This window comes from Thermobia domestica, chromosome 2 (assembly GCF_964235325.1).
Source record: "Thermobia domestica chromosome 2, izTheDome1.hap1.1, whole genome shotgun sequence".
Lineage (NCBI taxonomy): Eukaryota > Metazoa > Arthropoda > Insecta > Zygentoma > Lepismatidae > Thermobia > Thermobia domestica.
The window spans coordinates 326,438,089-326,510,177 of NC_137455.1; the positions used below are offsets into that span (position 1 = coordinate 326,438,089).

General features: G+C 33.5%; 1 protein-coding gene across 1 annotated transcript; it reads right to left on the reverse strand.

The window, feature by feature from the left end:
* Nucleotides 1-8,301: 8,301 nt before the first annotated feature.
* Nucleotides 8,302-55,094, reverse strand: LOC145679511 (aminopeptidase N-like). Its single transcript, XM_081750090.1, has 8 exons — nt 54,917-55,094; nt 27,795-28,218; nt 23,304-23,459; nt 19,377-19,682; nt 17,307-17,493; nt 12,950-13,106; nt 9,979-10,238; nt 8,302-8,526 (listed from the first exon to the last, which is right to left on the reverse strand). The coding sequence occupies exons 1-8, from the start codon at nt 55,092-55,094 to the stop codon at nt 8,302-8,304; spliced, it is 1,893 nt and encodes a 630-aa protein (XP_081606216.1).
* Between the last annotated feature and the right edge of the window lie 16,995 nt (nt 55,095-72,089).

Here is a 72,089-nt window from a genome sequence, read left to right on the forward strand (position 1 = left end):
TGGAAAGAATTAAAATTTGTCAACTCTTAATAACACAAATGTAATGCTTATATTTGAAGTTATATATGATGCTAAAATTCAATATATATATTTATATTACATATTATTCAGCTTATTATTTATTGTAAAATTGGAGACCAATATATATATATATATATATATATATATATATATATATATATATATATATATATATATATATATATATATGTATGTATGTATGTATGTATGTATAGAGCAGATTTTGTATAATTTAGATATGTAGTTTGGTTATGTATTTATAATTTATGAATGTATATTGTTGTCATACAGTAGATTATTATTACTTTACGTAGTTATTTGGGAATTTTCTTTAGTTCTATTCTGTTTAAGTTTTGCATTTAATTTTATTTAATTTTCTTTGGTTTTCTTATTTGGGGTTAGTTTATAGTAGTATACAGTAATTAACAATTATTCGACAACACTATAACATCATAATAGCATTTAGCTATACAGGTTGTTATACATTAGTGACATTGGACTTAAGAAACTAGATTAGTATTATAAAAGATATTGCATTTTTTTAAATGGACGAAGGGATGTGTGTAATGGTTAGAGATCTAAATCTCTATTCCGTAATTTAAAAAAAAAAGGTCTCTCGAGATTCCGGATATTTGGTTTAGTTTCCTACCCTGTAGTGCTTTCAGCTACTGTCGAGAGGAAGCTTAGTATCGTTCTCCGTATGCTTGGTTGTCAGCGCCAACGGTGATTTTTGGAACTACTCGTTCTACGTTTGAATAGCTCCGGGTTGGGCTAAATATAATAGTTCGGAATTGGGAAGGTGGGAAGGTTACATTTGGCAACTATGATCATGTGCATATCTTATGTTTATTTCTTGTCAAAGATGCATGATGATTTTTTCTGAAACATATCACACCTTTCTCTAATATATGTGGTTGTAATTATGCACCTTTCTTCCATAGTAAAACTTTTGTCAGTGGCAACGTAAAACCTTCTGTTTCTCGCAAACATTAAATTGTGGGATACGCCCCTTCTCCACTAAGCCCCTCAATTGTAAGCCTTAGAAACAAAGTTAACAAACTTACAATTTCAGATGTCTAAGTAGCCAACATGGGAATTAGCTTTCAGATGTTACAATGTTTTCCAAAACCGTGGACTCGTCTATGAAAAGCACTAACAAAGAAAAATGCTGACCTTTATATTTTAAATAATTGGAAAGAAGTATTCTACCATGTAAAAGTGTAGGAAGGTCAATTTCACAGCACGAAATATTCCACATATGCCCTTCAGAAATACATTTATACTAAAGTTATCCACCCAGCATAATTAGGGGCTCAACTATTGAGATTGAAACACATTGAGGGTTGTCTATTATGTGGATAAGTCACACCGTCAGGCGGCTCAATAACCGTAACTCTCTAGCGATGTTCACCGATATAGGGTCATATTACTATTTTGTGTATCCATAAATAATCCACATAAAAAATGCCTAGCCTTTTTACACCTTATTTTTTCATATTTTATATGTTAAGTACTCAAAGTTCCTCAATAATAATACGGAAATTAATATTATTTTTGCTTTAAGAGATAACAAGACATTACATTTATTAGTTTACCATACGCTTCCATACTTTAACATAATATGCTTTGTTGATACATACTGTATTATCGCAATGTTAGATGACTTATCGATACTTCAAAATACTCTGAATTGATAATTTGATAATGGTTCACTGTTACGTTTTTGAAAATAGACTACTTACTTTTCTAATATGGTACAGCTTTTATATAACGTATTTTAAAGTTAAAAAAGGTTATTGTATTTTAATATTGTGCTCTAAATAGAAGTAATATAAATATTATTAAGTTTTATAACATGACTAGCCTTTGTCTAGCTGGGGGCTCCGTCCATAGACTCCCGGGTGTGCTTGGCCTACAGTCTCGCATTTCTTATCTATCGGCCTATGCATCAACAATGAATTTCTTGAACTAGCTCTTCATATTTCCTGAACCTGCCCATCGGAGGGCTTTGCCCCCTCATACTGTCCTTGCTCGGCCTACTGCCTCGCATCTCTTGAACCCGCAATGCTATTATTTCTTTGCTATTTACACTATCTAAAAGATAAGATTTTGTATCCCAAGAAAACGTCCATTTAAATAGCATGGGGATTTCTTCATCCCCCTTTAGCCCCTTAAAAACTAAATATATTTGCTTTTTGGCAATTTTCGTGTCCGTTAGACCTGGAAGGCTATAATTATGCCAAATTTAATCATTCTAATCAATCTGGAAGTGCCTAAACATAGTCGGGTGTATAAATAATATGGTAAAGATTTTTCAGTTCCCCATAAAACAATTCTACGTTTGGAAATTTTTATTTCTGATTATTCACTCAGGCCTGAAATCGAGAAAACGCAAAATGGCGGCGTAAGCTGCGTCTCTACGAGATGTTTTAAAAAACAATTAATTGTGGATTTCAAGTACCCTGATATAGTATAAACATTCATGAAAAAATTAGAATTTTTGAAGTTGGTCGAGCGGCACATGCTTGATCACTTAGAAAGGTTTGACTCTTTTATGACAGGTAAATGCTAAGATTTGTGCCTGCCATTTTAGGCGAAAAAGTTTTCTCGTTTGGCCTAATTCTCCTTATGCCTAAAATGTCCGAAAATAAAAAATGTGTAACTTCAACTAGAGGGAAATTACTAAAGAACATTCCCTGGTACATGAAGAATTAAGAAATGCAAAATATCTATTATTAATATTGAAATTATATTAACCTGTGGTCAATATTTCCAAGGAGTTAGGATTACCAAAACTTCTTTATGTATTTACAATGTCCGTCTGGAAAACAAAAAGATCAATAGTATGCATTTATATTCACTATTATGTACACTAGTTAAATTTGATTGTAAAACACATTTGTTCAACAATTAGTAACATAAAATTATCCCTAAATACCATCACTAGAATTTGTTCAATATATGTAGATAATCTCCAAGAGATAGTAACATTAATCAGAGACTTATGCTATGAACATTTCCGGTAGTATGTGAAACGAGTGGAATTGAATTCAAAAGTTATACTTTCACCAATGAAACAAAACTAACTGATTAAGTGCTTCTTGGAAACCGAGACACATAAAAAACTGCTAAGGTATGAAGAATACGTGATTATCTTGAACTTATTTCAGATATGTTTTTGCATATCTGATTTTAGTGTACTTCAGAATATTTTGGAAGATAAAGGTTGAAAGTAGTGAAAGAGCTTGGTAGTCATTTGCTACATTCGAATTTCTGAGATTATAGAAAATACTGTGAAATTGTGCAGTATCATGTGAAATTTAGTTGCTACAAAAATTTTTATTGGCAAATTTAGCGATTTTTTATCAGATCTGGTTCGAAAGGTTTACAAATTTCATACGAATTATAATTATAAAGAACCACAATAGATTTCCTTATAATAAATTAACAGTTAAAAAATACACATTGGAAATTGAATGAAATCCTCCGAAAAATCAGCAAAACTTTCAAAAAAGTAACTTCTACAGACATAAGAAAGAAACAAACAAAAATCTAAAATCCAAATGATATTTCCATTTATACTGACACAAACTATATTTCCTTTAAGATAGTGATTAGCAGACAAACAACTACAAACTAAAAGTTATATTTAAAAAAAACACTCACCTTTAAACAAAATGAATAACGGAATAAATTACGTGTAACTTGTTTTTATCTCATCTCAAATATAGCCAATATACTGACTAAGTTGGAATGAAAAGTATATCTAATGTTAATATTCTCAAAATGGAAAGAACAATTTTCGCAACATAAGTGTCGAAACAATTTTCCAAAACCAAATACTCGTATTAAAAATTACTTATGGACAAATACAATATTTCTTAGTGCTTCACATAGTAGGGAATATTCTTTCGAAATTTTTTTCCAGGTTTATTTTCGCGATTTTAATATAGTCCGCCATTTCAGGCAAAAGTAGGATTAGGCCAAACGAGGATCCTTATTTCACCTAAAATGGCGGAAACAAATCTTATTATTTATCTGTCATAAAAGTGTCAGATAAGAGATTAGGCAAAACGAGGATTAAGCCAAAAGATGCAAAATCGAATTCAAAATGACCACTGAATATGGCAGATATGATGTTCATTACATATAGGAGATCTTATCATGCATCTACTACTAAACATTTGACCATACTTTCGGTGAAAATCCACGTATAAAACGAGTGATTCCTTAGCTTTCTCTGTTGCTGGGACCCACAATTGGCCATACTTCTTCCAGATCTCCTCCTTTTTCATGTTGTCGTCAGCCGCTATAAATTGCAAACATACATAGTTTCACCCTCTTCAATATCTGATACATGCTGTTCGAAAACTCGAGTACCCCATTCGGATCCTTCCCTGGTCAGAGTGTGTAGTCGTAAGGTCGAGTTAGAGACAAAAATAAGATAAAGAACCTCTTCATACTTAAATAATTGAAATAGAGACTTGACATGCTTGAACATTTACAACTATTCAGCTATATAAATACAGATGGCACAAATCACTAGTGTACCCTTTAGTTACATGTAAGGCACCATAATTAATTTGTAAAATTCTTATATGTATTCTCGTTTGGGTATGGGATTTAATTACAAAAATATTAAGTGGAAAATTCAATCCGATCCCTTGGATTTTGCACATTGAAAATATATATCTGCAGCAGAAGTAGTGTAAGAGTTTTCTGATTGACGAAAAATATCGTCCATTTAAATCCATATAAAAACATAAGTCTATTAAAGTCAGCTCTTTAACAGAGATATCTATATATATAAAAGAGAACGTACAAAATTTTGTCCGCTCATCACGCTAATACGGCTGAACCAATTTCTTTCATTTTTGGGGGGTTATTAGGATTTGGACCCTAGATGGTTTTTATCATATCACTTTAATTTTTAATTACCAGTGTCTTGAGATAATTGACCATTCAAGTGTCCATAACGTACAAATCCTTTGTTATTAGTTCATCATAGGTAAAAATAAACGTATTTATATGCAACCCGCATGACCGTGTCACTCGGCGGGTTAACATAAATGACAGGCGATATACAGCGGAAAATAGCTTGAATCTTCTGTTTAAAATTTTTTAATTGATTTGCTTATTTTTACAGACACTTTTACAATATGCCAGCACCGGGATGACCGCAGCGAAGCGGGGCGGGTTAACATAAATGACAGGCGATATAATGTTAAGATTTACTGCAATCTTCTATGGTTTTTATCATATCACTTGAAAGCGAAAAAGTAAAAATTATCTAAGTAACAAAGTTTATTGCGTTCCGGGGTGACCGCAGCGAAGCGGGGTGAACGCTGCTAGTCTTACTTACCTTAAAAATACCGTAAGCACTATTTCTTTGATACATATCTTGAATAAACTGCAGTTTATTAAAATAGGCTTTCTGCACTAAGTAACTTTCCTCGTTGTTTATATATTTTAACATATTAAGAGGTATTTCGTATGATTGGTTGGTATTAGCCAATTCAAAGGCATCATCAATGAGACAAGCTTTATTTAAAATAGTTTTATCGGTGCCAGGGCGTCTTAGAAATGTTTTAGTTAAATGATCCCAACGCGTTTTGCTGTACTCAACTCTATACAAGCCTAGACAGAAAAAAAAATATTTAGATTAATCATTTAACCTTCAAAGAGATAAATGTTAATTAAAATGTTAACAGACTTTTGTACTGTCTTACAGAACAAATATCTTTAGGTTAATCTTTTCGCAGTGAAGGAAATAAATATCAATTAAAATATTAAAATATCTTGTACCGCCTCTACACAATAATTAACTGTTGAACTTTAATTATAGGGTTTTGAGGAGTAAAAACAGAATATTATTATGTCTGTTTCTTCCAGTGATAGAAAGAAATTTAGTACCAATTTGGTACACATATGTGAAGTAAATGATCTTTTAAAAAATTGATTCTTGAAAGAACCGTACATTGTAATCAAGGCACGGTGAAAAGTCTCTTGATTAATATGAATAGCATCAACTTCACTGTATGTGCTACTATGAAAACCTGTTCTGTAGTTTACATAAAATAGATGCCATTGGATAACTCAATGACAAACACAAAATGACAAAAAAAACGTCCACATTGATACTAATTATACTGGAGAGGATTTTGCAACCACACAACATTTTATCACTTACTTTACGCTGAAGCGGTTTGTCATACTGACACAGTATGTTTTACAAGCCATATATAAAAAGATGTACGATCTTATAGATGAACTGATCATATGTAACAGGAATTACTCTTTTTCCGATATAGCCAATAATTCTATCTTAGGAAATTTTTGAGCATCATTTCTTAGTAGAGAGAAACTCACATGCAGTGTTATTCAAATTGATGTTCAGTATTATGTTCATATGCTATTGTAAGTGTAACGATATTTTCTTCAAATTTTCTTACTAGTACAATAGTCTCACTAAGTAATATTTTTAATATTCTTACAAAGTATTTTGTATCGATTGGTATTGTGGTTGCACTGTAGTCCATCAGAAAGTAGTTGAGTCGAAATAAGCGAAACAGTTGCTACTGTATAATGAAAAGCATTTTGTATTTTCGATTTCCATAATACTAAGTTTGCCGTGCTTGTTCAGCGCGATTTCCGTACAAACCTTTGGTTTGAACCTCCTTGTGTAAAGTCAAATAGCAAGGGATATGTGGCATTTGAAGAAACCCATTGCATTTATGAGGAAAATGTCTTGGTTGCCCTTTTGTAGGGAAGAAGAAATGGAATGTATGCACGCAACCTACATGAGGAGTACTCAAAAGTCAAGTTATCAACCAAGCCGAGAACTCCATATTTCACACAAAACCATCTGATGAGTAATGTGGAAACATCTGGTTATGAGGTAATTTTACATATATCTGGTGCAAACTCGAGAACAGACAGACTTAACTTTAAGGGCGTCTTTCTGTGAAAACAAACAATAGTGCATGGAAGAACATGGGCTCTAAGAAACGTTCATCTCCAGTTACGAAGCTCTAATGGTGTTTACTCTTAATATTGGCTACTTCATATTATGAAATACCTAATACAGTTACAACCAGAAGTTTACATGAATGTCCATTACAATTACTTTGTATGTACGTTTTTGTCCGAAATACCTGTAAAATGTGTTAGACTCTTAATACTTCTGAAAGTTGTGTTCTCACTTCCCTTTTTCACTGTCGAACTTGATTTCTTGATTAAAAGTTATATCTTCTAGTTTTCTACTGACAATCAATTAAATGTAAATTGAAGATTTCACTGAGTATCAGTTTCTTAATCTTTCGCCACTCTTGCCTTATTATGTAACATGCTAAGCCTATGATGGCATATTCTAATATTTACTTCTGTATTATGAGGAAATTTATTATTTTACATCAGCATGGACTCTTTTCGTCACAAATGTGCCATAATTTTGGACCTTAATGTTCCTCTACAACCCCTTTCTTTTTTTAATTTGTCGTAGTGCTTGTTTGTAGACACTACTATTTTATCAATTACATTTATGTGGATGAAGTTCAGAAAAAAATGTCAATTACTTTAGTGAAACCTTAAGCATCATGCTTTCGGTATTTTCTTCCCCTTTATAATGCGGGTACCTTTTGTTTTTCCTGGTGCTACTCCACTAAATGTTATGTTAACCATAGCATGTTTCTTCAAAACTTTTAATACCATAGCAATCACTTTCGCTCACGTCTCTATACATTCCCAGCATTATCTTCATGAACTTCATCAGTGTTCAGTTCTTCCCTTCTTATATTTCCATAACTTTCTCGAGCCACATATTTCCGTTTCTCACTTTCAGACTTATCATCCTGATGTCAGGCTACTTACATATCTGGAGAGCGCACGCAATGTAAGACTTTTTATAGTAAAATGTAAACAAAATTCAATTTACAAAGAATAATTTACAACATGACAGATCGTGTCTTGGAAAAATTTCGAACCTCATTTTCTTTAATGATTACACTTCTATCACACAACAACTCAATTGTTTGAAAACAGCAAAGACTATATACACATAATCGTCTCAAACGACTGACAGCTACTGAAATTGCACAACATTAAGGACCTCTTAGGTTGAGAAGAATGTGTAGCTTCTTGAGGAATAGAAGTAAGAGCTAACTCAACTAATGCGATGCTTCGTAAGCTGCACACTACCTATTTGTAATTTTTCAACTGCGTGAATAACGAAAGGTTGAGAAAAGCATTTAACTTAAGTTTTCTTTTTATAATTAAATATGGTTAGAATTCTGTACCTGTTGCTTGTAAGTTAAATATCATCCACGTAGATTTGTCTGAGATATTTGCCAATGTTCCACACTCTTCTTCAGGACTCAACCAAGCTTTAGGTTCTGTCTCACTGAAATCATTTTCTTCATCAGTTGTGTATGTCAAAGGAATCCACCATGTGTAACTACTATTATCACTAGAATTATTTTGTAGATTTTCATAAAGTAGAAATCTATTCTGAAATATATACATAAATAAGTTAGTTAATTTTTCATAATTAATATACATGTTTCTACTTTGTGAACTGAAATCAAGTATTTGAATGCAACATAATCTGAGTGAAATGAATGCTCATTGCATATATGAAGTTTTCAGATAGGCAATGCACAGCGTGGCCCAAGAATTACTTACCAATTTATATTGTAAACAATTGGATGAAAAGATTTCAAGTTCTCTTTTAGAATTAGTGGTGCAAAAGTTACGGAATAGTGCCGTTTGAGAACTACTGAAATGGCAAAAATGTCCCGTTTAAAACTTATTTTAGATATTCCAACTATTTGGGGTTGCTTTGAGAAATTGTTTCGTAAATGTAATGTCTTGTATTTACTTTGTAAAATTGTATTACATACTGCAATAAACATACTTTTAAATTTGGTAAATAGAATTTGCGTCACATTGTATTCTAGTGCGTATTGTTCACCTATCATAATAACTACTCAGAAACTTATGATATCATTTCCTTTGACAATCAGAATATATATATATATATATATATATATATATATATATATATATAAGTGTGTGTGTGTGAATGAATTATTAATTTTATTAATTTTAGAGGATCCTCATACTTAATATGGGTGGTATCTTGGTTTAAAAGTTCTTGAATCTTACGATATCATAAACAACTTCATAATATTGTAAAGATGTCTGTAAAATTGTCCACAATTAATCGACAACAATAGAAGAAGGTCTAGGAAAGCTGCAATACGATTAGTACTTTTTAAACATTCGTTGCGTAGAAATTGCGACATACAGGAATCCAAACATTGTATAATACATTACTTATGTGATAAAGATAAATTGTATGTTTGAAACCCTTAATGTTGTCGGTTGCATCATTAGATTTTTTTTTCATCAATGACATATGCTAGGGATGGCATTAGCATTTCATCTCATGTAAAACATTGTAGTCAGTAGAACACTAGCCTGCTGCTCGCACAGGAGGAAGGTTTACTCGATGATACTGTAACAAACTTCTATCATTCATGCCGAGAAGAAAGCCAAGCTAGCAATAGCCCATATCTACACTTCATTATCATTTAAGAGGGCTTCCAGTGAAGCCAGAGCAATTGCCTACTTACAACCCTTGTAGAATTATTTAACATAGCTAATAGTGAAAACAGCTTAAATTCTCGAAAAGGATGACTGATGTATTTCACAAATCGAAATTTCACTATTACCCATTCCACCTTCCACCAATTGCACTTTTACTTCAATTACCATTATGGAAAATATATAATCGTTTTGTGGAATTCAGTCAGAAATAATAGCATTCCCAGCCCTAGAAAACATTGTAAATCATGCTCGTAAATAACGCATTTCAGTTACCACTGGAAACGAATTTTGTGCAGAAGCACCCGCTTTGTAACATTTTACTGTACACATATAAAAATACAAGTTGTATACCTGACAAATATTTATCTCACTGCTACTGGTATCAACAACTATCTTTGGATATCCCATCTGAGTGGTCCATGTATCCATAATAGTTTTCACAGTTATATTTTGAGGTAAGACTCCATCTTCCTCAGCTTGAAGTGTCAAATGTTTCCACAGATCATCTTGTTCTGCATTGAAATATTGAAGGTCTTTTATATATGATATTAATCCTTGACGGAATGTATTTTCGGTTAAGAAGTGATTCAGCATACGTAACAAAAAGCAACCTTGAATGGAAAATGTAATGAATTAATATAGCAACATTAGTATATAGTTTGTAAACAATTGCTACATACTTTCCCGAATGCAAGGCAGTTTTGTTACTAGTAAAAAATGATCAAGCTTTATCTTCGACGAAAGCCAACTCAGTGTATGTAACTTATCTCCACAATTAAGAAGAAATTATCTGTTTCGAATAGGAAACATTCGGAGATTACATTTAGAAATAATAAGATATAATGAGATTGATATTTAAAAAGTATATTTCTATAAGATTGGTTCAGAGTAAGTGGCATGCGAATAAATAATTTCAAAATTCCTTAGATTATTTTTGAAAGTATTTCGAAAGTGATAATTCACAGTTATACTATTTAGTTCTTGCAAATCTTAATAGTCCTGATAAATCGTAATAGAGTAGATATACCCATGTTAATTTGACCACCTTATTCTTGCAATACACATATGAAGTTATAAATTGTTATGTACACCGTTTAGTGTCAATTAGACTACATAGCTATACGTAGGACAAGACTTTCAGTTTAAAGTAGGATCTTTACCACTTTAGTGCTTACGACTTTCTCTCACCGGGAAAAACTGAGACTTTCTGCGTTAAAGCACACGCTCTAGCCTCTGCAGTATTGTGGTATGCCTAGTATCAAGGATGATAAAGATTATGAATTATGTTTTCTCTAATAACGAATCTAGTATTCCTACATCCTAATACATTCGGAACTTTTAGAATTGCCTTTTTTAGACTCTAGACACAAAACATTCTACAGAAGAGGGAATGAAAGGCTGCATGCAAACAAGTCATGAATGGCCCAGAAAATTATATGAAACAATAAAATAATTGTCAATCTGAAAAATAACGCTGCTTTCATAGGAACAGTAAAAGGGGCAAACCTTCCCAGTGGACCACATTTCATTTATAGATAATTTATATCTTGAATTTTATATTCTCTTCTACAACATTTGTGTATTTCTAATTAATGATGAATTTTTGTGTATGTAGTACGTAACTCTACGTAGCTTGTAACCATGTTGTATATATGACTGAAGAATATGTTAAATAGCACAAAAATGATAGGTAACTAATAAGTAGTTAATATAACATTGACATGGGCTTCAGCCAGGGCCGTAACTTCTGCGGGGCCAGGGGCAACTGCCTGCAGGGAAGCTCCTGCCTTTCCAGGGGGGATCTTAAGACAAAATTTTCTTACTCCATATACGATACGAACATGAAATTATAAATGAAGCATCAAATAGGCACACTACATTACATAAAAAAAACAGCACACAAGAGGTCAATAAAACAAAAATGAATCGTGGACCAATTTTAGTAAAAAAAATTCTAGTATTAGGGGGTCTAGAAAAAATATTTATTCGTATGGCTTTGAGGTTTGTTAATATTATCCCGTTAATTAATTTGTCATGTATTGAACGGCCTCAGTGGTGTAACCAACGGCCCAGCAGACCTTGCCATTCTTGAGGACCTATAGGATCCGGGGCTCATAAAAAGTAAGAGAAAGATGGAAAGTGGAAGCCAAGAATTAGAAAACAAATTTTCTAGTGGGCCCAAATACTTAATGCTTGCCCTTCAGAAAAAATCAAAGTTACGGAGTTGGCTTCAGTATTTGTCAAAAATAAACAAAATATGTATTTATTAACACTAATACTAGGAACAATGCGCACAAACACAAGAAATCTAGCATAAGAGTCTTGTATTCTTTTTCGGGATTCTGTACAAGGAACTGTTTCTAACAGTAATACGTATCATATGTTACTCCTGTTGAAAGTATGATTTTTAGTTAACAATTGTTAACATCACTATACATAAACATTAGGAAATGTAGCACCTCCCAAGTGCTTAATGTATTTCAATTTCCTATAATTTTGTATCGTACAGAGATATTTCAGTGAAATAAAATGTGTATTAGACAGCATTTTTTCATTAAGTCGTACCTACCACAACTGAATGTTTCTCAACGCTATTGCCATACCTTCAACTCGACATTATTGATGCATTCATTTAATTTTTCTCTGAAACCTAATAGTATGTTAGGGCGCTACTCATTTCAAATCGTGGGTGAACGGTGGTTCAGTGGTTGAGTGCTTACCTGTGGTGCGTGGGGTCTCTGGTTCGAACCATGGTCAAGTAAGGTTGTGGTGGACAACATCGTATTCATGGGTTTTCTCAGGTTTTCCCATTTCCTGCAACTTTTTCATTCCACCAATTCCATCATCATTTACTTGCTTTCATCACCGTTTCACTTACCCTAAAAGATATAAACGTGGGACGTCAAATAGAAAGATTTCATTGCAAATCCTGTTTTCTCTGACTGAGGAATCGTCTTTCCTAACATAGAAGTTTGCCTGATTTTCGAACGTGATATTTGGCTTCTGAATCTACGCCATCCGCACATAAATCGTTTGCATAGTGTTATAAACTAAATATTTGAAGACTGCTGTGCAATACGAACATTATTTCGCTTAAATATCGCTGTTGGGTAGGAAGTTACAATGTACTCAAATGTGGCTATTCTGAAAACTTTTATAGCTAATTTGTGACGAAGTAATTGTAGAGCTGTGCATTTCGTTAACTTTCTCTTTTCACATTTGTTTGACACTTAACATTGGGTAAAAGTCTAAAATGAAACCCACGTATACTACATATTACAGTGTATTTGTATTTATCTGAGGATAAAATTATATGTTATACCTTTTTCATAAGTTATTGAATCGAATACTTGACCAATCTCATCTGGGTGTTCAATAGGAATAGATACTGGATGCGAACTTTCGAAGGAATCCAAAGCAAAGATACTTCTTCTCAAATCGAAAGCTTCTATACTTTCCAGCTTCCATTGAGGTTCCACCTATGATAAATAGTGAAATGTGTGCAATATAATCAATCTTTTGGTTGAGAACACAATAACCAGAAATTCTTGGCAATATAGAAATTTATTAGCCAGGACTACCTTGTGTTGAGACGCGGTGGATCAGTGGCACAGCACTCAACTCCGGTGTGTGGGATCCTTAGTTCGATAATGTTAGTATGTGTATAATCGGAAAAGACATTTATGTGAAAAATTTCATGTGAAAAGAGCAGTAAATAAGAACAATAAAACAGAAATAAAACTTTCTTGTCCATTTAGCAACATTTTGTTTTACTCATTCTAATTTTCGTACTTCGAATTTTTTCCCTATGACATTTATCATAAATATACATTTCCAAATGATACACATAACATCAGTATTAAAGGTACCCTGCAAAATCATTATTATATTATATTGTTAAAAGAAGACAGCTATAGATTTGCTACAAAAAGTTTTTACATGAGTGTACATTCACCTAGAGGCCATACCGCTTAACATATCACAACCAAAATTTTAAATTTAAGATTTTCATGTAATCCTCCACAGGCGGTTCGAATTTCTTTCCTATCTCTAAGATAAGGCATAAAATAAATATCGATTTTATTAACATTTTATAAATCAATTTCCGTAACAACTCCATACGGTGATACAAGTCATTTCTTGGGGAAAACAAGAAGAAATTGTTTATGGGTTTTATTTCGTATAAGTTTCTCAAAAATGCCTCATTTGATTTTCTTAATATCTCACAAATAAATATTTCATCAGTAATTTGCCAATATAATTCGTTTGTACTGAAAATATCTCCGAGGAGTAGTTTTCTCAAAAACGGCTCATGTTATTTTATTCACATTTTACAAGTAACCACTTCAGATTTCATATAAATATTTTCATTTTTACTTCATTAATAACTCTATAATATTGTATAAATTATTCTTTGCGAAAAAGAAATCAGAAGGGTCAGGTTTCTTTTGGGGATGAGTTTACTTTTATACTACTTTCTGAAAAAGACACAAAGTTTAGTGCAGTGATCTGACGTCATTCAAACTATTATCAATTATTAGAATAAGATGCTTTTATCAATCACACATATATTCTCTAGACTCTTTGAAAAATATGAGATATCATTTTTCAATATATTTCTTAAACCTTATGTTCGTAGTTTGTCGTAAGTAATGAAAGACAGAAGCTGACCTATAATTACAAATTGCATTTCTATTTGCATCTTACATGCTACTGTTTCTCATAATCTCACTGATACAACTATGACTTAATTGCTGAATCAGAATATTATATACTGTTGAAAAATTAGCCAAGAGAAGAGTAGCAGCAGGGGACTGTACGAACCATTATTATTATTAAGTATTCTACCTTTCAGTAGGTCCTAGGACAAAAGAGTTGTTTTTTTGAATTTTAGATTTAGGCCTAGAAAGGTTTCTTCTATGTTTCTCGATTCTCACCGTTCTCTTTTAACTCTCAATATTTACTTCTGTTTCTAAAATCATCGTTCAGCTGTGTGCTTCTTCCTATTCCTCGCTTGCCGTCCATCTTTCCTACTATGGCCGTATGAAGAAGACAATTTCTTCGCAAGATTAGTCAAAGCGAATTGGCCTTCCTATGAAGTGTCCTCTTCTCTCCTATCCGTTTTAAAATATCTTAATTTGTTGCTCTCTCGGTCCATTTTATCTTCTCTATCTCCCTCCAACACCATATTCGGAAGCTCTCTAAATATTTCTTCTCTAATTTCCGTAATGTACAAGTCTCTGAACCGTACATTCAATTGTTCTAGATATAGCACTTGACTTACATCTTTCTAAGTTCAATATTGAACCTGCTAGATAAGAGTGAACTTTTCTTGTTGAATATATCTTATTGAATGAAGCATATGTTAGATAATATGATAATTACTTGAGTGTTTCCTCAACAGTGTCAAGTTTAGGGTTTTACTCTTAGCATCCTTTTCATTCTACGTCCGTCTACTTTAAACAAGGTTTACCAACTTACTGTATCCACGTTCTACACGTATTATCTAAAAAGATTTTCAGGTGTTAATTTGCGTCCTGTCCATATTCTTTTCCCATCCCTCTTTGTAACTTTATAATACAACTTATACAACTTCTATCATTTACATAGAACAAATGTTAGGCTACACGAGGATATATTACTGATAACATAAACGTAACAATGTTAGGATGAGGCCCACGACCAGCCACATAAGTTTGGGAAAATGGCCATAAAAGTGTCGGGGAGTGCACATGTCATTAAACATTTTGAACCGATTTACATCAATAATTACTTAGATATTATGTAACCATAATTATAATTATATAGTTTTGTTTAAATAATAATAATAATAATAATAATAATAATAATAATAATAATAATAATAATAATAATAAAGGATATTTAAAATATGTTTAATAGCCCGTACAAAAACTAATACTACTGTTATGTGTAGATTCCTGAGAGACATCCTAATATGAGGTTCCGTTTACTTAAGTATGTTGTGAGTTATTAAACATTTTAGTAGCGTAATATCAATTTTCTTTATCAACCTTTTTAAGTTCATTCACCTCAAATTATCAATAAACTTTTTTATCCCTCAACTGAGCAAGATAAATGTAGGGTGGACTCCTAATACTACTCTTACTAATTTGTCGTTTGCAAAATTCTGTATATTAAATTATACTAAATAAGCAAAATACTTTTTAGTATTAAAACCTATTTAATTAGTAATATCTAAGAAATCTATTTAAAATACATATTGAAAGAGAACTGCAATAATGATGTTGACCACCAATAACGTAGCCTTACTTCTTGGGGTAGTAGACAAGTTCGAAAAACACTCTTCGAAACTCTAGAGAATTTTAGAAAATCCATTAGTTTACAATTCAGTCTGGATAGGTTAAACACTGTGGCCTCTAGATGAGAATATATGCATCAAGAAGAACGAATGAATGAATACACACTCACAACTAGACACATATAAATCACTTCTTCTGCACACTGGTCACGAATTGTGTAAATTCTTTGATATTTTGTACTCGATTGTTTTCACGAGTTCCTTATTTTCTCTGCTACTGGTACTCGAACTTAGCATACAGATACATAAATTAGCATTTAAAAGAATAATGTTGGGCGTACAAAGGGTATGAGGAAACTCGACTGAAATTGATCTTTTAAAAAGTAATGAGAATACGGAGTTGTATAAGTTTCTTTAAATTCAGCATTGTTACTCATATCAACGTCCAAAACTTTAATGCTTTAGAACTACTTTTTGCTAGAGTAACAAATTTCTTCCAATTTGCAGATGTTCGAAAGTAGCACTGATTAAAGCTTAAATTCTATCATATCCATTCTACTAATATATATCAGTTGAAAAAGAAAACTTAACACAAACACTGTTTTGAAAAATATGTATGTTGTCTCTGTTTCTTCTCATTGACTTCTCAGTTTAATTCTCACGTATTTGCTTCTAGGTCTCTCCTCAGACATACTAAGAACATCTCTACTTCAGTCAAAGTTCACAGGTTTTCTAACTTCTATTGTATCTTTCCCAATTGTGTATCCATATCTATTTAGCGTGATATTGCTTAATACAATTACCATCATTCCATTGCCTACATTTTTAATGGTATCGTGGAGAAATTACCAAGCAATGAGTGTTGCTGGAAAGACGTGATCCCTGTATGTCTATCATTTGTCTCTAGTTGTTATGTACATTTCTTCATCTCGTACTTTTTTAAAGTTATTAAAATGAATTTAAAACAAACCATCGTTTTAAAAATATTTAACTTGAATTGTTTTATACAGCATATAGTGATCCACTCTGGTCTAAAGGGGTAACGAAAATTTAGGTGGGCCTGGCTCCCTCAGCAATACCAGGGTTCTGTCTGAAAGCACATAACTGAGAGAAATAATATTTGCTAGCATATGATGATTTCAGTGCGCATAGAAATTAAATTCATTTTTGGTGGTTATTTTTTGAAAATATTTACTCTTTAATATGTTTATATAAAGCTCCTTTCGATATTAAATATCCATGTCCAGATACTGTAAATGACTTTTAAAATAAGAAAATGTGTAAACTTTCTCACGTAATTAACCGTTTCGTAGAAACTCTACGTCATCCTTTTTTACAACTTTGGAAATTTGACTTGATTCCCCAATGCATTGAACAATTCTTATGATTACATACTTACGTGAGGAACACCAAGAAAAATTGCTATATACGTTGCAAACCCTTCTTTAATCCAGAGATCTGTCCACCATTTCATGGTTACAAGGTTTCCAAACCACATATGAGCCAATTCGTGAGCTATTGTCTCTGCAACGTTTCGTCTTTGGCTAAGAGTATCACTTTCCGGATCATGAAGAAGGCTTGATTCCCTATTCATATTTTACAAAAAAGGAAATTGATTTGAAACTTCGTAACTTAAATTACTGTACCTTTTGTATAAAACATATTTAGATTATAATAAGAAGTCCATCAACATATTTTAAATCGGAACTACGATTACATTTCTTTCCACGTTTACAGATCACCTTATTTTTTTATTATTATTTGTGGTTGTACGTTTGTTGCTGATTCTGAGAATGACGTTATAGTTCTTTCTTCATCACACTACAATTTCTTAGAGTTGTGTATTTGTTACGTTATTTTCAAGTATCTGTTTTAGATAAATATATGATTCAAATAATGTAATTTGTTTACTTGGGATTATTATAAATTGCATATACAAGTTTATATGATATTTATCAGACTTTCATTTAATCAAATTTAAAAAGGTTTTAAAATGTTTTAGAATTTCATTAAATTCTATAAGTTACTTTCCTTTGGTTTCCGCTACTCTTTCGGATACCTAACAATTATATATTCCAGTAGGTTTTAGAATAATAATTCTTTGCTTATTATTATAACGTATTTAAGTTACTCATTAAGCTATATTTTACATGATCTCAAGTGATTAGAAATTATTATTCATATGTGATAAGTTTAAACTACTTTGTGTGCTACAATGTTTCGAGTTCTTCAGACGTTATTTTTTTATTCTTAAAGAAATTTAAGAATATGCATATATTTTTCGTAAATAACGTCTGACGTCCCAAATATAGCTAAATATTTTCTCAGACTATTATCATCTTACTTAGGTGATAATTTGGAAGTTCATTACCATTACCAAGTTTGATAGCATTTTCATTCAACTGTCTAAAAATGTTTTGAGTTTTTTTTTGTTCAAAGCAAATTGTTTAGATGACTTTCATAAGGATGTATAAGAATAATCCTCCAAAACAAGATGGTTAAACATTTTATTGCGATGCAACCCAAAACCAAATCATAAGTACACTATTGTTTTCACACTGGATTAAAGATATCTTATTTTTATAATAATTCTATTACTTTTGTTTAAGCGGACAGATAATTCTGTCTACAAAATACATAAAGTATGTGTGATTATTTCAATAATTCATATATCTATTATAATTAGTATATGCAAGTCAATGAGTTTTACATCCTCGTTTCAAAATAAAAATGGTGGCTTTAAAATAAATTGTATGGGTAGGCAGTTGATCCACTTTTAACAAATTAAGGTATGTTCAGCAAACTCAAGATATTACCTTTTCTTAAAGGGTACAAAATATAAAATACCAAAAAGTCTTCGGTATGAGAGGCTTATTTAAAAAAATATAACACTTTTAAAAGATTTTAGAAAGTTGCTGATAAAATAAGTCGAGGTTGTAAGTAACATTGTTACCTTATTCCATCATAATAAGACAATTTACCATTCATATGAAGGAAAGTTAATCTGAATTACATGTAATGAATATCAGATCCTTACAGTAGTGGAAGTTAAATGAAAAGACCAAATTTCAGAAAAGTATTTAGAAATGCTTTCTCGCCCTAGGTTAAACGTTGTTCTATTATTATTGCATTTTAATGTCAAACCTAAAAGAAAAGTAGTATGGGGAGGCTTATTGGTTTAATAGTCTTATTATTATTCTCTCCTTTCTCAAACTTGTAACAAATAATATTATCAAATGGTATTAAAAGATAAGAATCAATTTTCTTGTTATTTAGTATTATTTGTTTGGTCTTCTTATATGATTACTTTAGGTCTAAAATAATCAACAGTTTTGTGATTCAACTACATGACACACAATCATCAAATAACCACGAATAATATACTCAAAATTGTTTAATATTGAATGAATCAACCTTTTGTCGCATTAGAAATTACGATAATGAAAAGTACTCTATCTCAAGTTCTTACCTGTAGGTGATTAGTCCCCAGTTCTCCATCGCACCGGAACTGAAATCTGGAATGGCTATCATATCTAATTTAGGTAGTGGATATGAGAAATTAAAATATTCCTCAAAATACTGTAAAATCTTAGGTCCAACTTCCACGGCATATTTAGTATATTTAATGGCGTCCTTTCGTGCCCACACTTTGAACGGTACTCTACTATCTTTAGATTCTATATATGCAAAATCACACACTGCAAATGCTACCAAGTATGTTGACATGGGAACGGTTTCTTCAAAGTGATCCCAATACCATCCTGGTCTGTCTTTTCTTGAAAGGAAAAATAAGATAAGTGTAATTCCTTCAGGTCATTTTTGATCAACTAATTGTATTTAAAATTCTCCATTATATACTGCATGCCAGTACTATCAAAATATGTGCTACTATAAATACAGCGAATAATGAACCACGTAACTATTATAATTATACCCACTTTGCGTGCAAAATGTAGAACATTATATTTTACTTTAAGTAGGTTGCACATACAGTGATGTCCATGATCTACTTTTGTAAAACAAAATAATATATTGCAAATAGAAACATATTTTTCATGACTCAAAGAATACCGTTTCAATTTGCTCTCCTTTCGTTTCTCCACTCGGATTTCTTATTCCGAAATACGTTTTACCCGTTTTCTATTCAGAATATCTTTCAGATATTCAATACTAAATTTCTTGTTCACTATAGTCAACATTGCAAAACTATTTTCCTACGGAAAAATATAACCTTGTTTTCCAGAATCTAGAGTCCAAATATATAAGGTTAGTTTCTTAGGTCTCAACGATTTGACTGGAAGGGGAATCTATGGAAACATAACATACGGGTTTTGTTTCGCAAAACTAATAGTCTTGTAATATGTTCTTTAGAAGTCTTTAAATGAGTTCGCTCGTGGTTAATCCACAAGCATATGCGTCTTTGTCGTGGTCGACTCGGGTTCGATTCCCAGCTGGAGCTCATGTGGTTTGGATTCCTTGTTAAACTGTAAGTCCACGTCTCATATCCCCTCGCTACTTAAAGGGACGCTAGAGCTAAATCAAATAAAAAAAATCAATATTAAAATCAAAGAAATCGTCAAATATCGTGAAATAGAAATACTAGAATAACAATAGAATCTACTTATAAATACTATTGCTGATACCGACAATTTGTCATGATTTTAGAAATTATAATATTGAAAATATTTGATTTTAAAAAGTTTTACAAGACAGTAGTTTTCAGAAATAGGTTCCTGGACGGTGCCGCCAAACAAATATACAAGTGGCATGTTAAAATCGATCATTAGAGATTACAAAATAGAAAATAAACTTAAAACCTTGGATACTGCAAGATTCAAGTCTGTACAAGCTACTCTACTCAGAAAGAACAGTTATAGAGAACACGAAAAAGTTTTAGAGTCATGTGCTTTAGGTCTAGTGAATAATGTAAGGATAAAAGTACTGATGTTCACCTTAACATAGATTCGAATCCTGTCTACAGTGATTTTAATATAAATAATTTATTTTTACTGACAAAGAACATTTATGTATGACTAAGAAGTTTATAAATGTGTAACATAATTCTAATAAAACACTCTTATTTTTCATGTATACTCGAATTTCTTTCTCAGTTGACGTACTGCGATCATGCCGAAGTTAAGGGAGACAGTGATGATGTGATGGATGAATGATGCAATATCGAACGTAGGTGGATATGAAAGAACTTCGGGGAAACATACGCAAAGTTGTTAGTCCGTCACAAAGCCCGTTTGGTGAGAGCTGGTACTCAACAAGGGACACCACGCCGGAAGTAAATACTAACACTCAGCCATCGCTTCTCTATATTCAAACAAAAGCAATATGGATAAATGTTTATTAAAGAAACTAATCCTTCAATATTTTGCGCGAGGGAAATGATTGTCAAGATAATAAATAGTCGTTAAATTGTACCACTACTACCAGGAGTCTTCCTTCCCCCATAGAAAGAAGAAAGGTGTAATAAATACAAAATCGTAAATTTGAATAGTGTGGAAATTGCCTTTAATCTTGAGATTCGGAAATTCGAAAAACTTGAATCACTCGGTGGCAAATGAATACTGTAGTAAGGAAAGCAGCAGCTGTTCGTCATCTTGCGTCACACTCATTCCTTAATAATCAACAAGATGGAATAAATTACTCACAAATTATTTCACAACGATGCTTCATGGTGTATAAATACTTGGCCTGTACATTATGCGAATTTAATATTCGGAATATCGGAATTTAATTTTCTGATTTTCTACACTAACAACCAAGACAGTATTGTATATCTTTTTAACCAATTGGTTTCACTTTCAAATGCAATACAGGAACGCATATTACTACATAATACATAATGCTGTATTACATTATATCGTCCCTTTCGAGACAAAGGGGCGTATCTCATTTTCTCAGTTTTTCGAGGAGACTTTTTCTTATTGTTAATCTCTAGTAGTCTTTGATTTCCTTCGTTCAGGTATATAACATACAAAATCAAATTAAATTTCAACAGAACACAATTGAATAAATTATGATAATATCTTTAAACTTGTCTCCTGGAGAAGTTGTAAAAATGAGATACGCCCCTTTGTCTCGAGAGGGATGATATAATTAGTTATGTATCTTTGTTTGTTTTTCGCATTTTCAAATGTGCGTGCGCATATCTCGTTTGCTAATGCATTCGTTTCAACGCCTAATTATTGTCATTAGTGATTACACAACAAACTGTTCTTGTTCGTTTTCAAGCATTGATTTCGGTTATCAGCTACAATTTCTTCTTCTCTTGGTGAGGTGCGCAGAGAAATATTATTTGTTACGTCGGCAAAGTAATCTATTTCATAATATGATAAAGATAGATCAAGTTCTTGTACTAATCTCACTCATCTAATCTTCATACTCTTCTAATCTTCATAATCATCACCATCAGCTGCTGCTCAAGACATGCCATGAGATGGTGAAGAAATATCTGAAATCTCCATGTTTAAAACGGTTGGCAATAGTCCTTTGAGTGACATTTGCCCACGTCTTGATATACTTTAAATTGCACCAAGAACATTATAAACTATTTATTTACCTTGTTTCGGTATTTGTAACGTGTTTATCACTTGGAGCTTCCTATACTGTATTTTAATATACAGTATACCTGGAGCTTCCTATACTGTATTTTATAACTTCATGGCCCATAGATTGTAAAATTGAAGTGATGTTAGGAGGCAAAACCACAAGTTTTATGCACTGCAGATTGTTATTCCTAATGAGAGTCCAATCAAGATAAGATTTTTTTTTGTTTCTTTGAATTCAACTGGAAGTCCAAGTTACTACCTTTCAAAACTTGTCAATGTCACCCAAGATCCCGCATTGTTTTCATAAACTACAACTAGGGAACAGACGAGTACCAGGAATTTATTTTGGAAGGGGTCCAAAGCTGTTGCAAGACTACAAATTCAACATCATTTGTTATTATTTACTTTCTAATTTGTAAAAATTACTCCCAAACTCTTACTAAAATTAAAGAAAAGTAAGGATTTCAAGAGGATCCAGATCATCAGAATCTACTCTCTGCATATGTCCTTGATGCGGAGTGAATGATTTTATGAGTCTTGGTTTTCTCGATTTGCCAATAATCAGAAGCTTTTCTTTACATGATCCTGTAATATTTGTAGCAATGTGCATTATTTTGCTAGCGTGTTGTTCGCGGCACTGAAATAAAGATTAGTTTTATTGTTATTGTATGAATGCAATTTTATTATAACAGCAGTGTTTCTTTTTTAGTTTCTGTAAAACCTGAGATAGAGGCTATAGCACTTTTAACTGTCACTTCTTTGTATTGAAGTAAGAGCTTAAACTTATTTACAATTTCAACAGTGAATATTATAATATTGTAAAATATTATACTTACATAGGTTCTGTACTTTCAATTGGCATATTACTCAGAGCTATTAGACCATTTCGTCGTCCTAAAGATATAGAGAAGTTGGCTTTGAATATTGGCTCATCAAAGCATGGGAAAGCTCGTCTAGCATGATGTGGTTCAAATTGCGTTGCAGCAAGCCACCTTTAAAAAAAGATCACAAAAATTAAACAAAATATTGTTTTTAATTATTGTTTAGGGTTACAATACTAACCTCGCTACCTTTCCTTTTTCATGCTTCCGACGTACCTACTTGATAATGATATCCCCTTCTTCATATACACTCTACATTACTACATCGTAGTGAAACTTACAGTGTAATGTTGGAAATGACATCACTTATTAACATACTGTATTTCTGTCAGAGTTATTTTCACCTTAAAAAGAACAATTTGGGAATGAGAGTTAATTGAACAAACTTGAAGTACCTTTTTGTCTATGTGATCAAGCGTCGACTTAAACCACACACTGGGAGGTTAAATCTTATTGTCTGTTAATAAGTAATTAAGTGTAACTGAGGAGAATTACGTTCAATTTGTTATAACGTTCTTGTGGTTTCGGTTCCATCTTAAGTTAAGGTCCCAATCACATATATTTTTGGTGTTCAAAACATGTGTTAAACTACAATCTAACAATGAGCGTTAAAATAGAAGACAGCGTAAGTACTTCAGCCATTCCTAGTGAGTGCTGCAAAACAAGCGAGAGCACGAAGGAGATGAGTTTAAAGCTAATGTAGCCGTAAGTAATTCGAAAGTAAGTTGAAAGTTAAATAATTTAATTAACACAAGTAAAATACTTCATGAAACAAAAATGTCGAGAGATGATATGAAGTTAACAGTTTAGAATTTCTAAATAGACTGAGTACGCTGTTCTCGAGAGCGGCAAATTTTAAAAATTAATTGAATTTTAATTTTTTCAAGTGAAAAAATTCTTAAAACAAAACTTGGGTACTTCTTTAAACTTTTAAGACTGAAAAATAGTAAGTTATTAATATTTCCAGGTGCAAAAGTAAGAAACTATTGATCAAGTTCTTTTGTTAAGCATCAAAATATCAAGTGATCTAAACGTATTGACCCTTTAAACAGCTATAACTAAACTTTCCGTAAAACAGCACTACATTTTACAATTTAATATCGATAAAGAATCAAATGCAGTCCATCTCCGTGAAGAGTTTTGTGCTGTGTACAGGAAAGATATTACCAAAAATAATGGATAGAAAGTGGTTCAGCTTCTTTCTTTCTGGAAATTTCAATGTTCAAGATGTTCCTCGTGTTGGCAACAAATCGCAGCAAAAGCAGATCATAATATGACAAAATTTGACAATACTAGTATGTACCTATCATGAAATCGCTAGTGACCTAAACATACTTCACTAAATAGTGTTAAACTATTGGAGAAACCTGGCTACCGAAAGAAACTCGAAGCGTAGGTACCACATAATCTGACTTTAAACATTTATTCCATTGAATTTTTTAACTGTGAATCTCTACTAAAATGTATGGAACTTCAACTATTTGTGAAGTGGTTGAAAAAAGGGATAACTTACTATAACAATATGGAAAAACAATTATGGTCGAAGTAAGGAGAAGTCCTACTGTCTGTAGCAAAGCCCGCATTGACGCCAAGGAAAGTTATGACAGTTAAGTTCGGTGAATGAACATTGAAAGTATAATAATTCATAAATGAAATGTACTTTACTGTCCTTCGAAGTAGTTTCCAACCATGCCTGTACGGAGTTGAGAATATCTGAAAATATCCTGGAAACTTTTTAAAACGTCTTCTTTCGTGGTGCTTCCCAATACCTTCCACACATTCCCTTAGATGTCCGGAATATCATCAAATCTACTATCTTCCCAATAGATTTTGAGATATAGGAAGAGAAATAAATCGGGAATACTCAGATTTGGCAAATACAGTTAATGCCGAATTTGCACCATTCTCTTGTCTCCCAGAAACTGTCGGACTATAGTAACTGTGTGAGGATGAACTCACATAATCTGACTTTAAACATTTACTCCATTGACTTTTTAACTGTGAATCTCTACTAAAATGTATGGAACTTCAACTATTTGTGAAGCGGTTGAAAAAAGGGATCTTGGATTATCATTAAGAAGAAAAAATGAACCTTGTTCTTAGTTTCTGGGTTATACATCGTAGATGTTTCATGAAAAGCTCAATTATATCTTACACCTAGGAGTAGTCAATGTTATTCCCTCGGTAGTAATTCTTTGTGAAGTTACCCACCAGAAAAAGTGAAGAGAAACATCTTCATGCATTAGTTATTCGTCTTGTCCTTGTTCTGCCAATCGAATGCAGGAGTCCGACATTCCATGCTTTGGAGTTTTGTTTCATGGTTGTATCTCACACATCAATTTTCATCCTCTGTAACAATGTGTTTCACGAAAATTGGACCTTCACCCGCCATAGTGATACAATATTGTGAAGCAAGAACACGTCTTTGTATTTGCTTGTCCGTCAAGTGATATGGTAGAGGACATAAAATGTTTTCTTTTTTTCTAAGTTCTAGGTCACGATGAGCCTCAGTTTTTCAACACAAACGTTTAATTCCTCAGCTGCCAGTCGCACTATCACGTGAGGATTCTTGGAGATAAAAGTCCTCACTTTGTCAATGCTATCGTTACTGCGAGCAGTTTACGGCCTTCTGCTACGAGGGTCATCAGGGACATTTTCCCTCCCTGCTCGAAAATGGCATAACCAGTCATAAATGCACTTCATAACACAACTTGATTTCCATAAACTTCTTCCAGTACAGTAACTTTTCTTTGGCTGTCTTTCCAAGCATAAAAGAAAAGTGTAAATAGTGCCTTTTTTGTTTATTATATTGTGGCCACTGACTTGAGTCTCATGAAAAACCGAATACGCTAACAGGCAGCTAATAAAACACGAACCGTATAAAACGTTGTTAACTCATGACGCAACAACGCTGAATATCGCTATCGATTCCCGTTGCTACTTGTACGCATATTCTTTCCGCCAGTGTTTTCAAGTAAAGCGCAATCACTTCATTCACCGATCTTAATTGTCAGAGGCAATATTTACAAATTGCAATAAATATATTCTAAACCTTGAACTCCGAAGTCTCAATACTTTTTTATATAATCTAATATTTCACTTCTTTATAAAGGTAACCAATGAAGTTCTGTCGGTTTTTCACCACCACCTTTGAACATCGACATGTCACCTGAGACATAATTGGAAAATCAAAAATAGACTCATCAATATCAACAACTTTCAGCCAACGTTCTCAAAAGCCATAGATCCCATCGCGCTATAACTTGATAGGCTGTGAAACAAAGGAGTGATCAAGTGCGTTTTGCAGCTCTACTAGGGATTTGAACTGTACATCCTCTAAGGTGTTGCCCAAGGAATGAAACAGGCGATAATCGGACGGGGAAATGTCCGGGGAGTAAGGCGCATGCAATTGTCGCTTCCATTCAAGTAGGAGGACGTTGTCTCGGGTCATCCTAACCACGTACGGCTTAGCGTTTTCCTGTAACAGGAGTGAACCTTTGCGATTCACAAGTGCTGGCTCCGAAGTTTTTACTTTTCCTTGAACACGGCTCAACTGTTGACATTACACAATTGCATCGATGCTCTGACCAGCTGGTAGCAGTTTCCGATGCACGATGCGGCGAGCTGTCACACTACACAGAGAAGGACCTTCTTCTGGTGTTGTGCTGGTTTCAGCTGGTTTGGTACCGGTTAATGGGATACTAACCAATGACGCAGGTGCCCCTGAGCTTTGCACAGAACCCACTTCTCATCACATGTCAACTGCGTGTTCAGAAGTGACTCATTCCTCAGACGAAACAGCACAGAAACATGTAAATGGTGCGTCTTCAAGTGTTTTGTCAACATTCTTAAACTGTGAAACCACCGCTGCACTGTCCGCGTAGTCATGACAACCTAACCAAAAGCCTGGCATATCTTTCACCTCGCTACAGCTTTGACCCTATTTTGAACTCGTACAGCATACACTTTTTTTATGAATCCATGTTTACTTTGTACTTAAGCAAGTTCACGGTGTAAGCAAACTGCCACAAACAGGTAGTATGTTGAATATTCCCACACAAACAACTGAACATCACTTTATTTCCGTTCGCATTCAAATCACGTTTTGAGAGAAAATTGAACGGAGACCTCCACAAAAAGCGACAAAATTTTCTTGGTTACCACTATAGTTACATATAAGACTACTTATACTAGGAAAACATTTATAGGTGGCTCCGGGCTACATAAAAAGTGACAAATAGGATTAGCTAATTTGCGATACCTATGTTGTTCAAGTTGGACTACGTATATAACATCTTTAGATGTGAGATGAATGATTTATAGGTTTGACTATCCGTTTAGATAGTAGTCAAGGAATAACTATACTCCAGCAAGACCTGTAGTACCGTTGATTAATATAAGGAATAATCATGATAATTAAAATTATAGAGTGGTATTTCTACTTACCTACTTTCATTTCTAGTTTGATCAATGTAACTACTCCGGTAGTACCCATACAATAGATCCGTGAGTTCACCTGTGAATGTTATCTGCAAGAGATACGTCTTTCGTTCTTTCAAGTTTTCTTTTAATGTTATAACATAGAAATCGTTGTTCGTGTCGTAAGTATGGCTCTCTATTTCCAAAACTCTATCAGAATCCGTCTCAAGTAATTTCACTTCATCGTGTTGTATCTCAAGGTCAACAGAGTGAATCTTAATAATGTAGGTTTTCTCAATACAAATTAACAAAATTTCTTCAAATCCTTCGTACATGAAATTGGACTCCTCAAAATCTGTGATGATTGAAATTTTATAGGCTATTGGTCCTACGGTATGTGGAAGCCTATATTCAGGTAAACCAAAATTAAAAGATAAATTTATGAACTGAACTAAAAACACAATTATACATCTAGACATTGTTGCAAAACGATGCAAGATTTGCTACTTAAAACGTACAGATGAAAAAATACCTTCCTTGTGTTTTAAATATAACGTCTTTTTAAAATTATTTCACAGAATCCAATACAATTTCATGTAAATAGTTTCACTGTTGTATTGGATTTGGTGCATAGGTCTTCATTTTACTGATCCGTTTAATGTTACAGAGATGTAGTTCTACCAGACTGTTATATGCTATTTTGATAAACTTCTTCAAACACATTCGTAGACTACTTTATGAATATAAGTTATGATCTTCTAGATAAAAGAAACGCAGGTAGGAACACTCGTAGGCTGTAGACAATTTTAATTATGAAACAAATGCAATAAAATAATCATTCTTCAGGCATTCAATGTGGCTTCATTTGTATAACACAGATTCCTGAAAATATATTGAATATATAGAGATTTGTACAAGCAAACTAAAAAGGAATATATACACAGAGACAATAAAATACAAGTGAATTTACAGAAAATACACTGGTAATGTTTTTCTTAGCATCGTTAGATTAAGCAATTTGCTGTATTGCCAGTAATAATAATAATAATAATAATAAAACATATAAAGCTATCGACTCATTATAGGTGTATGTGATTTTAGATAAATTGAACCCTATGCCCCTGTTTCGTTCTCTGTTCCTGACTTGGCTTAAAATACAAAACTAAGTTCCCTGTAGGTAATTTTTGTGGCCTTGCAAAGCTATTTTAGCACTTATTTCATATACGGTGCATGGATTGTCTCCTGGTTGAAAGAAAATGAACCTGTCCGGTTTCTCTCTGAATAAATTATGGATTTCTTATGCATAAACGATATTTTAGTGGAATTAAAAGGAGTATAATATCATACATATATAAATAACTATATTCTTTACATTTCTCCTGATAACATTTAACAGTGGCTTTTCTCCTTTGCTCATTCTGAACAGTTCACACAAACACATATTCTAATATACCAAATTGATTATAGGATGCTTATCACTCGTATGAAAGATGTTAGTGCAGTATCGCTCATCAATCACAACGGATTGCAGAAACAACAATCATCGTCAAACTGTGTACTTTTAAATGTAATTGTCTTTACAATCAATAGATAGATAACCATAACCCATCGACTTCAAAATAATCCTAAATATAATTTCATAAAATATGCGGTTACTTGTCATCACTTTAAATCATCTTTTAATGATTAGCGTGTTCCAAATTTTGCACATAAACTTTCAGTATAGAGGCAACCTGAAAATCAAACAAAATAAAACAACAGCTATGTGATTAAATATTAAATAGAAAATTGCAAACCTAATAATTTCCTTCTGAAATATAAATTCAAACTTCATCGGTTACGAAAATTAATTCCGTGTTTTGAATTTTTTCTTTTACATTTCTGATCTAGCAAGAATAATGAAAAGCTATCGAAAAAGATTGTACACCAATTTTAAATATTTTATTTGTGTTGCACAGTTCTTTGACCCAACCTATACTTTTCATAAGAGAATGGTTTATTTCCATGCCTTTGCACAATGATATTTTTATGTGCATGGTAGAATAAGATATTGTTGTTGTATGTTGTGGCATCTCACATAAGCATTGATTTGCATGAACTCAAAGTACGATGCTTATTTAGAATTTGAGACCTCTATTTGTCTTTCGTTTTGTTGGGTTAGTATCAACATGATCACACGAAACTGGACTTCGAAATCCAGTTCTTGTGTATATATATATATATATATATATATATATATATATATATATATATATATATATATGTGTGTGTGTGTGTGTGTGTGTGTGTGTGTGTGTGTGTATGTATGTATGTGTGGGAGTAGCGCTGTACATAGATAACATATATATTCGCTTGCGGTTTACCTACGAGACAATTTGATTCATTTTCTGAATCACTTATCATTAGAAAAGTCCAAGAAACAAACCTGTGTGTTCGAGAGCTCTGTTCGAGAACTCAACTTCAATTTAAATCTTGATATTCTTAATAAATTACTTCACCTAGAGTTACAAACATAAACCTGAACTCAGACTACTAAATCGTAAATTGGGAGTCACAACTAACCAGTGATTTCTGTGTCAATATTTAGTTGTTCTGTATATATATATATATTTCTTGATTAAAGGTAGAAGAGTAGCTAAGTAATGAATAATATTGGAACGAACCCTCGAAAATAATTGTTACCTGTAAACTTTCCCTGCTCATATCCTATTTTAGTAGAGAACGAAGTATGTGAATCATACTGAAGGATAAAAATCTTAAATAACTTACATTCCCTGAGTTTGCTCTTTTCCTCTTGATTGCAAAACACCAATGATGCATTATCTGATACACTATATTTGCAAACAAACAAATATTCTGTATTCAAATTCCGTATGAATTAACGTACATAAAATATAGGTTAAATAAATTCGAGTTGAGTTTTCATAGAGGAAGAGTTAATAAATTCTTCACATAAGTGAAAGAGCTACGGTATTCCAAGACCAAAGAATTCGAAAAGATAAATACTCTTTCAGTTACCCTCAGTCCCATTTCTATGGAGGAAGAATTTAGTGTCAGCATTCGCTTTTGGTGATAAATGTCGTTGTTTCAGCAATGTTGGTTAGAGTACTCGGTGTCACATTAGGCACCGGAGACACGCGATCCTTTCCCTAGTTAACCTAGGTGAGTCTAATGTTTTATTAATTTAAACTAATTAACAGTTGAAAGTCGAGATTAGTAGATTTCCAGAAAGTGTTACTACTCTCATAATCAGGCATAAAGCATTGTATCATAAAAAGTAAATGAACTTTCCGCAAAACTTTCTCACATTTTACTATTTTGATTCGGTCAAGCAGAAAATGCAGCGCAGTCCTTTAAAGACATGTGTCCTGTATAAAGCCACGATACGTTATTATGAGCAACAATCAAAAGATGAATTAATCAGCTTGTTCTGAAAATTTTAAAATTCTGAATGGTCCTTGCAGTAGGAGACCAATTACAGCAAAACTGAAGGATATTCTGGCGAAAGTAGTAATTTCATCTTCAAAGACGTAAACATTCATTTTCAAACAGTGTTAAACTATTTGGAAAAAGCTTGCTACGAAAGAAAAGTTCTATGTTTGGTTACCACATGATCTAAGTTAAGAAAAATACTCAATCTCATTTCCATCAGCAAATTGATACTAATGAAAAGTGAATAAATATCGACCACAAATTGCGAAAATAATCATAGTGAAAGCTTGGAGAACCTTCATAGTCTGTGGTAAAGGCCATTGTGAATCCCAGGAAGGTTATTGTGTGAGCTTGGAAGGGTATCGTGTATCATTAACTGCGTCCGCTGGACCAAACCACACAATCAGACCTGTAATGTCGAATATTATCACGAGAACATCTAGCTATTCAAATAACACATACATCAGATCTCATACATATCTAATGATCAGTTAGAAATCGTGACAGATCGGCTGGATGCGTTTGACAAACCATCTTCGTTTCTTCCTATTCTCCTCGCAACATCTCTCAGATTTACATAATCAGCATAAACCATCATGATTACATCGTGAGTGCCATCAGATCTAGGGCCTGGTTGCTATCTTCGATTTTCCTTACAACATATTCTGTACAAAATTGAGACGAGAACAATGGAGATGACACATCTTATCTCAGACGAGTCTCCATCTGATAGTCCGTAGACAACTATTTTACTCTAGGGCTTTACTTTGGGTTTCTCTAAATCTCATTAAGTCATTATTGATCTAACTAGGATTTCGGGGGGAAAACATTTGGTAAGAATAAAATACAATTACCCCCCTAATAGAGTAGTAGATCTTCGTGAAATCAATAACTAATTGGTGTTCCGAAGTATTTTTATATTCCCATTTATTTTTTGTACTAAACGAATTTGTCAATGTCTCCTAAATTCATACTAATAATCCCCAATTAGCTAATCTATATATATATAATCAATCTTGCTAATAATATTTGAGAGAATTTTATGGACATACCTACATAGTTTTTAAATAAGTTTTCCTATCTTATTAGTGTATTGAAACAATGATTCCCTTTACTCTTATGGCAATTTCTCCTTGCTCCAGATGACTAGAAGGATATTGCGTATTTCATTCCACCATTTTTTCTCTCCAGATAAAATTAACTCAGCCTATCTTTCGTCTACACTCACCCATTTATGTTTCTTTAATTTCTTTATACCAACTTCTATTTGACAACACAATATTGCTGTGCGTCTTGCAAATAAGAACAGAAATAAAACCTGAACTACTGAACAAGACTGTACTATAGATAGAAATAAACCTTTACATGTTACGTTTTGATCTTCTAACCAAGATCCTCGTCAGGCATACACTCCTCGTCAGACATACATACTCCTCAGAGTGTATGTCTGATAAGGATCTTGGTTAAAAGATCGAAACATAACACATAAAGTATACATTTTTAGCAATAGTACATACAGTCTTGTTCAGCAGTTCAGTGTTTTATTTCTTACCTTCTATTTCTGTTCATTTAGGCTTTGGGATAAACTGTTCTAGTGTATTATTTTAACTTTCTCGCTGTATATTATTTCTGAGTGCGTATTGAACAACGAGTAAAAAAAATATAAATCTAATTGCAGCACTATCCGTATCAGTGGAAAATGTACATCTCGCTTTCTTCAATATATAATTTCTTAAATTCATTGATCCTTTGGAACCTTATTCTTGAAAGGATGAGCGAATTAATTACGGCTATTTTGAAGGGAAAACTCCCGCTTTGGGTTTATTCGGAAACAATAAATAAAGATGCCAGATTCGAACACTCAAGCCAGACCCCCCCCCAACTGGGGAAAACTGCAGAAGTGTTATTCTTCATTTAAGTGCAATAAGACATGATGAAATGATATCAAGTGTAGAAAAAAGTAATATTCATTGACATACTTAATGGTACTTAATTAAGTAATATACATTGTATACATATGATAACACGTTCATTTTGTCATTTACCTTTCCATACCTAAAAGGACATTTCCAATGAAAGGAAACATAGTTCTCGGATTAATAGTAGAATAAAAGAGACAAAGGAGAAAATAACAACAGTATGTGCAACTTATATGAATGTCTTTCTCGTTCAAACAAGTTACATTTCTTCATAAGAAGGTCGTCAGAAATGTTCATATTACGTTAGTTGTAAACTGCCGGAATTCTAGTCACCAGTTTGATTTCCGTTTGGATCAAGCTTTTTGGTATTTTATGTCTCGGAGTGGGATGTGGCATCTCCATAACCCAGTTGTTTGGAACTACAGTTAGCTACTGCTCCTTCAGACTGGGGTTGTGCCAGGCCGATTCAAAAAGTACTATCGAGTACAGTAGGAAGACTTTGATGCGAACTGCTTTCTTTGGATACCAACCTTGCTATTTGTGTCTGATAAATAGAATTGTGGGTTTGAAGATGCATGACCCGGAGCCATGGGCAGAAAAGTAAAATGTATGCATAACCAGCAGGACTGAATAGAGTAGGGCCCTGAATGATTTGTGGGAGTTTCGGGAAGTGCATTTTCCGTGTACGTCTTCCCTATCTTTGAAAACAAAAAAATAGAAAGAAACTATTGTTTATTGTAGCTCCAATTCTTCTTTTCCAGGGACTATTCGTTCTTGACAATGGGAATGGCTTTCTTCAATCGCGTTTCCCATGATCGCGTCGGCCCCATGTTGATCTTACAGCGAAGGGATTGCAGGGAAGTAGCGTCAGTTATTATCCTCGCAAACGTCATGGTATGAAATTGGGGCATTCACACACGTTCTTCCAGTATAAATGTATATTTAATACCAATTTACATGGATACTAAAACCATTTAAAATTGAATCCAGGCTCACCCTCTCGGAAAAAGACAACCCAAGCAAAACTTAGACAATCTCAAGTTTCAGATGTGGAAAGGACGAGTATCGTGATGCCTGTTGTCCGATAATTTGTACACTGAGAAAACATTTTAGGTTGCGTATTTAAAAAGATTGGTTACATGCGTAAATCCTGTAGTCATACAGCAGACGTATAAGCGAAAACGCATGTTTTACAATACTTTCTGTATAGGTATTCCACCTATACGTACTTTCCATATGAAACAATGTAAGCGGTTAGGGTCTCACACACAAATGGACGTATATAACATATATCTGACGAAGGCAACATAAGCATATGCATGCGATATACGAAAAACTGTTAGATAGCAGACATTCTGCATCGGCAGTGTCTATGTAGCATACGGATAACGTATGCTCCGTACTGATTTCTATAGTAAGCAAGAGGATACCGTATATTTGTAGGATATACCGCTGTCCGAAGAATGGATTTTTCTCTGTGTAATTAAGGATAAAGACGCTATTAGTGTCAATATTGAAGGAAGCCGCCCGAGTGCTATTAAGGATTTGTCTCCTTACCTCATTAGTAAATTTATTACTTATAAGGCCGAACAGGTTAAAGGGATCAAGAAATTATAGCATCGCACTTTCTTAGTAGAAATGATCAATGAGAAGAAAACAACGAAACTACTTAAACTGATTATCATAGAACCAGCTAACGTGTTCGTAGAACCCCATTGTCCACTGAACGTGTGATATCACGTTGGGACATTCTAATTGCCACCGAGAGGAGATTAAATCACAGCTGGATAAACAACATGTCGCAGCGCTCGCATCAAAAGTAACAAGTTAGGAGAACTGGTCGCTACCAGTCACTAATTTTTCCTTTCAGTTTGCTTACACTTTCGGACTACGTGAAGGCTGATTATTATCGATTTAAAGGTCCGTCCCTATATTCCCAGTCTCATGTATTGTTTCAAATGTCAACATTTCGGGCAAACCAGCAACTCGTGTAATGCACTGCTCTTTATGCGAATTGTGTTAGTAATCGTGCGCAACACTGTACAGAGACCAAGCCATTTTGTGTCAATTGTAAGGGCGAGCATTCTGTTTGGTCTTTAGACTGCCGTGCCTATTAACGTGGGAAACGTATCCAAAAGCTAGTGGTTCTTGAGAAGTCGTCTATATACTCGACATGCTAAGCTGTGTTTAAAAGAAAGCATCATCTTCCTCGCTCTTTCTGCCCTTTGCTATAGTAGCAGCTACTCTTTGTAAATCTATAGCAATTCAGATCTCCGAAGTTACCACTCAAATTGGATCTTGTTCCCTACAAAAGTCCAGAAATTCAGACCCAGTCCATCGACTAGCGGAACCTTGAAGCCACACTGTTTCTGTTAGTGTTCTTTCAGATGGTCTTCGGCGAACTGTACCTCTTCGCCGCTCACCTCACTCCACCCGCCGGCCTCAAAATTAGCCAGTATATACGTCAACTTAATGATATTGTCCCTTCTCCGAAAAAAAACAGATATTCACTTGTTCGTAAACCACCTTTAGAGTCTTTAAAGTCTGATATGGTGGAATACAAGCTGATGGAAATTGAGTGGACGGCCAACATGGAATGGTTCGCCTCAAACGTTTATATCTGATGTTTTATTGTTTCTTTACTATTGTTATAGTAATACACTTAATTTATTGTTGCTATTATTACTATGTATTGTCATTGAAATATATTTATTGTTAATAATAAAACTCCAACTGATCAAAGCAGTATATATATAAGATTATATATTTGTGTTACAGTTTCGGCTATGTAACATAACCTTCCTCAGACACATTATGAGAGAAATATCCAATTTTCACAACTTATGCAAGACACTCCTACTTTCTCTTTACAAAACGTAAACTTTTAATTCGCTCTAAAAAGTAAATTTTTAATTACTGTAGTCACTTTCTCTTTTTGCGCACCCGTTGTGAAACTCTCAATTGTTTGTTTGTCACTTACACCTTCTATTCGCTATTACCCATTTGCTGTTCTCCGTATTACACCTGCTCCAACATCTCGTGTTGTTTCTTTTAATTCTTTCATTCTATTTTGTCCTTCACCTTTTCCTATAATTAGTGTATTACAAGTCCACTAGACCAATTCATCAACTTCTCCTTCCCGTATTTCTTAATCCACTGGGTTTCTTTCCACTTTCTTATCACACTCCTTTTCTAATCCTTTTATTCCTTTCCAATATATCTCATGTCCTGTTTCTTTAATGTGTTTATATATTGCGTTGTTCTATCTTTTTTGTCTAGGATCATCCTTATGTTGTTTTATCCACTAATCTCTTTTTTGTGTACGTCTTATCGCACTCTTTACAATTAACATGGTACACTACTCTTTCCTCTTCTGATCTTATCTCCTTTTCTTTATTCTTTCTTTTCACTCTCACGAGGTCTATTATCCTCTTTCCTCCTTTCCTGCATGTTTTAATCTGTTTCTTCCTCAACAGACTCTTCAGAATCTCCATTTTCCCGCCTAAACTTTCAATACCAAACCATCCTTTCATTCTTTCTCTGCTTCTTCTTCTTTTCTTTCTCTCTTTCTTTCTTCTAAATCTTCCCTTCTGTATCCGTTCCCCTTTAATAATTGACACAGCGTTTCTGTCTTATTTTCTCCTTTCTTAGTCGATATCTATCATTTCTATTCTCTTTTTCATGTTCTGTATAAAACTCTTCTTAGTTCCCCTGTCTACGTCACTCCTCTTCTGGCAGTATATCCCAGCACCGCATTCTTTCCTGTACCATCTCGTTTCGAATTTTTCCTCCTATTTTCTCTATAGTCTATAATGTAAATTGTAACACAAATATAAATTCTTAATATATATATATATATATATATATATATATACTGCTTTGGTCAATTGGAGTTTTATTAGTAATCTTGAATTTTCCAAAGCTACAATGAATAATTTACAAATATTTATTGTTATTGTTCTGTATTTGGTATTTTCATAAAGTAATTATTTAATTTCTTCCTATATATTTTCTCTTCTCTTTTGGAGCAGTATTTTGGGTATATTTTCATATGTTGTTTCTTTAACTTTTATTTACAGCATGTGTTTTGATCGGGGACAAATATCTTGGTTTCTTTCATCCCCATTAAATCCCATTCAAATCAATTCGTATTTCAGGTTATATTCCTGAGTGTGTGAATATTTATATCAAATAATCACATAAAAATAAATCAGTTGTAAATCTTCATATGATCATTTCAGAATATACTGTAAGTAATTATTATGTTTAAATTATAACATCTGTGATATGATTCGTATTGACAGAACGTCGGAATATTAAATGCGAACATTATATGCGAATGTTAAATAAATATGAAGAAAACCGTGTAAGAGCAATAAATTAGTGTGTGTACTATATTTGCACTTGAATTTGTAGTGTATTATTGCAATCATATAAAGTACTGACGCTGGTAGAAATATTTATCGCAATTCCCATTACATATATAGTTCGATTTTACCGTGTTCAGAGTACAACTGTCCAAATTTGCGATCCAATCAGAGCCCAAACCCAACTGAAAATATCAAGAGTCCTAAGGAAATAAGAGATGGTGAGTTCAGTTAAAGAAAGTTAACCCGACCCTCAAATCTATAAATGACTAGGAGACCGGGACAATCGGGGCGATGAGGGCTGAGCCCTAGTCCGAGTTTGAATAAGTGAGCTCAACCCAGAGTGACAGACTTTAACCTGGGTCGGCATGATCGTGAGCTCTATTGAGGTGAGTGAACGCGAGCTTAGTTGAGGAGAGTGGGCCCGAGTCCCAACGATATAAGTGAATGCAAGCATGAGCAACAGTGAGCACGACCCCTATTGAAGTGAGTGTCCTCGAACTCCAATGTAGTGAGTGAGCGCCAGTCCGAGTGAGTGAATTGAGCCGAATTCTGAGTGAGGGAGACCCCAATTGAAAGAAGTGAGTCTGTGTATAAGTTCAACTGAAATTAAGGAGCGCGCGCCCCAGTAAACCAATGCAAAGTATCCATATAAGGTGCTAAATGAGGGAGAGAGGGTGTCATTTGTCCTCATTAGGACAAAATGAGTGAGCTCACTAATCTCTGGTTTGTGTGTGACAACACCCTGTCCATGGATATTGCCAAGGTTATCCAATGTTCTACCACATTCTCATTCCACCAATTCTTTCAAAATCATTAACTTCAATGAATTATTCGCTTGACCTTGCCTAAAAAGGATACTCAACATATAACTAGAAATTTTAGTTAGATTACTTATGTGTAAACATAAAAATATATAGAGACTATCAGAGTCTGTAATGATAATTATTCGGCGAAATGTGGGCCGATAAAATTTGTTGCCGATCTTAATTTGTGCAATAGAGGCTATTATTTGTTGGTTGCGGAAGTTGTTGAAAGAAATTATTCGCAATGTAATATTATACCTTTATGCACTTATTACCGATTCTCATTCATCAACCCCCAGGGCCACAACCCTAAGTGAAAAAATATTAAAGTCTAAGTGTTTTGAAGCTTTTGGCATCCCGATAAAATGTATTTACTTACGCTAATATAAAACTATTTATAGTAGCTATCTCATTTTGCTATTTCAAGATGTGTTCATGTTTGTAAATCTTTCAAAGTAGATACTTACAGTATGTCAATTTTCAAATAGCTAGAGATTCAATATGTAATATTCATACGTAAGTATATGTGAAAAATCCTAATTCACTTGAAGTACTTGATAGAAATAAATTCGATTCAGAATCAAGTTCATCCAAATAATAAATGATTGTTTCACATTATAGTCTTTTCAATGTTGTTGCCACTTTGTATAGGTAAGTACATTGTGCCTGAAGATTTGTTATTATTGGAAAACGAATTACGAAATTAAAATGCAATGCATTCTTATTCCTAACCAGGTTATAAATGGTATAGGAAATTACTAGTATTGTTTGCATTATAATCAATTTTGAAGTTATTCATATCGAAATAAATTTGTCTTGCTGAGAATTATAAACCTTCCACATATTTTATGACAATATGCAATTTACTTACAACGTAAACACTTGAGACCATAGCTTTTCAAATATTCGCAACACAGCTGTAACTGTTACTTCTCTATATGTATATTCTATTGCAAGGCCGCACCAAGAAATAAACTGAGAATATTGTCTCTTTAAAAGAAAAACTATTTAGAGATACTTGAAATAGAATTTTAAGAAGTATTAACTTCAGAAATCAGAATTGGTTTTGATTCCTATGTCTACGTACAGGGCAGGTACAAAGTCCGTCATTCCCCGTAAATATAAAACGATCAAAATATATAAACTGTTTATTTTGTATATAAACTGTATGACGAAATTACAATACACTTCTTTCTCATTTTAGGTATAAACAGCGGCTGAAACAAATGATTATAACATTGAAGAATGCAGCGGAATGAGCATTTCGGTGCACAAGGAGCCCATAGCAGAGAAAACGTAAAAAGAGGTATGGTATGGATTTCCAAAGCTCGATTCGGACAAGGGTTTCCTCCAAAGTGAACACTTTTGTGTTGGAAACACAGACTGCTTTCTTTTACTGGCAGTTTTAAATGTAAATAACAAAGTAGCAGACCATCGACAAGAGAGGAGCAATGCAGAGAAGTCCTGGCGTCAATGGAAATATTACCAATGATGGTAATTCGCAAACAGTCAGCGGAGTTTACTATATTCCGGTGACTCAGTTTAGTTACTCATTTTAAATACATGAAACAGGACATTGCTACCTACCGTTTCCCTTGGGTGCTGGCTCCCGAAGAACTCCCTAAGAAAACAGCTGATAACAATTCTGATCCAGGCTCATACTCTGTTTGGGCGCTGATTGATAATATTAAAATGTAACAAGTGATTTGACATGAGCCACGTTGGTGCTTTTGAGACTGAGGTTGTATTATACTTACTTTTGCGTATGCACACGCATACATATACGCAACTGGCAAGCCGTCTGCTCGCAGGAATTCAGAAACACATGAATGAAGACGATGATATTTATTTAGGTAAAATCCTATTTATTGAGTATGGATATATGTGGGTACGGAACGGAATATATATATATATATTAAAAACACACAAAATTCTCACTTTACAGAGCTAAGTGCTCAAACGGAAGAAATTGCCCTGAGGCAATCGAATAAACGAAATGAAGAATAAATTCTTAACACTGCACGGTAAATGTAGATATGCGCACACTATATACGAACACTATAAACATAGCCCTTGCTTAAATATCACTTGCACTATAATCGACTCTTCGCACTGAGTCGAGACTTTCACTACGTAATAATGACAAGGGGAAAGGGGAAATGCTGGAAAAACGCTGGTCAATGAAGTATTTTGACTCCAAAAGGACGCTACATATCCAGAAAGTATTTATTTGTCCTTTTGCTTCACATCCTATATGTTAAGGTGGCAACACAACGTTCTTCATACTATCACCTCCTACAATGTCTTGCACTCGCTCTCTCTGAGACGAACTTTTTCTAACTTTTTTGCTTCTACTCTCTCTTGGGAACAACATGTTTTCGATACTTAGGGTTGGCAACGCACTTTATCAAATAATAAAGAAAATGTTAATGTTTTCTGCATTCATAGACAAGGCCAATGGGTCGATGTTGTAATAAAGAGCACTGGCAACATTTGATTTGGTCCCGTGAGGAAGAAGCTTGGAAATAATAGTTAAAAAAGTGTAGCAGTCTAAATTAATAAATTCTTCCCATGCTTATTGGATTTTTATGCACTTCTGTTATACATAAAACAGTTCAGTGAAAAGGAGCGAATGATGGTAATTGTGTGTATAAGTCATTCCACCTACGGTTCCTGCAGGACGTCAACACTTGTTCTCACGGCAGGAAGGATGATGTAATATGAGTGCGTAAGAACACGACAAACACAATATCATTCACACACAATATCAACTTCGTATCCAAAAATATTCCCAATCTTAATAAATGTGGTTATGAAAAAGTATATGCGGAACAGTCATGGTGACGAAGACTATAAGTTGGAAACTATTTTAGGGAAAGAAAAAAATAAGTTTGTTGCGACGAATCACTCTGGCTAGACGATAAGCGTTGCATTGAAAAACAACAAGTTCTTTGTTAAATCATGAGAAGCGATAAGAACGACTGAAGAACAGTTGCATAAACATAGCTGTTCGTTTTTATGAATAAAATAATAATTTCGTTGCATGAATAAAAGTTAAAAGAAATACACTGGTCGTCCAAAAACATAGTTTTGTGGCCGGGCAGACGGTCACAACTTGGCGAGCCTCAAGGGAACAACACATTGCGAGTCAACGAAGTAATGTGTTGAGAATCCTGGATAAGCACATATGGCAAATGAAGTTTGGAGGTTTATGGCTTCTTTTCCCAAAATACGGAGTTGGCTAAACTGTTCTTGGTTCACTGGGTGTGGAGGATTATGTTCAAAACACTGGTAACACTGTTTTCGATGAACACTATTCGCAGTGAATAATTGGAATAATATAAATTTCTCACTGTGAATCACTAGGGCTATTTATTTTGTTTAGAACACTGTTGATCCAGATGGATGACTAACAGCTAATTCCAGATTCCATGAGATGTTCCTGAAAATTTCATATCCAGATGTCTTCTTTCTTCTCTCTTCTTTCTTCTGCGATGAAAGTTCCAATTGGCGAAATCCAGTCTTCTTGACACTTGGGGTTATGGGGCGCGAAGACAATTATAGCACACAAATGAAAGCCTCTATTATTTTTCCTTTTTTTTTCTTTTTTTTCCAACACTGAGAATAAATATTCTCACTTCACTGTGAACATTCACTTTAAGCAAGCTTTAATATATTCACTATTCGTTTGTGATGTGTATAATATTTTGGGCTAAACTGATTACGTTAAAACGAATACTTGGTTTCACCTGTATGTGTGAAAACGTTTATAGGGCTATATAGTTTTGTTTCTATTTATTTATTTTTATTTATATACTTAGTTCTTCAGTTTTTTTAAAAGAATATTCATGCTTGAATGGTTAAAATATTTAATAAAAATTATCAAGTATAGATAAAATGTAATAATATAAAACACTAAATGTTTTCAAAATACTGGAGTATATCAAGTGAAATCGTTAACTTCAAAAAGAAAAAATCGATTTATTAATCTGATTATGAATAATCGTAAAATATAGGTTAATTCACCTGTAAACGGATGTTAAATCATAACAATCCTGAAGGTTAAGACGAATAAACATTCGTGAGTTAATTTTGTGTGAACTGTGAGAACACAAAATCTTGCATACTAATAAACAAAAAAATTAAATTCCCAAATATGGGTAAGACACAAATATATACTTTCAACAAAAAAGAATTCTTTTGAAAAACATTTACGAGTTGTTTCTTCATCCAAGTGTATCCAAAACAATTTACGAATCCGCATGCCAGTACATATATATATATATTGTTGAATCGTTTTAACTAATCTCATCCATTAACTGATGAAGATGCCAGGTTCCATCTAAACAGTTCTTTGGTCCTATTAAAGTAGTTAGTTAACCATTATCGAAAAATTCATGTAAAAGAATATTCATTAGTCTTCATGTGGCAGCAAGATGTTACACAAGACGTCTGTAGAACATAATCATGTTCAAAAGAAAATATAAGAATTTAAAGGAATACTAATCTCGAGTACTTCCAAGGAAATTCTTGAAATCCAACTCCTAATGGTTATAATAGGATAATGAAATTTTGTTAACACAAAAACAACAATGCATGACAATAATGCGTAGGCATGTGATAAATGCAATCATCTCTCATGATGCAAAATTCCATGGTAAACAAACGCCTGCCTTGGCGTAATGGATGCTCATCGGCACTTCCATAATGTCCACAAAGTCTGCAATAGTATACATCAACATGTTCATTAACGACACATGTATATTTATCGTAACATTCACACATTCTCCATCTGGAATTGTGACTTAACTAACGTATGCCTAAAATAAAATGCTATTAGCGATTCACTGCATAGAAGTACAATAACAAGTAATTCCTTAGGATATCAAGATAAAGACACAAGATGTAAACATTCCTGAAATATTCATTATCGATGAAAATAGGACGTCGTAAGTCGAAACATTGAAATAATATAAATACTTTAATAATATTCCTCGAATAAGCTTCTTAACTTTTCAGCTGTAAATCCAAATAAATGGTTAACAACAAGAATATTAACGTGAATATTATTTCACCTAGATAGATTTTAAATTTTGGCATCGACAAAAATTAACGTAAATTAGTTGCCATGGTATGAGTAATTAGTTCTTAAAATTGTATGCGTTCTTGTTTCACTAAATAGACAAATGTTACAATTGCTGGAATACAATAAAAGAAATATTTGAAATATATCACAATACATGCTAACATAGTCTTAAAATACATGGGACAAAATATCAATACGCGAACATTTCACAAAATCGAAATATCAGTTATACAGAAATACTTCAGATTCTTCGTGGAAATCTGTTGAAATATGAGAATAGCATTAATACGTATCATAAATTCACAAATGTGGAAATATTCATCACACATAAAATACATTATAATAGTAAGACAATAGAACATCGTTAAATTTTAATATTCAATATACACAAAGGCATATGTCTAAAATACAGAATACGAATACACAGGTTACAACGAAATTTCAATGTGAGCATAAAGAAGGAGAAAATTTCCAATAATTACCGAATGGTGGGTTAATTACTGGGGTGTCCAAGTATTTCATGGTTCACCACGCCATGTCTACCTAGAATGTAGCTTGGAAAACAAATTTAATCATCCCTTATTAATATACCCTAAAATTCCTTCCCGAAGAATCGGTCATATCAAGATGCTAAAGAAGCAAAAAGAAATGTTAATAAGAAACCCAAATAGATTGGGTAGATTCCAAAAGAAATGTTTAGTTACGGTGAATACCGCAACCGAAGGATACGACCGTACGTCTTGGATACATATCTTCTTGTGTTTTCTATGACAAGGAAAAAACTAAGTAAAAACTTAATGTAAAATATCTTGAAACTTAACAGTCTACACTCTTTGATAGATCTCGATATAAAATATCAATGTACCATATTAGACACATTTGTACCATATTCTGCAAACACACTTAATCATATTAAAAGTCAAAAACTTTAATAGAAAGTCTTCTGAATCTAGCTTCTGCCTAAAAATAGGCCTCTTCTCAATGGAAGTCCTCCAGTCAAGTTCGGAACGATCAGTTTGACAAATGAAGGTTGCCAGTAAGAAGAGTTGAAATAATATTTCAACAAAGGATCTCCTAAATATAAGGATAACAAACGGGTAAATGTTAAATTATTGGTTTGAACATGCTTTACCTGGGAATCATCTTTCGGATTACCATTCACACTTTCCTTTTCTGCTTCCTCATTGAGTTCTGATAAATGAAATTTCCCACTAGGAGTAAGAGGAGTAAGATTATTGGGAGTGTCAGGTGTTACTAAATTTAAATCTTGTAAAATGGGAGTTGCCTTTGTGCCAAAGTTAACCAGATTTTGCGGGTTTCAGGCGTCGGATTCCAAAGTTTTGTCCGGTCCATGGAATGCAAACCTATATATTCACCTGTCGTGGGATCGATAAGTTCGACAACACGATTATCAAGGGCTCTTACACAAAGAAAGTGTCCCCTGTAAATGTCGAAAAACTTGGAGATTTCCTTTTTTAGTAGATTACTAATAGTTCGCTGTCTCAGAAAGACTAAGTCACCTTGTACCACTAGACGACGTCGTTGTTGGGTTTGATTCCATCGCTTGTTCCTCTTCTCGATAGTAGACTTTCTGCGGTGGTCTGCCATGAGGAGTTTGTTTTTCACCAATCAATACCGTCTTCCTCGTCGGAGTCTTATAGATATCAAATAAGCATTTGAGAACTGAAGTAGCTGTAGCAGATTTCAAAGGATAAGCGGTACAGTATTTAGTGAATACGTTTACTGTAACCAATGCAAAACGAGTGCCACATTTTCCTGTGGGGTAAGGCCCAAGGAAATCTAAAGCTAACAATGCCCTGGGATGTAAATAAGCATTAGTAGACAATAAACGTGCGGGTGGATGTTGATCCGGTTTAAACAGCATGCACTTGATGCAATTCCTGACGTGCTTCTTCACATCAGACCCCATCTTTCTCCAGTAAAATGACTTCGAAAAAATTCTCATTGTTTTGTCAATACATGGGTGATGAAATTGATCATGATAAGCAACTATTACTTTCTCCACTAAAGATCTAGGGATACAAATTTTCCATGAATCAGGGAAATGAAAATCTCTGTACAATAAAATGTCATTGTCTAACTTAAAGAATTTTGACCAGTTTCTCGAATTTCGAGGTAACTCCTCCATTACTTCACCTTCTAGAAAAGAAATAATAGGTAAATATTCAAAATCTTCACGTTGTAAACGGCGAAGTTCTTCAGGCGATACCTTAAGGATTTCATCTTGAATGACCTGTAAAGAATGAACACGTTCAGTGGGTAGATCTGTAGAAGGAAATAAACGTGAAAGTACATCTGCACACAAATTGTCGGAGCCTTTCTGGTAACGAATCTCATAATCCAACTGCTGTAATTCAATACTCAACCTTAGAAGACGGGTGTTCCAAGGTTTAGCTTTGCCCAGCCAGTTGAGGTTGTTGTGGTCTGTAATGAAAATGACATGATGACCAATTAGCAGTTGACGCCATTTTCGAACGGCAAAGATGATCGCCAAACATTCTAACTCGCTCCAAAAACATAGTTTTGTGGCCGGGCAGACGGTAACACATAATATTACACCCACATCTATAAACATTTGTTCAAGAGTTGTCTGAAAATAATTTGATTAAAAGAAAGGAGGCATCTGAAGCAACTTTACATGTGTTTCACACTATCCTGAAAGATAAATATGTGATTTTCAGTTATGAATGCGTCATACACCGAGGCCCTCGAACAAGAAATGTTGCCTTCTGATCAAGAAAAAACCTTCTTCTTATGAGGAGATTCAAAATAATCCCCCATGGGCCGGCGTGGATAACAACCAAATTTACGGTGCATATTTTTTAATGTACCTGTTAACCAATATCGATATCTTGATATGCTTAGAAAGTACTTCATTTTCCTTTTGAAAATCGGACAGTTCAAGCGAATATGTTGGTTTCAGCAAAATGGAGCGCCTCTGCCACTTTGTTTCTAGAGTATCTTAATGAGCTGTTTCCAGGACGCTGAAATGGCCGCGGATCGCCTTCATTACCTGCTCCTCTTGACTGTCCACCAAGAAAGTCCGGAATTAACGGTGACAATTCAGACTGGGGATTCATCAAGCCTATTATTGCAGGACATGTTACGCTGAGATTGATGAATTGAAAAAAGTTGAGATACTTGTTTTTCAAATGGGTTATGTCATGCTCAATGCAACTCTAACGACTTAACGATCAGGATAACATGCATCATTCCTTTAAACTTTCTGGTGTGTAAAATAACCTTTTGTGTCTAATTCATAGCAAAGATGAAGTTATGAAGTCTTCAAATGTAGAATATCTTATTATATTTCTGTCCACGCCTCTACTTAATATGTTAATACAAGCATAATACAATGTTAAAAATTTAAGTTTACATGGATATTTTCCTTTCTCACAAGAAGTAACTGCACTCAAATGTTTTCTAGATTATATTACCTTAATGTATTTCTTCTTCCGTTTCAAATACTGACATCATAGAATACCTTGTATCTCATTGATATATATGCATTTCTTTTAACTCAGTATTTTGAATTCAATCATTCACTTGAATAATTATGCAATATAACATTCAACTTTACCATTTCCCTTTTCAATCCAACATCTTTGCAGTCCAAATAACACTCTTTTACCACGTCTTGTAGTTTTATGCTTCCTAATATATAGTACTTCTATAAACGGAAAATTCTAGACTAAAATTAAGACGTAGATTGAGAAAAGAATTAGTTATATAGGTATACAAAAGACTTCTACATTAGCAATATCTCACTGAATTACTATTCCTCCAATATAAAGTTGTGAAATATTTAGTCCGGAAGCCCTATCCTTAAAAAAAGATATATCAACATATTAAATTGTAGTTTTCGACTGTTCGCCATTGCTTACATCCCAATTCTGACTCCACACTCACTTGATCTGCGAGAGGATTAAACAACGGTCCAAGCTCTATCGGTACAGGTTAGTAACTATGAAAGATATAATGAAAATAATTAATTACTATGTATACTATAATTGTTAATTATTTCTGGCATAAAAGAGTAATATTATTTTGATTTTATTAGATTTCTAAACTATGCTGTGTATAAGTATCAGGCAGTATGCTATGTCTGTCTGCCTATTTGTCAACAGTTATCAGAACAAAAACGGAAGAGATATCGATAGCAATTTTTTGTAATACGTATATATATATATATATATATATATATATATATATATAAGATGTGTGTGAGTGTCTCTGTGTGTGTGTATATGTATGTATATATAAAGAGACTAAATTCAGAATGTTAACAATTCTTTCTGTCTTTCGTTTTCAAGATACAAGATTGAAATTTTGCACACATTTTATTTACTTAACAATGTATCTTTTTAGAAGGAAAGTTCAGATCCCTGCGTCAAACCAGGCCTAAGTCAGAGGGACAGAGTTTTCAGGTAATGTTTCAAAAAGTGCTGGGTTTTCCCTAATTTTCCGGTTTAGCTGTATGATATTGACATGGAATAATATCGCACAAAAGGGCTTGTTATACAAAATTAAATGGTGTTTGAACCATGACTCTAGGTCCAATAGGTATGACTCAGGACATTTTTGAAACATTTATAAATATATATATGAAAAAATGGGTCACCTTTAGATTTTAAAAATTTCAACAGACCTCAGTTTTGAAGATAGAAGAAAGAAATTTTGCAAACATATTCTGTACATAACAACATATTTGTTTAAAGAAGTCAGATATTTACGTGAAACTAGGCCCGGGCCAAAGAAGCTGAAAAGTTTTTAAACAATCGAAAAATTTCCTGTTGTATTTCCGATTTTCCCATTTCTGGTGTATGATTCGGAAAAACGCGTTCTAGGGGTATAAATCGGATAATAGAAATGGGAATTCTACGATACATAGAAACGAAGTAGTACTTGTTTTAGTGAAACTCTAAAATTTATCTCAGAAACTGGAAATCTGAAGAAGTCTAACAAGGATACTTCTGTTCAGGCCGAAGTAACTGGTACTCAGGACTTACTGTATAAAAGGGAGAACCTTAGTACGGATGCACCAAATGGAAACAACAGCTAGGAGAAGAGAAGTAATATTCAAAGACCAAGAAAGACAAGATGGGGACTCACAAATTATTATCCTCGGCCTCCCTGGTAGCGATATAATCCATCTTGGTGAAGAAACATTAAATTTCTACAAGATCCGACGGAAACAAGAACGAATCCTAATCTTACAAGAGACAAGCCGATGGCTCACGAAGGCGCGCCTACAGCAGATCAGACTTCCTTCACCTATCCACAAGGAAACTAAGCTCGCTGCCTAATAATATACACGTCGAAGATTGCGAAAAAATTTAATCCCCTACATGAATAAGACAGCAAAATCTCAAGTTGGACCGTAAGTTGTAGTTAAACTATTGAGAAATAATGTCATATTACAAAATTTAAGTACTTAAAGTAGGGGAAAACAATATTAGAAACACGAAAGTATACAACTGTACAGACGACAAAAGCATAGGTTTTTGAATAAATATACTGTCACATATGATAATCCAGCTGACAATGAAAAAGGTTAATTGAAAAAAAATATCTCATTATAAAATTTAGTTTCCAACAAAGGGGCGAGTATAATGCACTCGTATTCTCTATCTATTCGAGATGCATTTCAGACTGTTAGAAATCGAGAATTTCCACGTTTGCTGCTGCAGGGATGTACTGTGATTAAAATACAAATTGACTGAAAAATTAAATGAACTTACCGCATGTAGCACGCGTACAATATTGAAAGTTGCTGTTCGTATAAAGAAGTATCTGATATTGAAATTTAATGGAAAATAGTAAAGATATCCACTTATATAAATTTCGAAATATGTTTATGTGCAATACGAGAATTTTCTTGTATGCAATAATATTGATATTAGCTGCAGCAAACTGCATTCTAATTATGAGTTTAATCATTTCAGAAATGATGTATATATATCTAGGATAGATCTATTTCAAATTTGGAGTGAAGAGAGAACTCTAACTGCCAAAAATGCTGTAGTTGCAACATATGTCTAGAGCAGACTGGGACTGGAGAATACAAACACACATGAAAACGAGTACACTCAGCAGCAAGTAAGCATTTTTAATAGCAAAGTGTATCAAAAATGCTAATAATGGAGTTGTTTACTGAAGGCATTTTTATCACGAACAAGCAAGTGGCTGGATAGCAATATCAGTTTAGTGCTTCAACAGCAACAAGATGAGGTCTCCCAAACAATACTTCACAAGTTTGCTTACATACGTAAACTACTTTATGCAGCAAATGCTAATTCTTTTGTTGAATGTGTCTTCATTAAGGAGGAAAAATTCTCTTCTTCCCTGATACATACGGTTGTTCAAAATCCTTCAGTGGTCTTCCAAGTATGCTGCAGGATGATGTCCCTGCTTCTCGATTGTCTTTCTGCTGTTGAAGCACAAAGCTGACATTGTTATCTGCTCACTTACCTTCTCATAGTAAAAATGCTTACAGTACAAAATTCGATTTCTGCCATTTTTGATACAATTTGCTGTTAAAATTTATTACTTGCTGCTGAATGTACTCGTTTTCGTCTATGGCTGTCTTCTCCAGTCCCAGCCTGCTCCAGACATACGTTAAAACTGCAAAATTTTTAGTAGTTGGGATTCTTTCTTCACGCCAAATTTGAAACAGCTCTCTTTAGGATAAAGACATCGTATCTAAAATTATTAAACAGATCATCAGATTGCAGTTTGCTGTATCTAATATCACTATTATTGTATAGAAGAACACTCATTTATTCCAGATAAACATATTCCGAGGGGGATATAGGTGAATATCTTTACTGTTTTGGGGGCGCGGTGGTTCAGTGGTAGAGCGTTCACCTCCGGTGTTTGGGGTGCCCGGTTCGATCCCAGCTCGCGCCGTGTGAACTTTGTGGTGGACAAATACCGTGCTCGTGGGTTTTCTCGAGGTTCTCCCGTTTCCTCCCACTTTCTTCATTCCACCGTTTCACTCATTTCTCATTATCACCGTCTCCTTTAGCCTAACCGGCATAACCGTGGGACGTTAAACTGAAATATTTCATTTCATTTCATCTTCTCTGTTTTAAATTAAAATTTAATATCACATACCTTTTATACGAATAGCAACTTTCCATATTATACGCGTGCTACTTGTGGTAAACTCATTCAATACTTCAGCAAATCTGTATTTCAATTACAGTAAATCTCTGCAGCAGTAAATGCAACAGCTCTTGATTCCTAATAGTGGAGCAACCTTTGAGCATGATGGGTTAACTTTTGCCCTCTAAATCTGATTACTATTAGTAATGCCTGATGCTGAATCACAACCCGTCGTTTATTGTGCAAGCTCATTAGCTGCAAATCGTAATATTTTTCCACTGTTGTTCCTGTGGTTTCTTTGTGACTAATTCCAAGAATCTCCATTTTGGACTTTGGCAGTTAGATTGTGCATTTCGTCTAGTGTGCTCTGCGTTCTTGGTTGCTGTATTGCATTTCCCAGAATTACAACGTGTCCTGACACTCAACAACAAACATTCTTGTTGCTGTAGATGATGTTATATCACGAGAATGTTTCGCAGGAGAGTATGTGTATTAACTGCATTATTCAGGCTTTCTGTACCACTTTGCGGGTTGTACGCAGTACATTGTAGTAAGGATGAAGCATACATTTCAAAGCACGCTAAACTACAGTTTGTTCAGCGACAAATATAGAATACAAGTGATATGAAATAAAATTCCGAAGAGTTGGAGATGCGCGATACAGAATTCCAGTTTTCCAAACTGTCAATATACAACACATTAAAAAAGGAAATTTCTCTTAGAAATGCTGCTGACCCATGCTGAAATTGTGCTTCCTTGCACACAGTTTAACATGTGACGACTACGGAATATTGAACTTTGGAATGTCAAAATCATGAAGGAGAAACATAAACTATTTGGAAACAAAGAGGCGACTATTCAATTTCTTCCACGATGAGACTATCCCAAGCCCAAAGGTATCTTGGAGTTGAAGCTGTAAAACGTGCTGCATATCGGTCGTAAATCTCGCCTCCATGGAACGTGAAGCTGCAAGGATTGTAATAAGTACAATACAAATGAGTTGTATAATTTTTGACTACGCTCTTACAACGATAAGAAAACTGTACTAAAGAACGGGAAGTTCAATATGCCTAATGCCAATGTGATTAACAATGTCAATTTGTTCACCAGGGAAGAAAGAGAACATGAAGAAGTGATACAATCGTAGTCTAACTTGAACTGAGTTATATTAGAATGTAATCGTAACAGAGTAATACAATTATGCTTCCAGGTATAGTGCGAAATTAACGACTCAAATCCATATCTCAGAAACAAGATGACTAAAGGTTTCGAATGTGTTTTGACAATGGTCGACAAACGAAGATTACTATTTCATGTAAATGGGATCTTTCAAGCAACACTGTAAAAGTATTAAAACTGCAATAGATAACAAGACCATTAGGTTACATGAGAAAATAAACAGGAGCTTAAATATGTGTCATAACTCTTTGGACGGCAACAGGGAACAATGTGATATTGAGAATACGGATTTGTAAAACACCATTTAACACCGTTTTCCTGTAGAAATTGATCTGTGGAATGGAACACACATGCTTCTCAAAATAATGTGCATTCAGGAAAGAAGAAGAGCCTATTTATATATAACAGTTATTAAAAAATTCCGGAAGATCATATTGTAGAGGAAGATGTTTCCATATATAAAATAACAACAAAGTGCTGGAGATGAAGAAGGTTTTTTGAATCTTGATTTAGGGATGAAGAAAATTGACTATAAGAGATTGAAACAGTGAAAACCAGTTTTTAAAATATTTTGTTCTAAATACTATGCGATATGCTCTTTAAATTGACATTCGAGAAACTTATAAAGACAATTCATGAGATTAATGGGTGTGTAGATCATGGGTTTTATTCTGCTTTCCTGTGGTTTCGAAATGAAAAGAAGCAGCATTGCGTTATCATGATGGAAACGTCTTCCGCATCCACAACATGTATTTATATCACTCTTTCTTGATAAACACAAATACTTGCCACATCAACGCTATTCAGGTTACTTAAGTACGATAATTTATATCAAGCGGATTCTCTACTTGTATACTAGATCTTCTTATGGACTTTGATATTTTATAAAGATATTGAGACATAGTAATCGATATTACTTCTTGTACGTAATATATTAATAAATATGTTTTAGTTTTATATTAAGATGGTTAGCAGTAACACAGTTTGAACCCATATATGCTAAAAGAGTTTTCCCATGTTTCTATGAACCAGAAATGAAGGCTAATTTTACCATTTCCGTTGGGAGAGCAGATGGATTCACAGCGCTGAGCAATATGCCGATTTTAAGCACAGAACCTATGTAACTATATATTGTTTTACTTACTAACGTTGATTCATACCCATATGAAATACCATTTTATGTTGGAAACGTTAATCCAATTAACAACACGAGAAGGAATGTTTGGAATTAAATCGGAAAAGTCGTAAATTATACGTAATATGAAGATATTGACATAGGGAGATGAAGGAAAGAAGCACGATCATAAAACCAGATTAGGATAGGATAGGTGTCCGAATACAAGAAATTCTCCTACGCCTGATCACAAGTTATATACCAGTATTTATATAATAATTGTTACTTAATTTTTTGTAAATTTAGGAATGGTTCCATTTCTGACGAACACAATAATTATTGAAATGCACTTATGTCAAATGGCTAAGTAAATTAAGCATTTATAAGTTTACTACTTACTTAGTTTATACTTATTCTATGAATACTGATTTCAAAACGAAAGATATTCTAATTGTACATCCATCAATTTCTCACAAGTCTGGAAATTAATGAAGACTGTGGCATTCAATATAAATGATGACTAAGGTTTGTTCGCGAATGTTAACGCATGATATTACATTAATTCCGAGTAGCTTGAATATTGACAAAAACTGAAAGTAGCTCCAAATTTAAGGGCACTCAGGCTATTAAGAGCATGGTGTGTAGTACTTAAAGGATAAAGACTGAAATCTGTACAAGTAAGCTGGAGTGGTAAGATTAGCCACTGAATTCACTTATCAATATTTCTGCAAGATTTTTATCCATTTTCAAAATTTACAAGTTAACTAAAATTGAGCGAGAAAAGATCTCCTAGTCATGCCTAGATATTGCATTCAGTTTCCATTAAGAGGCTTTAAAATACATTGAAGAAAATATACTTTAAGTCATTTGCAAGTTTCTTTAATCAGAATCTCTCCTTGTATTTGTTTATAACTACAACTTTGGAGTAGTGATATAAAAAGGAATCACAATCTAAAATATCATGAACGTTTGCGAGATGTTCATGATATTACGTTGAAGTTTTTATGAGTACAAATGTTTAAATTCTATATTACAATGTATAAAATAATGTAATTGTATTAGTTTAGAAATGCCGTCTAAACATAAATTACTTTAGTGTTCCTAATAACAATAGTTGCAGTCCACAAACACACACACTTAGCCAACAATTGGATCATGGGTCAAAACGAATTCCAAAGTTTGAGATAAGAAAATCTTCAGCCGGATGTTAGATCGCCAAACTGTCTGGAAATGTCTTCAGTGCAAAGAACTGGGAAGAATTTAACACTGTATCTCATGGAGAGTCAGTACCATTCTTTAAGAGACATATGGCAGTACAAATTGAGAACACCTGTTGACTGTTGATGAATATTTGCAGACACGCTTTGCATGTATTTCACTGCGTCCAGGCCTGAAGTGATGCATAATGACGGTTTTCCCGCGAAAGACAACATGAATCAGACCCAATATTACTGCAGCACCAGCGTTTGTGAGTATAGAGATTGTAGGTTCTAGACGTTAATTGACAGAGAACAACAGTGTTGACCATTTACAGCCATTCTAGGGGATTCATGTTTCATCAGAAGTGACGACTCGACAAATGTTCAAATCGTTTCATATACTCATACAACTTCATAACTCCCGACGACGATTCTTGTTGAACAAATAAGTCATTTTTTTTTTCATTTTATCGTTTGTATGCAGTCGCCGAATGACAGTGGTATCGTGATACCGAACCGCATCACTCCCACTTCCCTGTTTAAGCGGCTGGCCTTGTGCTTCTTCGATTCCACTTATAATTCGCGGATTTGTACCTATTCTATTATCTTTTATTGCAGATGACATCTCATACATGGGTTGGGACTATGATTGGTTTACCGTTGTAACAAATGAATGTGTATAACTTGTAGTAACACCAGCAGTACGTGGCAATATGTCTTCCACTTTATTTCCTCTAACTTTACTGCCATCGTTTCCGTTGTTTCCATCTATTCAGAGAGTTTGGAAGCCTTTCTCCCGAGTTTCAACCCGTCTGTCCACTTTTCCTTCAAACATTAATAATTTTTATGTGGGTTCTATATATCACTTCCTTCCGTTTCTCCTCGTCCGATTTTATATTATAAATTACAGTATTCATACCATCCTCCGATCTAACCATTGACTCTATTGTGGATTCAACTTCATCAATTTTCTCTTTCCTTTTTTCGTCATCTCGATTTACTTCGTGGATTTCCCCTTTCGTCTTCCTTAGTTTCTCATTGACATCCTTTTTAATTACCTTCTCGAACTCCTGAATCTCCTGTCTGAATTCATCCATTCTCTTATGCGAGTAAACAATAGAGAGAAACTAAGACCCATATTCTTTTTTAAGTTTTTTCGGAAACTGCACATTGTGTTTGAACATTAACCACAAAATGTCATTTAGGGTCATATCAAAATCAATACGTGTAGCATCTTTGGCTTTTACTTACATGTATATTGATATAAGCGGATAATCTAAACCATGGGAAACTTCTTTGGATTGAAATATCATGTAAAAACTATTAATATAGATATATCTAATCTATTTTAAAAGAAATAAACCTATATTAAGATATGAATATACACCGCTAGTATATGAAAACAAATTCTTAAATATATGAATTTTTGATACACTTAAGGCTCAGTTGTAAGGACAAAATCATGTAGATGAGCAAGGCATGTTTCACAATTCAAGTATCCTTCCTGGCATGTTAATACATTATTTTACCAAATTTCAGATAGGGTTCATCTTATTCTGAGTTATGGGTGCGTGTAGTTAGATATGTTCGAGATTTGATGATTGACAACATGATTATAAATTTACTTTGAACATTGACTATGTAGTAGTATCTGATCCCTCAGTATAATGAATGTTTTTACGTTTGTATGTATGTGGTAAGCCATAAGTAAAACTCTAATTTGTGTATGTTAAGCAGATACAGTATCATTCATATTAACCACGGAGGTCTTTATAAACATATATACGATTTTCACTACACTGATATACCGACGATGCAAGAGAGTATAGTTGTCATGAATTCAACTTGACTCATTTCCAGTGTAATAAATGACAGTAATGTTTGTTTCCACAGACCACGCAATTTTATATATTGCACTATTTATTTTGTACTTTGAGCTCCGTCGTTGATATGTACACAGCGTATGTGTCTTTGGCGTGAGAGACCCGCATTCGATTTCCTCCTGGAGCTCATGTGATTCGGATCTGATTTGAAGCTATATGCCTAAGTCTCATATAACCGCTGCTTACGGAACTTAATGCAAATCCAGACATAGTGCACACCAGTGTATTTCTTGTGTTTAGTCGTTCCTTGAAAAGCCTTAACAATGTAGTCAAAAATACTAGCATTCATCACGTACTAATATATATATATATATATATATATATATATATATATATATATATATATATATATATATATATATATATATATATATATATATATACATATATTAATAACTTTAATATTATGTTTTAATTTATAATTTGAAATATTTATTGAATTAACGTTAACTGAAAAAAATAGTTGATTGAAAGATATTAGTTTGAATGTGGTCCTTGTATTACACCAGAGAAAGCATGTAGTGTTTTAAAAAATTCCGGTGATCATACGATTTTTATACCATTAGTAATAATTATTATATTACCAAAGTTTTTAAAGAAAATCCAATCATAACTTTTAAATCTAGATATAAATGTATTTAAACAAAATTGATAAGTTAAATAAGATATTGTTACTTTTCTTTGAAGCAACCTTTTTCCTTGGTCATCAGATCTCCGTAGCTACTCCGATAATAACCAATAAGTCCGTCATTCAGTATTCCTGAGAAGGGTATTTTCAAGATATATTTCTTCAATATTTTTAATGGTTCCGTGACAATAATAGTGTAGAAGTCATATGTAGTGTCAAATGAGTGAGACAATATATTAAATATTAATATGTGATTTAGTTGAATTAGCTGACATCATTGTTTCAACTTCTCTTTGAATATTGAGGTCAACCAAATGAATTACTATCATATCAGTTGAGTAGGTACATTTTATTAAAATCTCTTCGTATTCTTCAAAGGTAAAGTTCTTCTCCTCGAAATATGTAACGATAGAAATGTTGTAGGAAATTGGTATTACAGATGTTGGAAGTCTAAACTTAGGATTCATAACTGAAGTCTACATCGATACCCACATATAAAAGAAAACGAATAACACTGGAACAAACTTCATTTCCACATCGAAAATTAATGCAAACTATTTCTCGACATTGTCCATTTGTGGTTCCATAAAGTGAAACATGTAAATGTGATGCAGTTTAAAAGTTATTCTTTTCAATATTAACTGTTATTATATCATTCACGCTCCTAATACTATAAAGTGAGAGTAGCAGTTATTGCGAGCTACATTGCCTCCTACCTGATGGTAACTAGTAAGATATATCGTTTAAAACTAATTCTATTAATATATGAGACTGTAGATACCATAACAACTAATCAATACAGTGTTTGAGAATGAAGTTTTCCTTCTTAAATACAGATCAACTCATATAGCACTTGAAAACGGTTTTGAATACATGTCCAGTAATGACTACTAATTAATATCTATGTATGGAGAAAGTCCTGAATGTCTGACTGACTGTTCAAAGCCCAAGTCAAACCACTTAAACTAGAAACTTTGAATTTTGAAAAATCTATGTAATCTGTGACGTAAATTACCATTAAGGAATAATTTTTGGAAACGCGACTAGAAAGAGGAAATAGAAGTGGTTAATTATATACCTCTAAAGTCGCAATCACGCTTAATTGTTCCCATACTTCCACAAAACATAGAAACACCAAATTTCGCATACATCCTCATCATTAGTGTTCTCAAACGGGTCGGTTCAGCTCGGGTCGCGTCTGGTCAACTCGGGTCGGGTTGTCGGGTCAGCTCGGGTCAGGCTACTCGCGTCAGGTTGTCGGGTCGGGTTACGGATCGGATCGGGTTGTCGCGTCAGGCTACTCGGGTCAGGTTGTCGGGTCGGGTTACGGATTGGGTCGTGTCGGGTCAACTCGGGTCGTGTTGTCGGGTCGGGTCAGTCGGGTCAGCTCGGGTCGGGTTGTCGGGTCAGGCTACTCGAGTCGGTTCATTCGGGTCAGCTCGGGTCGGGTTATTCGGGTTGTTTCAATCGGGTCAGCTCGGGTAGGGTTGTCGGGTCAGTTCACTTTGGTCTACTGAGTTTAAGTTGAGCTTAAGTTTTAAATGTGGAAGATTGATTTTACCAATCGACTGTAATATTAATATCTACGCCAATATGGAGTCCGGATTTAGAACAAAATTAGAAGTTGTTTAAGCAAGGCCAAAAGAAAGATTGGATATGGACACCAAGCCCAAGCAGGGCTGCGGTAGCTCAGTGGTAGAGAATTCATTTCTGGTGAAATGGTGTCCATCGTTCGATCGCAGCTTGTGCTAAGTGGGCTTTGAGATGGAGGAACTCCGTGTAGTGGGTTTTCTCGAGGTTCTCCTGTTTCCTCCCACTTTCTTCTTTTCACAATTGCATTCATTTTTCATGGTCACCATATCCCTTAGCCTCGGTGCAGAATCGAGGGGCCTTAAACTGAATATTTAATTTTATTTCACCAAGCCCAAGAACATCGATACAAGAATAAGATAAAGATTTGATATGCAAGACGAAGTGCATAGTAATCTTGCTCTTGGTCTTGTTTGGTGATCACGAAGTAGCGATGAGCATACAGTATTTTCTTACTTTCCGTGTAGTATGGAAGACCATAATCAAAATCACACTTGGTCTTCGTTTGTACTGATGAGGCGAGCATTCTTGGCTCTTGTATAGCATGAAAGACCAGCAGACTACGAATTGCAAGACCAAAACTTGACGGGTCGGGTTGTCGTGTCAGGTCAATCCGATCAGATCACGGGTCGGGGCAGTCAATTCGGGTCGGGTCGGTCTTCAACCCGTAGCAGGTCTGGGTTCGATTCCCAGGCGAACTTTGTTTCATCTTGCGCTTTTTTATTCACCGTTGCTTCATTTTAGCAAGATAGTTTCTGTGGGTATTTTTTGAACAAAATATTTTCGTTGTTACAGACATTGACAGAAAGAAAATATTTATACGGTAACTGTTGAGATGGTCTCGAAACTAAGCACTATGTGCGTGTGAAGCATCAAGACGATACTCAACTATTTAAAAAGAAGCATATGTAGCTTTAGAGATGGGGTATCACCAGTGGTTCTTTCAGAAACAATATCCCGGGGGATCACACATAGTATTCCCAGGGCCACTGCTTATAATATTCTATTTTTTATTCTGTTATACACGTATTATTTGTTCAACTACGGGGGCACTCTAAGAGCCCCAAGGAGGCAGTGTACCCCCAAAAAACATTTTGGAAAAAACATTGAGCACAATTTCCACGATATAGTATCCAGACGAGACAAAAATACATTTTGTCTCGCGAGAATAGTGTGTGCTTCACACCGGAAATGATTGCAAATAATCTCCCTTTTTATACTAGTCGTTTAGATACATGCGTATACCAAGTTTGAAGTCTATACCACAACTGAAAAAGTATAATATTATAAATTTTAACGAAATACACACACACACACACACACATATATATATATATATATATATATATATATATATATATATATATATATATATATATATATATATATATACGCACCTTTTGACAATTGTCCCGTCGGCAGCGTATATAGTTACAATACATGAGATACTTGAAAAAGTGCCCCTTTCTGTTCAGTAGTTTGTGTTCAGGACCTGTTGGAATGAAATGCGATGTATAATAGACTCAAGCTTATAGGCAAACGATATATGTATAAAAATAAACTTTCAAAGAAAGAAAAACTGAGAAAAAAATTGTTGGGAATCGAACCCCGGCCTCCTGCCCAGTACGCTCACGTCATTCCACTACACTACTGAATTCCTTACATTTTCGACTTCCTACTTACTGCTCACATAGTACTGGTACGTAGCGGGCTGGCATCTGTGGAATTACACCCCTAAAATCGGAAAAGAAATCGGGTTATATATGCGTTTTTTAGTATCATCAAGGAAATGATGTCTTATTATTTGATTATAATAAAAGAAATGACAAAGACTTCATTCTAATACACTGTTATACTACAATGCAAAAAGTGGTGTTGTTTAAAATGCTATAAACAATTTTTTAAAAAGCGTCCAATAATATTAATATTCTAACTTACCTAGTAAATCATCGTCTTCATTGAAAATATAAGAGTAAAGATACAGGAAGACTGTATGTAATTGCCCAATATATATAAACATTTCAAGAAGTCTTGCTGCCCAATAAGTACATTTGTACCAAAGGACACCATTGTAATACAGTGTACTACGTTACAGTGCAAAAACTAGTGTTCAATCAAATGTTATGAACGAATGTTAAAAAGCCTGAATAAAATTCATATTTGTAAATTATCTACAAATTGTAGTCTTCATTGAAAGTACAAGTCAAGAGATGCAGATAGGCTGCAAGATATTGTCCAGTAAATATGAAATATATCAAAAGGTCTTGCTGCAGGTAATATGTACTATTATGCCGAAGGTTTCCAGTATAAGGGACTTCTCTATATTACAGTGCAAAAGTAGTGTTCTCTCAAATGCTACGAACAAATGGTTAAAAAGCCTCGTATCTTCTATTCTCTCATAATGATTACTCGAATACTATTGGCGTACCAAAAAGCTCGTTGTTAAATTTGAGTGTGAGCGTACTAAAAGCTCGGGTACGGAGTACGTATACAGATCGTTTTTCACGTACGTCTTTCCCTGGTGAACTCAATACATGAACTGAACTCTTCGCGCGAAATTTGAAACCAGTTGAGCTAGAATGAAAGATGACATTGCTGGGTTCCAGCCTTACAAGTGCGTGTTAAAACATGGAGACAAATACAAAAGAAAAGCGACGCCGCGTCGGGTAGACATCACAGAGTGACGACAGAGTAATAAAAACAAGTTTGGTGCAGCTGTAGGTGAACACAAGACATTGTCGGCGGAGAATACAAAGATCAAGGTCGGAGAATGTGAACATGTTGAATAATGCCCCTATGTTAATTGGTAATAGAAAAGAAATTTTTCGCCACGGTAGGTGAACAAAAGACATTGTCGGCAGAGAATACGAAGAAGATTAAGGTCGCGGTAGGTGAACATGTTGAATCATGCACCTATGTTAATTGGTAATAAAAAAGAAGTTTGGCGCCACGAATGGTGAACGCGTGATTACCTTGCGGGTATGAAAATACTTCTAATACGGACTATAGCGCGAAATATATATATATAGATAACATGCATCTCTTTCAGAAAGAGGAACCCTACGAAGTTAACACTGAAACAATATCAGATACTGAAACAGAAATATACGAATCATCGTCAGATGAAGAATATAATTTTGATGCAATAGAATCACCAAAAGTAGTATTATCAAGAACATCACGATTTTGGGGTTTAAATTGTTGTTGTAATAATCAAAAGGTGGACCGTGAATATATAAAAAAGGCTATTGAAAAATGGGATTTCAACGATACATTAACATGCGATGGATGTAGAGAAGGACCCGTTCATGATTTTGCACATGATTGTATGAATGCACACCCAAAGTTATTGGAAACCCGTGCTTGGAGTATTATAGCAAGTCCTAGTGTTGAAGAAGATGTGTTTTATTTGTATGCGAACACACATATTATTGAGATACTAAGACGAGAAAAATTCTATGAAACGTATGCGGGATTATTAAGTGATACAGAGTATCTTCCGGAATTACTGGACATTTTCGTAAGAAAAGATAGACATTCCAGATTGAAAAATGTATTTGAATAGAGTTAGTGTTTCATGTGTGCTATGTAGTGATGAAATGATGTGAATCGTGTATTAATGTGAATTGTGTATTAAAAACTATAAAAATATGCTTACATAACAATAATCCAATTGAATGCATAGAATGCAAGTTAAAACTTCCTCTTGATTGTACTCATCTTCATAATACTGCAATATTTGCAACGAAGTACCCTTGATAAAACTTTTAGTGAACTTTTCGAGTTTTTGAACAAGAACATAGTGAAATCTCATTTATATGGTTTATGCGGAAAAGTTGTGATCTTCTACAAAATGCAGTATTTCTTGGACAGATTATTCCGTTTTTCAATCATCACATAAATGAAATTTCACCATGTGTAAATAAAAATATTACCGAAATTCAAGATTTTAAAATGTCTGATAACGAATTTATCATTCGTCAGTTTTGTTTAACTGCATGCGATGATACAGTAAATTTCCATTGCTTGGTAAAATGCACCAATATATTATAATTTATTATCATTAGGTTGTCAGAGACAAATTGATTGGTTAACTTTAAATTTACACGGCTTGAAATGGAATAGCTAAACTGGATATACTGTATCATGCATACGAAACCTTGTATATCAATTATGTTCAAAGAATTCAACCTCATATTGTAAAGGTTTAGAGAAATCTCTTTGGTTTAAAATAATATTTGCATTAGATAATGTCATTGATTTAGAAACAAAACATTGTCCTTCATTAAATGAATTATGTGGAAAGACACTTAATTAATATTGTTCTTTTCACACAAATCTTGTAAAGAAATCAGGATGTGCATATCGTAATATACAACAGTTGAATTATTGGTGGAAATATAAAAGATCACCAGAATTAACTAATGCATTATCAAGATTGTAATGTTTTTCTTAAGAATCATAAATAAAATGCAGGGATATAAGTTTAAAGAAAATTTATTGAAAATTAAAAAATGTATATATGATTAAAAATCGTAAGTATATAATAAAAAATAAATGTTTTCTATTTCTAAATAATTTGTTTACATGTTTATAAAAGATATAATCATTTTTTCATATGTTTCTTAAACATTTTAAACACTTTTGCAATGAATGAGTACGAATAATATGATGCAAAAAGAATAAAACAAAATATCCGCACAATACAGAATTATCATGTTGATATTGATGATTATTCGTAAAGTACATTTTAGTATTTAGATTAAAAAAAGTGTTTTATTTATTTGGTAATGTCCACAGCAATACATCAAAGCAATAGCCATGTTTTTTGATGTGCACTGCAACCCAATGGGAACCGGCAGAATAAGATGTATCTAGATTAAGCACAAGTGCAGCTGGAGGTTCTACCGTTACAGGAACTCTGTCAATAGGGTAAATTCCAGTAACATTTGCAACAGTCACTTTATCACTTAATAACACTTATCGTCAATATACATGATAAGGATTGTTATTTCTAATCGTAGTAGGTATGTAACTATCACTGTTATTCACATCTAACACATAGTCATACACTTTTATATATTCACTATACAGTAATGCGTCATGAACACTGCACCTATAATGTCCAAAACGATGTTTATTATGTGCACACCGATGAACGTGAAAACTTAATGCAGTATACTTTGGACAGTTTATTTCTTTTAAATTTTTAACTTCTCTTTGAAAAATTTCTCTGAGAAATAACTTTCTAGTTATTCCGTATGTGTATATGGTACTAATATTTGAACAATATGATTGAAAGTAATATTTGAGCAATATGATTAAAGTATTTCTTTAAGATGTGATTATTCTACATCGCCTTCGTACCAGGTAATGCCATACACATTCTCACCCAGATATTTGTTTGTAGTTATGATCGGCTTAGCTAACTTATCTAAGGAAATGCTGGTTTAAAAATCCAATTTTGGAGAAAGGAACGTCAGGATTTACAATGGCTAGCTCTTTTACAATAAACTCATCTTCATTATCGTCATAGGCAGAGAAGTGTACAGCACCCTCATCGTACTCAACTGAATAAATTAAAAGGTGTTATCAGTATAAATATTTCTATATTTGTCTACTTCTGCTAAGGAATCGAATTGTGCATACACAATGCATGTAACAGGTTCAATTAGTTTCTGAAAATGATAGTTTTAAATTTACAGGGGAATCGCTTACTATATCACGTGTGTTGTCATCTGAAGTTCCTGTTGGAGATAGAATAAAGGCATACAGAGCATATCCATTTGGATATTCATCAAGAGTAACAGTAGATGATTAATTTTGATCATATATATCAGTACCTGAAATCAAAGTATAATAACTTACAAGGTAAAAACCATTATTAAAATTAGGTGTAAGAGGGCTGGGAGGAAATGATTTTCAGCCGACTTGTAATTGCAGTTTGTTAATGTTAAAGTTGTCATCTAAAGTTCCTGTTGAAGATAGAATAAAAGCATACAGAGAATATCTGTTTGGATATTCATCAAGAGTAACAGTAGATGATTAATTTTGATCATATATATCAGTACCTGAAATCAAAGTAAAGTAACTTACAAGGTATAAATCATTATTAAAATCAGGTGTAAGAGGGTTGGGAGGAAATGATTTTCAGCCGACTTGTAATTGCAGTTTGTTAATGTTAAAGTTTCGAAATTTAAAGGGATTAAGATGTGGTTTCCCATTGAACGCTGTGTTGGAAAGGAAACCCATAACCAGGCCTTTAGGAACATTACCCAAGAAGCGATTATCAATGTTGCACGATTTTACTTGTGCAGGTATAGTATAAGATCGTCAGAGGTAACTTGGCCGTTTCCGAAACCATTCGTGTATTTAATTACATAGCTAAATCTACAGCTACATCAATGCGTCGTACATGAAGAACAACTTCCGCAAGTGCAAACTTATAACTTGTATTTTCAGGAGTTATAAAGCAAAAATTATCTTCACTACAGTGTAATTTTACATGTTAACTTACGATTGTTAGGAAGCATACGATCTAAAGTTACAATATCAGTATAAAGACATCCATACATTTCAAAAGATTTAATATTTTTCACCTTATTAGCACGTTTTTGTAAACAAGTATTTGCATTATCCAATTTGTTAATATGTTTTGCAGTATCTTCATGCCACATGGCATATGCTAAATGTGTTAAAGCATTATAAGAATAATTTAATAATGTTTCAATATATGCATGATAAGGATAAGATCCTGATGAAGAACTAATTAATTTATCATTTATCGAAATATCAATTTGACGAAACAAAGAATGTAAGAAATTATTTACTGATGCAACAGTATCATCTTGAGTTAAAGTTGTACCATCAGCTTTAGTAATTTTACAACGTACATAAAGATATAGATATGGAGGATGAGTAAATTTTCCTGTTTCTCCCGGAATAACAAATTCAATATGTCCTTCTGAGGTTAATGTAGAAATAGTACGATATTCAGCATTTGTAGTTGCTTCAATAGCTGTTTGTGTCATAGGTATAGACAAGAAATCAAATTCATTGGTACAACATTCAAAACTATTTGGTTTTAGGAGCGCCATTATGAAAAGATATCGTGTATATGTTTACGTTTTGTTGGTGGTCCAAACTTTACAATTGCTGGAGCCTTCCTCTTGCGTGACCATTACCAGTTAGCAGCTGTCCGACTTTATTAATGACTTCGGTCTTTAAACAATCACAGCTTTTTTTACACGCGCATGAACATATTCTTTAAATGGACGATTTTCTAATACATCACCCGCAACTTGCATACCTGTTTGTAATGCTTGACGTCCTATAGTTTTTGCACCTTGTTTAAGAAATGGTAAAGCAAAATGGAATAAACCCTTAGAGAAACTACCGATCTCGTGTCCCCTTTGATATACAAGTCCTGAAAAATTTGGTATTCCACGTCCTCGATGATAAGTAACACGTCTGGTTCTCATCTTTACTATCATTTACCAGATGCAGGAGATCGTTTAAAATGTAGTGTTACAGTCAGTGTCCCAGAACGAAATGGCAAATTTCGCCCTGCATGATTTTAATAGTATTTCGATTGTGTTAAAACAAAATTTTGCAAGTGGCATATAATGAATATCTTCAAAGGTAATTGTTTGAACTTTTCCGTATATAATATCAGAGATTGTTGTTATACATAATAACAGTGGTATTGTATCACCTAAAATTGACATTGTATAATATCTGTAGAAATAAAAATTTGATGTGGATCTCCGATATCTACGTATGGTTGATTGAATCCACGAGATTACTTACAAAATCTGATTTTTTTAGAAAAACCTTATTGTGAAGCTAATGTAGGCGACAATGTAACTGATTCTACATGTTCATCACATTCAACATATACAACATTTGAAAAACTATATCTTATAAAAGTTGATATTTCGTTTAATTTTTCTAGTAATGATGAATTAATGGTTAATATCCAACAAGAATTTTATTTTCCATAGGAACTGCATTTTTAAATTTGTACCATAAAACATTTTCACCTTCGGTAACATTATAACATGTTAATGGAATATGTACTTCACTTAATCCTACATGCCGATTCTGATAAATGAATATTATTTTTTAATTGATTAGTATAAACTGTTGGACTATTTGTAGGATACACTTCTGCACTAGGGTTTGAAACTAATATAATGTAAAAACTATCATCAATATTTTCAGAAATCATTTTCGTTTAAAGTAAATTGTTAGGTTTGAAGTTCAAAAACGAAATGGTAATTATAACCCCTGTTCTTCTTTTAAGTTTACTTCTATCGCATCAAAATATTTCTTTTCAACTTTAACATAATGCGGAGTGTGAAGCAAAAGATTTTACATGACCCTGTTGTACGTTATATACACCTATGTCCTGGTGTAATGCCAATCATACATTGATCTAATTTTAATTAATGTTTAATAACAATTTGATTTTTATTTTGTAAATAATGTAACATACGAAATTTTCAGGAATAAACTGTAGAATAGATTAAATTGCTGAATAATATCCCGGTGTTATTGGAACATGATGACGTTCAACTTTATCATCGATAACAGTTGTAATTATAATTTCTTCATATTCACCAACAATATAAAACTCCACTGCATATTAATTTGTCTTAAAACACCCCATTTCCCATCAATTAAATCAATAGGTTGTGCTAATTTAACTCGAAATTATGATGTAGTATTATTATTATCAAAAATGAATACTAATAGCATTTGAAGGAAGAGTAACGTAAAACTCATGTGCAAAGTTCGAACTCATTTTGCGGACAGAATAGAATCTGATCTAATCCACGAATTCATACTTGATGGATATCGCAACCATTTTACATACTTCCATTCATTTTTACGTTTGAATACTTTTTCAATGAAATCAATTTTCTTTGAAAGTATAATTTCTTTTTGTAATTCTTGTGCATAAAATATTCCTTTAATTTCTTTCCCTTTCCAATCTTTTAATTTATAAGTGGCCGTGCCTGATTTAATACATTTGTCAACAATAATTATTTCTTGTGACCATTTAGGTAAATATCCTTTTTCTAATAGATGTTTATACTTACTAAAACGAACATAATCACACGGACTATATTTACAAGTTATATGCTTTTTATTGTTTTTATTTCCGTATAATGTTTCTCACATTTGATTCACATTGCGATCAATTACTTGTTCAGGTGCCATTTTAATACTTGAATGATATGAATGATTATAATTATTTACATTTTGATCTAATACATTAATATAACGATAAGTATTCGTTAAAGTAAAATAACGATACAATCTAATCTTTTAATGTAGGTATAAAACGTTCTGCTAATGCACCTTCAATTTCGGAACGAACACTTTAATGATTAATTTCATATTTTTTAAACAAATGTTTTACATAATGATTATAAAATTCACCACATAAATCTGTTTGCACCTTAAACACGGGCAACTTGAATTTTTTAGAAACTTTTGTTATTGCCTATACCATTTCAGGACCTTACTTTATTTCTAACGGAACAATATGCATACCGTGAAAAAAATATCAATAGAACATAATGTATATTTAAAATTATTATTATACTTTGCAATATTTTGCATATCTGCTAAATCCATTTGTAATCTTTCATTTAGTGTACTAACGTAATAATTTTTACGTTCAAAATTTTACGAGCTTGTGCATGTAATGTATATGTATGTGAAGGAGCTAACCATTTTTTTTAATTTTTCACATAACTTTCTACTAAGTTTCCACTAAGTTCTACATAACTTTGTTTTGCGTTGTAATGTTTGTATATTTTATATGGAATCGGAATTTGAATAATCATTATATATTTTTGATAATTTTGTCATTTTTACATACTATATTCCTTCTAATGTTTAAATAAATTAGCTACTACTACAGAGCTAGGTGATTTTCTTACTTTAGAAATACGTAGTCTACTACTACTACTACTATTCACTTTTGATGCTGGTGTGCTAATAGGTGTGCCAATAAATTCTTTAGGACCATTAAAATCTTCTAATAAATTTTTGAATTCATGAACATATATAGGATTTCATGAATATTTTCTTGTACGACATCATTTACTATATCTATAATATTTGAACCTGGTAATGTTTTTCCATGAACACGTACTATACCAGACTTGTCCCACTGAATTTTGTCAGAACTTGTAAGCTGTTTTAATAACAGATCTGTTTTCTACGAAGTGTTTTCGGTACTCATTGTAACATGTCTTATACAAATGGTAAAATAGAAGTATTGTTTGAAATTGATGGTGATGAGCATTCTTCTTCTTCTTCTGGAGTGACAGGTAAGTAATAGGTTTATGTGGACATGAAGTATACTGGAAATAACGATGCAAAGTCTGTTGATATAATTTCCACTTTTGTTATACACTAAGATCACGCCGTTTTAAAATGTTATTCATTTCTTCATCTAAACGTGACTGATACGAATCTATGGATTTAAGATTCAACTGAATTTCATGTATAGCATTTTCAGGAACCAAAATAATTTTACGTAATTGTGACATACTTAGAGACTAAAAATATTGCTTCCTAGTGCTACAAGAAGTGGTCCCAAAATTAACAGTAGAAGCGCACCACCTTCTTGTAGTAACAACTTCTTCTTTCTCTTCAATGCAGTACGCAGCTGAGATAGGGCACGTAAGATATTTTTATATCTACGTAAACGTTGTTTCTGACAAGAATTTAAAGGAATCTTTCCTTGTATTGTGTGTTTATCTACTTAAGAAGTTGTTTTCTTTAAATCCTGTGAAGCATTTTGTAAAATTTGTTTCCGTTTGTAATTCATGCATTTGAACAGGGAACGGAGGGTGTTGTAGTGTTGTTTCACCTTCAACATCTTCATGCTGACTAAACAAAAATTTCTGTATGCATGTCTTTTACCTTAGCGTACAATATATGATTTTCATTGGAAATATAATGTACGTATTCGCAATGCATCGTTTGATTTCTGTGTCAAGTCAAATAATATATAAGTGTGAGGCTGTTACTTCTTCGAACACACTTACGATTTCTTTACTATACCAAGGCATACTTTGCCTTGCTAAATATTGTATTTGTAATTTTTCAAGTGAATTTTTGAATACTATATACCTTAATTACTTATAATGTGCATTTAAACAAATATCAATGCATGTTTTCGTTTTAGAAATAAATTTTGAATAATAAATATTAAAGTAAACTTTTTATGATGTGCACACCTTTTAAATAAATTAGCAACATCGTCATTAGTTTCTGATACTAAAAAATCAAGTATTAATAATGAATTTTCTTTAATTTCAAAACTATTCATATCAGGTATACCCTCTACAAAACATATTTTTGCATTTGCATCTAATTTTAGTATTACAGCACATTAACACCAAACAATATCATTAAATTTTATACTAAACATTTGATTACCTTCATTAAGTGGACGATTTAAAACACGTGTAAGCAGCCTTTGAAGGAACAGCGATTAAAATTATAGAGGGATATTGAAACTTTAACATCTTGTACTCAAATGATTCCATACAATAGAGACTTTGCTTTATATACACACTCACACTCACTGAGATATTACGATATTAAAGCTTGAATTTCCAAACGGAAATATAAATAAGATGAGCTTCCATAAGAATCAATCCAATAAATAATATGAGGTTTCGCAGAAACGAATTCAATAAATAATTAACAAGGACTTTCTATAGGAAAGGAGGATATGAAAGATAAGAAACGATCTAACAAAAGAAAAAAGAAAAATAAATTAAAAATTAAGAATAAAGTAAGAAAAATAAATTAAGAATAATTTCAGTTTTAATATTTTCACAATTCTCGATTGTTTGGGGGTTCACAGCACAAAAGAAACATTCATACAACTCACATTCACTCATTTGTGGGCCTATAACAGAAAGGTACACTTGCACGTTTTCGTATAGGTTCATCGTCAGTCACGTCAAGTTCATCAATACGTTCTCGTTTTTTGTTGACCTCACGGTGTGTCTTTGTCTCTCTACACTAAAGATACGGAACCCTGGTCTACGCACGATGCTATATAGATTTTCTATTACTGTGGACTCCAACTGTCCAGACACGAATTTATAGAAACTCTCAAATTTAATTTTCTGAGAGGTCCTATCATTTAGTGTTATCCCCCTAACTTTGAATGTATGCCCAACATCCCCAAATGAATTTTCCTTTGTAATAGAGCTTGCGTTCAGTCTACAAAAAAGAAAAGAAAGGAATATTTCATTTGCAAGCATCTTGTCGGATCAAAAAATACATTTCTTTCTTTCCTATGGAGGACACTAAATTTCATTTTCTTCAAAGTAATAACCATTTTAGACAGTTCCATATTGTGCGAAAATTTTGTAGTCGCCAAATTTTATTTTGTAGATCGTCAGTATGTCTGAGTTCGTGGCGCCCATATGTACCAACAGAAAACAGTTTGACGTAGTTTTAATAGCATAAATTGCGTCACCAGACAGCTGAACTGATACCCACAAAGAACTATAAAATTCGTTAAGGCGGGGTCAACCAGCAATTTTCATAGAAATTTCATTTTAATGGTGCACACATTTGAACAAAAGAATGAAATCTAATGTCATCTTTATATTGTTAAAAATATAAATGGGCTTCATTTAGACATATATCTCAATAAGTGTTGTATTCCTTTCACAAAAGCAATTCAAGAAGGGATATGATGTCTGAAACACTGCTTATGGCCAATTAGACATCCGAAAACATATGCAAGAACCAACGAGTTTATCCATCAGGTTATTGGCATGAGAGAGACAATGCTATTGAGTCAGCGGGAGGCTAGGGAAAGTAACCTATAGAGGCACCTCGTAATCCAGCATGAAAAATGCTCTGCCGAAAGACACAAAAGTGGTCAGAGTGGGAAAAAGAAGCGTTTATCCTGTCGCGGCAAGAAATGTGTGCTCATTGAGTGGTAACGAAAGAAAGGGATCAATGTAGGTGGTCAATCATCCGCAGGAAGATATGTATTTACCTGTACAAATAAGAATCGATTAGCATTAATGGGGCAAAATGAACGAGGAAACACACCTAAAGGAAATGATTGACAGCTAACCATCTCGATTGGTTCAAGCAATATGCCTTATTATCAGATGATGGTTAGGGGTGTGGTTATACTAGGCTTCGCTTGCCAATCAGATCGCAGGAATGTTTGAGTAGCAGAGGAGGTGGAGTCCTTAGAATACTGTCATTTCAGATGAGCGCTAGCAACTAAAGAGAATGCGTGGATCTGCGTATCTGTTATTTGGAGTGGAAAGGTCTCATTTCAGAAGCAAGCTAGAAGAAATACGGAGTGCGATTAGCAAGGAAAAAATAAATGAAAAATAAGTAAATAATAAATATTCATTCCTTTCCTTTCCCTGTTCATACATAACTTATTTCTATTTTCTTCTGTTCTGTTTTGTTAACATTTTCTAAGTTCGCCTAGTTCATCTTAATACTTTACGTAGTAAAGTAAAACAAACCGCCATTAAAAATCATAGTTTTCTTAAAAAAATTCTTAACATTTTCTTACAAGGAGTATGCTCTGGCATACAAACTACTACATAAGCTGAGTTTCCTATGGAATTTGGACATCGAATAATTTTGAAAATTACAAATCAAATAAGAGTGATCGAGTAGTTACGAGCTTTTTAAAAGTAGTGTCATAATTAAATTAAGGGGGAAAAGCATGTGGGACCTAGGGATCGCGTTTTCTGCCATATGCTGGAGCTCTAATAACCTGAAACATATTTTTAATTTTAATTTGAATATAAGTTTTAAAATTTCGATTAAAAAATCATGTAGGTACATGTTTCAACAGAAAAAGAAGCCATTCCACTTTCCAGGAACACCTCATCCCCTTCTATTGCCCAGGTAAAAAATGCTCCCCTCCAAGGGACCTACCCATTGCCAGGGCGGCCCCACAGACAAGG

Bases quoted from the DNA above. Each gene is read 5' to 3' on its own strand.
- LOC145679511 (XM_081750090.1), bottom strand. From the start codon at position 55,094: ATGGATGAATTCAGACAGGAGATTCAGGAGTTCGAGAAGGTAATTAAA. The intron at 28,219-54,916 runs GTATGAATACTG...TTGTGTTTTTAG, and splicing joins AATGGTTAGATCGGAGGATG to TTCAGTTCATAAATTTATCT. The intron at 17,494-19,376 runs GTAAGAACTTGA...AAATATGAATAG, and splicing joins TGGGGACTAATCACCTACAG to GGAATCAAGCCTTCTTCATG.